Here is a 72,089-nt window from a genome sequence, read left to right as displayed (position 1 = left end):
ATTAGATTCTATAATTTTTATACATGTCTATATGTGTTTGAATTGTGAATCTAGTGATAGTTATGATAAGCGCCAAATATTGCATATTCAAGCTCCCTTAATTGCATTAGTTAAGTCCATTATTTGGTTTTATTATATATATTATCTTTATTTGTGTGTTTTTGTGTATTTTCAGGTTTATTCTCTAAAAATAATTAAAAATAAGGTTTTATGGGCTTCGGAAGAGCAAATCATCTTGGGATTTGATAAGCGCTGAAAAGTGCGCATTAATCATGAATGTTTTTGACCTTATTCAATTTTAATTTTTTGTTTTAGTCTAATTTCAAGATTATTTCCCTTTTCAGGCACTTATCCCCAAAATAAGTCAATTCAGCTGAATTAGAGCATTAAAAGAAGCAATCTCAAGCCTAGTGGAAGAAAGGAGCAAAGTTGAAGTAAAATGGTGAAAAAACCCTCTCCGATTGATCGGACCAAGCTATGATCGATCACACTATAATCGTTCTAACCCTGCCATGATGGATCAAGCCTTTTGTCCTTATCCTCAGGAAAATTTCCTATTCGATCAATCTAACCTTTACTCCGATTGATCGAACACCTTGATCTTATCCTCACCAACCATATTTTCCCTTTTCCTAAAAATATCTCAGTCTTGTCCTTATCCAAAAATTGTGCCGCCATGGTTCGATCGATCAGAGCAACCATATGATCGATCGAACTGCCTCAAATTGTGCGAAAAATAGATTTCAAGCCAAATTAAAGGTGTGCTCGTGGTGTAACCATTTGGAGGTCCTAGTGCACGAGGTCTGACCATTGGGTGTGGCATTTAAGCTACCTATATAAGGAATTTGGCCATTTTTAGTAAGGGGGGTTAGTTAGAGAGAGGATTTTGGCTAGAGATTAGAGAGAGAAATATACAATTTGGGAAAATTCTTCCACTCATCTAGAGTTTCTACCAAGAGCACAAGAAGAGAAGGATGAATTCTACAATGGAGATAGTCCTTAAGGGTTGGATGACAACATCAATGAGTGGTTAAACCATTCTCTTGGGGCTAGAGATAACCCTAAGCATGCCTCCTAGACTTTGATGTTTTGTAATTAATGAGGATTTGTGTTGTAATTCTTGTCTTGACCTCTTATATATATAAATCTTGTTTTTACCTAATTTGTGTAGTTTAATACTTCCAATTGATCATTTAATTCTATTCACATGTCTATGTATGCTAGAATGAATGTTCATGTGTTTATCTCTAGATTTTGTGACATTAATGCATGTCTATGTGTGTTGATATTATGAATCTAGTGATGGTCAAGGCATGGTGCTTCAATGGATTACTCTTATGGTTTATTTGATGATTTATACTTATTTCTTGATGGATTGTGCCACCTCCATAGTTTAATTAGTTTACTTTTCATGTCATTAGCATAGTTATAGTGTAATTGCCTTACTCTCTTAGATAGGTGGACAATCCATTCTTGTTGTTTGATGTTCCATATTTATGAATGCAAGTAGTATATTTCTCTAATTTATTGAGTGTGTATTAATTGTGGGCTTATGGAAGGGTTAATGGCTTAATTTGATATGTTGTGCTATTCACTAGATTAACTAAACAATGTATGCTTACTTAGCCAGCCATGTTTAATATTTCAATTAATCGCACACACAATCCCTTTAATTTATTAAACATTAAATGTTTAGGAGGCAATGCTTAGTGGTGAACTCTATGCCCCAAGACCCCTCTCTCATTCTCTACATCTCATTTACTTAGTTGTTTTTCATTGCATAACTTTAATTTAAAATGTAGTTTAATTCAACAAACAAACCCTCTTTTGATCACTCGACCTACTAATCTAACATTGATTCTAAAGTATCATTCATTTCCATTGGGACGATCCCTACTCACTCTAGCTACATTAATAGTTAGTACTGGTAGTGGCATTCTGTAAATTCAAACTTCGCCACATCACACCAATTTGGTGCAGCCGACGACACCCACCACCAAGTTTTGGCACCGTTGCGAGGGATTGGCAACGCCGTATTTTGGAACCAATTAGGAATTAGTACTCCTTTAATCTTGTCTTTATTTTATTTTACTTTGTTTACTTATTGTATTTGTTCTTGATTGGCTGGGTACATTGAGTCAAGAGAAATGAAGCGAAAGGATTCTAAAACAAAGAAACAAGCAAGCTAAGCTAAGCAAAAGCATATAAAGCTAAATAATAATAATAATAATAATAATAATAAATTACAAAGCAAAGCAAGGCAAAAATTGAAAATAATTTAAAGTTGCTTAAGGACCCTTTGTGAGCTTTTCTAACTCTTTTACTTAGTTAAATCTTTGGCCCATGTGGTGACAAGTTTTATTTTCTTAAATAGATTATCGGCCTACGAGGAGGCAATTTATTTTCTTGCATATTGTTGAAAGTATGGGAATTTGGGATCAATGTATGTGGAGGTTTGTTGATTGACTTGTTGCAAAGGAGAAGTGTTTGCTACTTGTTTGTTGTTGAGTTGTTGTTTATTTTGATTATGCATGCACGGTCCTAGGTTATTGAATCCTACTCTATCCCACTTAATTTGAATCTTGAATCCATTGTTCGTAATCCTAGGGGAAAGGCTAATTCTAATGACTCCATTTCATTCATAAAGGAACATAATGAGGACCATGTTGAGGACCTTGGTCACATCGACCAACAGGGAATTCTTCACCCGAATGTGCATCAACATCATGACAATATTCAAGTACCATTAGGTATGCCTAGACCTTTTATTCCACAAAAACAATAAGGCCAAGTTCCAATGGGAATGCCTCGGCCATCTTTTGTTCCACCTCCACCTCTTGTTGTTCAAACAAATCATGGTACTCATGTCGAGCCACTAATTGTGAATCCTCCCCTTGCTTTAAGAGACCATTATGTGCTAAATGAGTATAATGCACCAACATGCATTCAATTACCTCCATTTAGCGCACACCATTATGAGATTAAACCACAAACAATTCAAATGCTTCCCAATTACCATATAAGCTACCAAGTGAAGAACCTTACAAGAATTTGGATGAGTTTCTTGAAATGTGTTCCATCGTGAAATACACTGTTGAACCAAGAGGGGGGTGAATTGGTTAAAACCTTTTGTAATTTTAAGTCCTCACAGAATCAAACAAGTAATCAAATATAAGTGCAAACAAGGATTACAAGGAAACCCTCTCAACTAACGAAAACCTTGGTTCTTGGCCTCAGCTAATATGAAGTCCACTACTAACTATATGTATATTGTTACATACTCAGCTATCTCACTCTCTGCACACACCCAAGTGCAAGAATAAACACCAGCTTACACAACCAATATACACACTAGTACACCAAGTGGTCACAAGCACTCCCCCTATCCTAAGCAACCTTGCTTGGACTCAATAAGCTCTCAAAGCTCACCACATAATCCATTATAAACAAAAAATCAATATGAACAAGCCTTCACTACAGATGAAATAGGTTAGACAACACAATTCTCCAAATTATAGCTTCAAAACACAAATCTGTTGTAGCTAAGGTTTGAGGGGTAATATTATAATTTCCCATCGAGATCAGTTCACCAGTAGCTTCTATGATCTTATTTCACTGTAGTACTTATGTACATAGCTTCAACCAGTCAAGAATATCATGAGTATATCACAGGTTAAGTCACAGCACTTTAGTAGACTCAATACGGCACAGTTTTGGGGTTCTATAAGGTTAATACCACAATGTGCCAATAAAATGTTCCAAGGCCAATTTCAGTAGCTTCAATTCACCAAAATAAACTTGCTAGAAGGAAGATAATACATGAAACAGCTAGTCTTAACCATTTTGTACTTAAATCTTAAACCAAAAAATAGGCTTGAATGATGATTTAGAGATTCAAAAACAGTTCCAGCAAGTTTTTGTTCAAAAAAAAAAATTTATTGAGCAAGTGTAAATAGCTTGGTTATACCTGTGACAGCCCTTAGAAATGACCACAGCAGCTTAGAACTCAAAGTCACTACTCAATCCAGCCCTTACATTAGCAAACTTGACGGCAACAACATCTCAACAATTTGTACACACATAAGGGTTGATTCAATGAGTTTTTCTTGCATGAATCATCATCAAATAGCAAAGAAAAACTTTCTTGACATTGGATGCTTGAGGGTTCTCAGCTATAACTCAATATTCAACAAGTACCTTTTTGGCTTAAACCCTAAGGAGCCTTATAACAGCATATATATACTAGTGGACTCGCAGCAGCCCCTGTATAGCTACTATAATACACCTGTCACCTTCCACTAATCATTAGGAGAGAATAATTTAAATATTTTTAGGGCAAGGAACCAATGAAAGCCTGCCACCTCAACTGTTTTGTCTTGTTTCTCACTTACCACAACAATTTTTAGGTTAAAGCTGCATTTCCATTTCTTTCCAAACTTATCCTCTAAGAAATGTAATATTCTTATATATATCATCTCACTAGGACCGCTGAGTCATATAACACTCTTGAGCAAAACTGGAATACACCACAGTACCCTTGTAACAGCTTTTATGCTTCTCAGCCAGCAGATAGTCCTGAGAGTATGTAATTCACATTGCAGGCTCAATTAAGGTTGTTCAGTGCAATGCCGCTATCAAGTTAGACGTATATACATGTAATACATCTTAGAAAAGACCATAATACCCTTGTGAACACTTGTAGCTAGATTTGAAGTACTAAACCTCCACTGTCATAGTGATTTCAGGCACAACAAGCTCATACATTATAATGTACAATAACAGACCAGTGAATAAAATGTGCCACAAAGAAGTAAATGACAATACAACCCTTGGGCCTTATTTCAACATACAATGCATATATAGTTGAAGCACCTGAAAAAAAACTTTTTGACATTAAACTAGCAAATATTCTCTAAGGCAACTTAGGACCAACAATCTCCCCCTTTTGCCTTTAATGACAAAAACCAATTCAGCTTGAAATAAGGTCTTCAGAATGACAACAACAGAGATTAGTAAATAACACAACCCAAATGCAACAGAAACTACTTGAAGAACAGCTTAAAGCTATCCTTATTTTAGTCTATTTCTCCCCCTTTTTGACATTGAAGGTCGAAAGGTGAGCATGAACAACAAAAATAAGGTTAGGAGGGAGAAGGAACAACCCTGAGAAGATCTCTAAGGGTTGAAAATCTCTGAGGAAGAAGAGGTTTGGTCATGATGTCTACAAGTTGATCCTCAGTTGGCAAGTAGGTAATATAAAAAAGTCCTTTTTGAACTTTATCTCTGAGAAAGTGATACCTGATATCAATGTGTTTGCTTTTCCAATGGAGTGTGGGATTCTTACTAATAGCAATAGCACTTTGGTTATCATAAAAAAGCTTGGGAGGTCCTGAAAATTGAATTATAAGAACTAAAAGTGTAGCTTTCATCCAAACTAGTTGTGAACCAGCTTGGGAAGCAGCTATATACTCAGCTTTAGAGGTTGAAAGAGGGACAGTGTCTTATTTTTTACTTAGCCAAGAAACCACATTAGACCCAAGAACATAATAGTAGGTAGAGGTACTTTTTCTGTTAGGTAAAGAGCCACCCCAATCTATATCTAAGAAGGCTACAATAGATATTGAGGGTGAGAAAATGTAGTATAGACCATATGAAATGGTGCCCTTGACATATCTGATGATTCTTTTGGTAGCTTGTAGATGAGAAGCTCTTGGATTACTTTGAAATCTAGCCACCAAACCCACTGAATACATTATATCAAGCCTTGAGGCTGTAAGATACAACAAACTACCAATGATAGACCTGTAAATTGTTGGAGGGACTGCTTAAGTGGTACATTCTAGTGAGAGTTTGGAATTAGGACACAGTGGTGTTGAGACAGCCTTACAGTAATCCATTTTGAACTTTTTATGTAACTCAGAGGCATACTTTTGTTGAGAGATGAAGATTTCTTTGGAAGTTTGAGTGATTTGAAGACCGAAAAAGTATCTAAGAGTCCCCAAGAGTGACATTTCAAACCTTGTCTTCATAAGATTAGCAAATTCTGAAGTTAAGGAGATGTCTGAGCCACAAAACATGATATCATCAGTATAGATTTACAGAATTAGAAACTAATCTTGATCAGTTTTGACATAAAGGGTGTTATCAACCTTGCCTCTATGGAATCATTATTCAACTAAGAATTGATGCAGCTTTTCATACCGGCCTCTGGGGTCTTGTTTGAGAACATACAAGGCTATACTTAGTTTGAACACATAAGAGGGATACTTTGAATCTTCAAATCCTTTAGGTTGTTCCAAGTAAACTTCTTCATTTAGGTCTCCATTTAGAAAGGCAGACTTGACATCCATTTGATAAAATTTGACTTGTTTGTGGCATACAAAAGACAAAAGCATTCTAATGGATTCCATTCTTGTAACTGGAGCAAAAGTTTCATCATAATCAATACCAGCCTGCTGAGAATAACCTTTGCACACCAATCTTGCCTTATTCCTTATAACTGATACCTTTTCATCCATCTTATTTCTATAAATCCACTTTAAGCCAATCACATTCTTGTCTTCATGGCTAGGAACAAGTGTCCATGTATCATTCTTATGAATTTGATTAAGTTCTTTATGCATACCTGCTATCCAGTCTTCATTTTTCTGAGCTTCAAAGTAGGACTTTGGTTCAATAGATGACAGCATAGCAAAATGACTATATTCTTCACCATCTTCTGCTTCCAAATCAGTTTGTTTCTTTTTGTAGAACCTATAAGCCTTGTTTTTTGTAGAATACCCCAAGAATATACCTTCATCTACCTTTGAGTAAAACTTTCCCAAGCTATCAATGTGGTTCAGTATATAACATTTACTGCCAAAAACCTTGAAGTAGTGAACTGTTGCAGGTTTTCCATACCACACTTCATATGGTGTTTTGTTTGAATTTGGTCTAAGAAGAACCCTATTAATGATGTGCACAGAAGTATTCATAGCTTCAGCCCAAAACCCTTTTGCCAAGCCTTTTTCAAGCAACATTGTCCTTCCCATTTCCTGAACTATCCTATTATTTCTCTGCACAACCCCATTTTGTTGTGGAGAAGCCATAGTTGAGAATTCTTTCTTAATTCCCTTGTCATCATAATAATGTTCAAACTCTTTCATGATGAATTCAGAGCCAAAATCAGACCTGAGTCTCTTCACAGTACAACTTTTTTCATTTCCAACAAGATTATCAAACTTGATGAAGTGTGCAATAGCCTCAGATTTTTCTTTCAGGAAGTAAACCCACACCATTCTACTAAAATCATCAATAAGAAGCATGAAATATTTACTTTCACCAACACTAGTGGTTCTAGTAGGGCCACAGAGATCCACGTGTATCAGGTCAAGAGCTCTTGAAGAGTTGATTTCCTTGAGGGAAATGAGACTTTAGTTTGTTTTCCTTGTTGACAAGCTTTGTAGGGATGATCTTCTTTGAAACTGATGTCAGGTAGTCCTTTGGTAGCTTTCAACTTGAGAAGTTTAGATAAATTCCTTAAATGTAGATGTCCTAACCTTTTATGCCACAACTTAGCTTCATCATAAGTTATCAAATTGCATTGAGTGAACTGGGTTTCTTCAGAGATAGTATAAACATTTCCTAAGGATCTGTAGGTTGAGAAAAAGACTTGTTTGGATTCTAGATCAATCACATTGCACTTTTCTTTATTAAAGCATACTTCTTTGCCACTATCACACAGCTAGCTAACACTGAGAAGATTATGTTTAAGCCTTTCAACAAGCAGAACTTCTTGAATCTCAGGTAATCCTTCAGACTTGCTCACAGTTCCAATGCCAACAATCTTAGCCTTTTGATTATCTCCAAAGATAACATGTCCCCCATCAAACTGCTTTAGAGAACTAAATTTGGATTCATCACCTGTTATGTCTTGAGCAGCCACTATCAACATATCATTTGTCATGTATGTTACAAGCTTTGAAAGTTGTATACACTAGAAGGCTCACAGAGTTTAACTTCTTAGGAATCCACATCATCTTAGACTTCACAAGTGACCTTTTATCCTTGGCTTTTTTGAATGAAGTTAAGTTAGACTTCTTAATATACATTTTGGTTACTCTGAAGTTTCTTATGGCTGAGGTAGCAAAGTCTCTTTTGTTAAATGTTAGGGTATTGTAAGTGTTATCAAAAGACTCAAGCTTGGATCTTTGGGGTTTTATGATAGGAAATCTTGCATACACTTCACCAGTTGTGGCCTTGATAAACACAGAGTGATTCTAGTTCAACTTTGAAACTGTATCACACACATAGCTAATTCCTGTCTTCCTAATTTGTTTAGTTGATTGCTTCCATGTCTCAGCCATTTTTAAGGATCTTTCTTCAAGTATAAGGGACAATTCTTCTTTACACTTCTTAGTGGACCAGTGAATATTACCTTGAAACTTGAACAGGCTCTGGAATATAAGGGAGATTGACACAAGCTTGATAGCTTATGCTTCAAATGTTTGGTAAGGATTAGTCATGACTTTAGCAAGTCTGCATTGAGCCTTTTAATTTGAGATTTCTGTTAATTACACTTCACAGCAAGTCTCTCACATTCTTCTAAAATTTCTTCTATCTCTATGTCACTATCTTCTTTAACCTGAGTTGAGTCGGTTGATGTTTCAAGAATAGCCATGAAAAGACATTCATCTTCTTGTGATTCTTCAGATTTTTCTTCTTCAGGAGTTGTTTCCCAGTTTCTGATTAGAGCCTTCTTCCCAACCCTTCCTTTGTTGTTTTTTCCTTCATACTTCCTTTGATATTGCCCCTTTGAACTAAGACAATTGGACACTACATGACCAGGTTTACCACAACCATAGCAGGTTAGATGTTGCAGCTGAGATTTCTTCTTGAACCTGAATTTTCTGAATTTTTTAGCAAGATAAGCCATTTTATCCTCTTCAAGATTATCTTCAAATTTTGTATCAACTTCCTCAACAACTTCCTTAGCTTTGAGTGCAGATTATCTTCTACGTGAGATTGGAGGACCGATCCTTATCTCATAGGCTATAAGAGAGGCTTAAAGATCATCAATCTTCATGTTAGTCAAATCCCTGTCTTCCAAAATAGTGACCTTAGCATTGAACCAGAAGTAAAAGACCTTAGTATCTTGCAAACTTCAGAGTCTTTAATGTCTTTACCAAGTGATTTCATATTGTTGACAAGATCATTAATCATGAACATGTACTCAGCCATAGTTTCCTTTTCTTCCATTTTACAGATTTCATATTTAACTTTGAACAGATGTATTTTATTGTCTTTTATAACATTGTTTCCCTCGTGAGCTACCTAAAGAGAATCCCATATTTCCTTGGCTACCTTAAAATTTTTAACTCTAGTAAGCTCTTATTGCTTCAAAGCATAAAAGAGAACATGTTTTGCTTTCCTATCATTAGCTACAGCTAATTTATCTTCTATAGAGGGATTATCAGGATTAAGAATCACCACACCATGTAAAGTGGCATTCTAAACATCATAGGACTAAGACATTAGGAAAGCTTCCATTCTAGTTTTCCAAGAAACATAATTTGAGCCCTCATACCCTGGAGCTTTATTGATAACTTGACCATCATCCATAGCTAAGAATCAACTGTAGGCTTATTAGAATCTTATAGTGCAGACCAAAGCTCTGATACCAATTGTTAAACCAAGACGGGGGGTTAATTAGTTAAAACCTTTTGTGAATTTTAAGTCCTCACAGAATCAAACAAGCAATCAAAGACAAGTGCAAACAAGGATTACAAGGAAACCCTCTCAACTAGGGAAAACCTTGGTTCCTGGCCTCAGCCAATATGAAGTCCACTACTAACTATATGTATCTTGTTACACACTCAGCTATCTCACTCTCTGCACACACCCAATTACAAGAATAGACACTAGTTTTCACAACCAATACACACACTAGCACACCTAGTGCTCACAAGCACTCCCCCTGTCCTAAGCAACCTTGCTTACACTCAACAAGCTTTCAAAGCTCACCACACAATCCATTACAAATGAAAATCAATATGAACAAGCCTTTGCTATAGATGACATAGGTTAGACAACACAATTCTCTAAATTACAGCCTCAAAACACTAACCTGCTGCAACTAGTGTTTGAGGAGTAATATTGGAGTTTCCCTTCGAGATCAATTCACCAGTATCTTCCATAGTCTTATTTTAGTGTAGTACTCATGTGCATAGCTCAACAAGTCAAGAATTTCGTGAGTATATCGTAGGTTAAGTCATAGTACTTCGATAGACTCAATATAACACAGTTTTAGGGTTCTACAAGGCCAATACCATAGTATGCCAATAAAATGTTCCACAGCCAATTTCAATAGCTTCAATTCTCTAAAATAAACTTGCTAGAAGGAAGATAATACATGAAACAACTAATCTTAACCATTTTGTACTTAAATCTCAGATTAAATCGGAAAATAAACTTGAATAATGATTTAGAGATTCAAAAATAGTTCCAGCAAGTTTTTGTTCAAAACAAAATACTGAGCAAGTGTAAATAGCTTGGTTATACCTGTGACAGCCCTTAGAAATGCCATAGTAGCTTAGAACTCAAAGTCACTACCCAATCCAGCCTTTGCATCAGCAAACTTGAAAGCAGCACCATCTCAGCAATTTGTACACACATAAAGGGTTGATTCAATGAGTTTTTCTTGCATGAATCATCATCAAATAGCAAAGAAAAACTTTCTTGACATTGGATACTCGAGGGTTCTTAGCTATAGCTCAATATTCAATAATATAATAGCATATATATACTAGTGCACTCACAGCAACCCTGTACAGCTACTACAATACACCTACCACCTTCCACCAATCATTAGGAGAGAATAATGCAGATATTTTCATGGCAAGGAACCAATGAAAGACTGCCACCTTAGCTATTTTGTCTTGTTTCTCACCTACCACAGAATTTTTCAGGTTAAAGCTGCATTTCCATTTCTATTCAAACTTAGCTTTTAAGAAATGCAATATTCTTGCCTATATCATCTCACTAGGACCATTGAGTTATATAACACTCTTGAGCACAACTAGAAAGGACCACAGTACCCTTGTAATAGCTGTTATGCTTCTCAGCCAGCAGATAGTTCTGAGAGTATGTAATTCACAATGCAGGCTCAATTAAGGTTGTTCAGTGCAATGCAGCTATCAAGTTTGACGTATATACATGTAATACATCTTGGAATAGACCATAATACCCCTGTGAACACTTGTAGCTAGATTTGAAGTGCTAAACGTCCACTGTCACAGTGATTTCAGCCACAACAAGCTCATACATTATAATGTACAATAACAGACCAGTGAATAAAATATGCCACAGAGAAGTAAATGATAATACAACCATTGGGCCGTATATCAACATACAATGTAGATATAGTTCATACTTGAAGCACCTAAAATAAAAATTTTTGACATTAAACAGGCAAACATTCTTTAAGGCAACTTAGGACCAACATACATGGACATGCCGGAAGAGGTTTTAAGGTTAAAACTTTTCCCTTTCACCCTTAAAGATAAAGCAAAATACTGGTTTAACAATTTGAGACCTTTTTCGATAACTTCTTAGGTAGAGATGCAACAAGAGTTCTTGAAAAAGTACTATCCGGTTTCAAAGACCAATACACTGAGAACTTCAATTCATGAATTTTTACAAAGGGAAAGGGAAATGTTTCATAGGGCATGGGAGAAATTGAACGATTTGCTTAGGAAATGTCCACACTAAGACATCCCTAAATGGCAATTAGTTCAATTCTTCTTTGAAAGTTTGTCGGATAATTATAAAAGAACGGTTGATGCTTCTATGGGTGGTTCTTATTTTGATAGGCATAGAGATGATGTGTGGCGCTTATATGAGAGCATGAGTGAGAATTCAATGCATCGATCTTTGTCATCTAAAAATGGTAAAAATTAGGTGGAATGAAGAATGTCGACTTATATCAAGTTAACCATTCTAATGATATAGCCGCCGAAGTGAAGTCTTTATCCCAATGGTTTAATCAATTTTTAATCAACCAAAGTTCGGCGAATCAAGTGTCTTCCTCCCCTAATCATACTCATCATTCTTCCAATGAATTATGCATAACTTGTTCTCGTGTTTTACATTCTATTTCAAATTGTCCTCATGGACATGTGCAAAGTGAACACCATGACCAAGTGAATGCTGCTTTTGTTAACCAAGGGAATAATCCCTATGGCACTTACTATAATGTCAGGTGGAAGAACCATCCAAACTTCTCTTGGGAAAGCCAAGGGAAAGGCTCAAACCCTCCCCAAAGTGGTTTCCAAAGTAAATACATTCCACCCCATTTGCAAGGCCAAGGTTTCCAAGGTTATCGTTCATCTTACCAAGCATCACATGGAAACCAATTTTTAAACTCTCATTTTCTAAACCAATCCACATATTCTCAAGGAAATTCAAGGAGTTCCGTATTTGAAGAAAAAGTATTAACCGCTTTGGGTACTTTGGAGGCAAATACCCAATTGCTTCATTCACATTCCCAATCGATTGCAAAGCTAGAAACCCAAGTCGAGCAAATAGCTAGTACATTGAATGCTAGGGAAAAAGGGAAAATGCCTTTAAATCCACCACCCATGCAACAATTTGTTGTGGAGACCAATTCTTCTTCAGAAGGTCATACACTTAAACATGTGAATGCAGTGACTATTTTGAGAAGTGGAAGAGTTTTTGATAATCAAGTTGGTGTTCCCAATTAAGAGAGTGAACCGGTGCAACCAAAAGTTGACACCCGTCCCATCTCACATCCTATTCTTCCTTCATTTCATGTGAAAGAATTTAATGTTGAAAACGCTTCAAAGAATATTTTTGAGAAAGCTTTTGAGCCTAAGGCTCTATTTTTCAGATGCTTTAAATGCATACACCTCTCTTGAAAAGCAACAAAGCAAGGCAAATGAAATCATTGATGTGTTTAGGCAAGTTAAAATCAATCTTCCTCTCTTGAATACAATTTGACAAATTCTGGCCTATGCCAAATTTTTGAAAGATCTTTACACCCTCAAGAGGAAGAACAAAAGCCAAGCACCTAGAAAAGTTGGTTTAACCAAACAAGTAAGCTTAATCTTGTAGCACAACACCCTCCAAAAATTCAAAGACCCTGGTTCACCGACTACTTCATGCACTATTGGTGATCATGTTATTAATCGGGCTCTTTTTTATTTAGGAGCGAGTGTGAATCTTCTCCCTTATTCAGTTTATGTTTAATTGGGCTTAGGTGATTTGAAACTTATGTCGGTAGTTTTGCAACTAGCCCACTGATCCATTAAGAATCCCCGGGGTATCATTGAGGATGTATTGATTAAAATTGACAAGTTCTTCTTGCCGGTTGATTTTGTTGTCATTGACATGTAACCTATCCCAAATCCTAAGAGCCAAATTCCTATTATCCTTGCCCGTCCTTTCTTGGCTACCGCTAATGCCAACATTAATTGTAAGATGGGGATAATTAAGATTTCATTTGGTCACATGAAAGTGAAGTTGAACATTTTTAATCCAACCCCCAATTCAATAGACAAACATGAAGAAATATATGTTGTTGAAAGGTGTTTTGAAAATGAAAGAAATGAGTCTTTGCTTGATGTTGAAATAATATATGATTTGTCTTCCAAGAAGGTTTGAAAAGAAAGTGTTTTCAAACCTAATGTTAAATGGGCATGGAAGTCCAAAACTTTTGTTGACCAAGGGCCATCAATTTCACTTGAACCAAATCCAACAAGTTTTTTAGGGAATAGTTTATTGGGTGGGGTTCAAAGTTCCATTCGCCCCATTAAGGAGGGGATGCATAATAAGATCATTGATCCGGGCTAAAAGAGCCCAACGTCTTGCTAGACATGTTCACTAGTGCTTCATAGGGTTTTTCAACCCTATTCCTCCCTCATTTCTCTTTCATTTTCTTTTCTTGCGTCTTCTAGATACAATCTGGGATCGTTTATGTTGTTTGACACTTTCATAGGGAATGCATGCACTTTCATTTCCAAATTAGGCATTTAGTGTCTGTTGGATGGATCACAAGAGATATTCGATCGATCGAACATCAATGCAGTTAAATCTATGTATATTTTCAAGTCTCTGTCCCATCGTTTGAGATTCTCTGCATATTTCAGGTCTTTGTCCATCATTCGAACTTTCTATTCGATCATTCCAAGTGCACCTCGATCGATCTGGATGTCCTTCTGATTGATCTCAATTTCATATTTAGAAAATACTTAGAGCTTTGTATATAATGTGTCTCCAGATTTTTAGGTCATGGATCGATCGGGGTCCGATCGATCATTCTCGATTGTTCTGAGTTCTTTCTTTTGAATTTGACTTTTCAAAATTCAAAAAAAAAAAAAAAAAATGTATATTTTATATTTTAAAAAATTCAAAAAATTTCAAAAATATATTGTCGTTTTGTAGGTTCGATCGATCTGAGCCCCTTTATGATCGATCTAGTTTTGATTGATTTGATGAACCATGTGATCGATCACACATGTCGGGGCTAGTTTTTAAAAATAGACCCAAGGGTCATTTGGATCGTTCATTTCATCGATCCAAAGCCCTTTTCTCTCTCCTGATGCTCTCTATTCATCTTCCCCACCTCCGGCGAGATTCTGGCAACTCCAAAGCTCCATCTCCTCCATCTTAGATCTTGTCTCTCTTCTCTCTTCATCTCTCTTCCCGGATCTCAGTAAGTTCAAATTTCCTTCTTCATTTTTATGTTGATTCATATGTTATCTTGTTGACATGCTTAGATTCAAAGCTTTAAAGTTCATTTTGTTTCCATTTTTGGAATTGTGATCATGTGTATAAATATGTATATATGTGTATATATAGTTTTTATTTCTGAATTTGATTCAGGGGTCATATGTCATTTTAAGTGACCATATTTGCTTTGTTGAGGTGTATAAGGGGTCATAAGCCTTGAAGTGGCCATTGGGATTTGCCTCGTATCTTTCACATCACGAATGGGTGACTTTTCAGTTCTTAGCAGGTTCGATCGATCACACTAGTGCTCTGATCGTTCAGAACAACGATCGATCCAATGTATGTCATGATCGATCCAACATAGATCGATCACATTTTTTCTATGATCATTCGAACTGAACTATTTTGCATATTGATATTCCTATACCCTCTCTTGTGTTTCATGCTATTATATATATGCCTAATGTCTGTGTTTTCCACATTAGTTGCATTTTTTATCCGTCATGTCTAGCATGTTTAACATTACTTGATGATTTACTATATAAACTTGGCTGCATTACCACTTGCATAGTTAGATTCATGTGCTTATATACTATGATATTTGCTTCACTTCAGCATCGTGTTGTCTATCTTAATATGATAAACATGTTTCTATCTTTTATGCTTTCATTTTTGTATCTCATATACTATTTTCTATTACTGACTACAATTGCAAGTGTTCTTTCTTTTTGCAGGCCATGACTAGGTTCAAGCCATAGCTAACTGGACTTATGAGCGCCGGGTGAGGCAACAGATAGAGGAGCCAGCTTCTGCACAGTCAGAGCATTCCTCTTATTCATCTTCAGAGGGTTAGCCCGACCTACCTCCATCACCTGCTCCTGTGCCACCTCTAGCACAGCCTGATGTAGTCCGAGATAGGGTTACTCAGAAGCTTGCGTACCTTTCAGTGGCGCATAAGTCTATTTTTGATGAGGATTTCTTTGCACGGGCAACTATGACTAAGTGGTCATATGACGAGATCTACTGTCGTCGTCTTTCTCCTATTTTAGCCCTAGTGACCAATCCAGTCTACCCGAGACTAGTTCTACTGTTCTAACAGGACCTTAGGCCAAGTCCGAGTAACTTGGCAGAGTTGCGGACTACTATTAATAGGCATCTAAATTGTATCACTGTCGAGACACTATCGACAGCATCTCAGTGCCCACATACCTGTCCTCTAAGCCATCATTTGCAGATATAGCCACAGCTCTCCATAGCACCATCACTACCACCAACACTTATGCCACTCGAACTAGCCTGCCGGACTGCATGTGGTTCTTTGATTTGGTTTTATACCAAAATATATATTTGGCTGGGCAAAAGACCCAGCGGCGGGCAGATTTTCTTGCAGCTTTTTATGCCATTGATACAGGACATTGGTTTTCAGTTCCTACACTCTACTAAAGTGTCATAATAAAGCTGTCAGATGACTTCATTATTAAGAGTGACACGCAGCGGCCCAAGTTCTTCCCTTATGCTCACTTGATCTACACTTTTGACCCAGAGGAGGTTACAGACCCTAGTGCTTGCCATTATAAAGAGAAGGATTGGAATAAGAGCTATAATGCACTTATCAAGTGTCTAAAGATACAAGTAGCCCAAGCGGCGAAGGATGCAGAGGCAAAGGAGTAGGAGGCAGCCCAGACGATGGAGGTGGCAAAGGCAGAAAAGGAGGAGGCAGTAGCAGCAGCGAGAGTTGGTATTAACTTGGAATAGGAACCTCTAATGGGATCACCACATCCTTGTCAGGAGTAGAGTCACCATTCTTAGAGCCAGGACAAGCATCAGTCTTATAATGACTCTAGATTGCACCGTCGGGATGATCCATTCATTCCTGACGCTCAGGCTCAATCAAACATACGAGAGGAGCATCTTCCGGCATTACAGGACACAGTCCTTTATCTCAAGGCAGATATGGCCACCCTTGGCACATATGTCATGATCGCGCTGTGAGACAAATCCAGTCAGATATGGGGTTCATGCCCTGCCAGACCGTCATCTTCTACTTGACCTCTCTTTATCTCATACTTATATTTCTGATTTTAGACTGCTACTTTGATATTATTATTCCATTTTGGCAGCCAATCTGTTGGCCTGTTTACTATAATGTACATTATATTTTCTTTATTTTTGGATATTTTAGATGTCAGGTTCATATTTTGATATATCTGTTTACATTGACTCCATTATCAAGTGCATCCTAGTGACTTTAGTGAGAGAGTGTAGACCATATTTTTCTGGACCATCCTTATCCCTCACTCTCTTTCATTTACTATCCCACTTACACAGACACGTGCACTGTGCACCAATATTTATCCCATTTTATTATTTGATGAGACTTTATCCCAGTGCCATCTTTTCAGGACTGCAGTTAATCCCAAGTTTGGGGGGGTTGTACCACCCACTTTGGATACTTGAGTCCTGCATATTCATCGCCATAGCTACATTGGTATACTCTTTCCATCTTTTCCTTTGTTCTCATTGCACATTGAGGACATTATGCAGTTTAAGTTTGGGGTTAATGTGTGTTCTTTACATTTAATTCAAGATTTTGAGCATACCTTGTGTATTTGAGATAATTACTATGATTGGTCTATGTTAGCTATAATTTTGATCTTTTAAGGACTATATTGCTTAGAATTTAAAAATTGTTTGACTTAAGAGTCCAATACTCCTTGTATGCCTTGTGGATGCCATTCAGGAGTAAATTTTTTGAAAGATAGATATCTTGTTTGCATTTGTGATCTACATCATCTTAATTTTGTGATTGTTTTAAGATTTACTCTTGGATTCTACACTAGCATAGGCGCACACTAGCATTCATTTATAGGGTACATGCTTTGTTGATTATTGATTTAGTTATATCCCAATTGAGCTAGTAGTGCATTGAAAGCTTTCATTCTTGATAAAAGTGGATAATAAACCCTTTTCACTAAGTATCTGGGATTCTAGCCTCATCAAGCACTGAATTTCTTATGCCGAAAGGTAGAGGGCCCAAACTATAGGTTAAAAAATAAATAATAATTAAATAATAATTAAAAAAAAAAGTTGCAAGAGAAAATAAAAAAAGTGAGGACTTCTCCCAAAAGTTGAGAAGTGGGAAATGATTAGATGGAGATTGTTTTGATTTGTAACCTAGTCGATTTGAGCTTGTTAGTCCTTTGGGGTGTTTATACACCTAATGCCCTAAGGCTGTCCGGTTTGGGAGTCATTAACCTAACGCTCGACCTCATGGATCGCTAGAAAGCTTAATAGATCAACACATTGCACTATGTTTCCATCTTTGATTCTTAGGCTTCGTTTGGTTAGATATAATCAACGAGAAAAGAAAGGAAATAGAAAATTTTAAAAGTTTTTATAGTTTGGTTATATAGAAAATGAAATGTTCTAGAAAATTAGGACTCCAAAATATTTCCTTCACAAAACATGGGGAAAATTTATTTTCCCGTGAAAGCATGTCTTTTTATTTAGTATTCTTATTTACCCAACAACTTCTTTAATATTATTTTACCCAACAACTTCATTTTATATTTGGAAACAACAACAATTTTTTACTAGGTTTCAAAAAATTGGAGTCCATGAACAACTTTATCATTGATAAATATTTAATTTGGAAACAACAACAATTTTTTACTAGGTTTCAAAAAATTGGAGTCCACGAACAACTTTATCATTGATAAATTTTTAATTAACTTGACTTCCATTCTTAGTTGTTTTTCATCATATATGAATAATAGTAATTCAAAAGGTCTAAATTAATTGAAAATTTTATCATTTTATGATATATTTTATTACTAATTCTTTATTATTTTATAAAATAAGGGTAATTTACGCATCCAAACAATAATATGATATTGTCCTATAATTTTCTGAAGAAATTTTCATCCTAACCAAATATATACTAGAAAATCACTTTGTTTTTCATTCACTTCACTTTTCTTTTCATTTTCCATTTGTTATCCTTTCTTACTATTTCCATTTACCCAAACGGAGCTTTAGGGTTTAAAAAAAAAAAATTGAGTGAAAAGAATAAGTGCACCTAGTTGAATAAAGCTTTAATAAACGGTCAATTCTTTGTCTTGATGATCGGTACTAGATTTGTATGCTAGTTTGAGGCCGGATGTGATCATTTCTTTGGTTAGCTTAGATAGCAACATATTTGATGCTGGTTCACTTAAAAATGATTCTAGAGTGATTTTGATTTGCATGATCATTGTCTTAATGTGTGGAGGACCATACTTGATTGCTTGATGTTGAAATTTGGGAGATTGCTTGAAAATGGTTGAAAAATTGCATACATGATGTAGTTTTCTCCCGATACTTGTTTGGAATATTGATGCCTCTTTAATGAGAAAGAGCATAATGTTTATAGGTATCATTTCTAGAAACCCTCACGAGACTTCACTCATCCTCTAGGGGTAACCTAAGGGTTTAAAAGGCTTGTTGCATATGCTAAATGCAATCGTGCTCCCTGCGAAAGTGGCGTTATCTATTTATTGCTTTCTAGTTCATTTTTCTATAGTTGTTGGTTTCTTATTTTTCTTTGTAGTTCATTACTATGGACTAGTAATATTTAAGTTTGGGGGTGTGATAAGCGCTGAAAAGTGCACATTTAAACCCCTTAATCTTGAATGTTCTAGGACCTCATTCTATCTTATTTCCCCGTTTTAGTCTAATTTCATGATTATTTCCAGTTCCGGACACTTATCCCCAAAATAAGTTAATTCAGCTGAATTAGAGCATTAAAAGAAGCAATCTCAAGCCTAGAGGAAGAAAGGAGCAAAGGGGTGAAAAGCCCTCTCCGATCGATCGGACCAAGTTATGATCGATCACATTGTGATTGTTCCAACCCTGCATAAAGATCGAGCATTTTCTCCTTATCCTCAGGAAAATTCCCTATTCGATCAATCCAACCTTTCCTCCGATCGATCGAACACCCTGATCTTATCCTCACCAACCACTTTTGTCCTTTCCCCAAAAATATCTCAGCCTTGACCCTATCCAAAAAGAACACCACCATGGTTCGATTGATCAGAACAACTATGTGATCGATCGAACTGCCTCAAATTGCATGAAAAATATATTTCAAGCCAAATTAAAGGTGTGATCGTGCTGCAATCATTTGGAGGTCCTAGTACACGAGGTCTGACCATTGTGTGTGACATTTGAGCTACCTATATAAGGAATTTGGCCATTTTTAGTAAGGGGGTTAGTTAAAGAGAGGATTTTGGCAAGAGATTAGAGAGAGAAAAATACAATTTAGGAAAGTTCTTCCATTCATCTAGGATTTTTACCAAGAGCACAAAAAGAGGAGGATGAATTCTACCATGGTGATACCCCTTGAGGATTGGATGACAACATTAATGAGTGGCTAAACCATTCTCTTGGGGTTAGAGATAGTCCTAAGCATGCCTCCTAGACTTTGAAGTTTTGTAATTAATGGGAATTTGTGTTGTAATTCTTGTCTTGACCTTTTATATATATAAATCTTGTTTGTACATGATTTGTGTAGTTTATTCCTTCCAATTGATCATTTAATTTTATCTAGATGTCTATGTCTACTAGAATGAATGGTCATGTGTTTATCTCTTGATTTTGTAACATTGATGCATGTCTATGTGTGTTGATATTATGAATCTAATGATGGTTAAGGCATGGTGCTTCAATGGATTACTCTTGCGGTTTATTTGATGGTTCATACTTATTTCTTAATAGATTGTGCCACTGTCATGTCTAATTTTAACACTCGCAATAGAACGATTCCGTGTAGGATAACTCTTTGTAAAGAGGATGTTGAACCCATAGGGAGATGAGATTTATGTTCAATTTTTACTTTAATCCTAATGGTTTACAGGTAACCGGTTGAAAAGTTTACTTGGTTGTCACGATTAAAAACAAACTAAAATTGAAACAAAATATTAAACTAAATTAAATTAAGTGATTAGAGAGAGAAATTTAATGGCTTTGACTTCACCACAATCATCATACTATGGTTAATTGCATCAACTCTGGCAATTTAACAAAATTTGTTTTTAAATAAATTGAACTCAGTAACATTCGTTTAATTCGGGTTTTAAAGAAAGATGTTTTATAAAGTTTAGTTAACTATAACCTATCTGCGGTAAGCATGGACTATCTACCTACCTACTTTAACTATTCTAACTACTTTAACGACTTTGCAAATAATCCATCTTTCTTAAGCATAGACTATGAAAACATTCTTTTATAAAAAATATTAGAACATCATTATATGACCTCTATTCTCATTTCTAGCAGGGCTCCACCAAATATCATCTAATAAGATAGGTAAAGAATAGAAAATAAATAATTATACCTAAGACAAGGTAATAAGAGTTTGTAATCTATTTAAAGCATGAAAACCAATTGAGTTGTCTCAATTGCTCATAATCATATAATCAAAATATAATATGCATTAAAATAATCCCAGAGTTAAGAACTATCAAACCATAATACTAGATTGGGTTACATCAGTACCCTAAGAGAGGAATTAGTTACTCATGACGATGTCGGATGTCATCTGTGTTGGAGTTGTCTGCATCGTCACGGACGGCACTTTTCTTCTCAGGATCTTCACCTTCTAAGGTTCTGGAAACCCTAACAGCTGCCACCACAGTATTTGCCTTCCAAATTAACACAAGAAAAAGAAGTATCTTCTATCAAGGCTTGTACATCCTTTTATAGAAGAAAATAAAGGCTTGGTGGGCTTTTAGGTCTTCTGGCCCATCTGGAATGAGATATGACTTGTAAAGAAAGAAATCCTGTAACTTAATCTTACATGTCATGGAAAGCTCGAGCTTTAGGAACAAAGGCTCGAGCTTAAGGAACAAGGCTCGAGCTTCTCTGGATTGATGCTCAAGCTCCAAGGATTGGTGCTCGATCTTCACTTTGACACTTAGCCAAATTTCTTCAACTATTTTCTGTAACATCTTTTTCTTCAACACTTAGAATATTCTCGGGCTTCATCATTTTTAACATTGCTTGATCCAGGCTTTATGGGCTCGAGCACTAGATACTAGGTTTGAGCATTAGGTACTCAAGCCTCGAGCTTTGGGGAATGGTGCTCAATCCTTGGGGTGAAGTACGAGGCCCTGGGAGCTTGGTTTTCTAGTAAATCAACTCTTCAAATTCCGATGGCTTGCACTTGAGGTTAAAGGTCAAGGCTCGAGCACCCTATGGTCAGGCTCGAGCACCACTTTATTAAGGCTCGAGCCTAAAGGTGCAAGGCTCGAGCTTTAATGCCTTGTTAACTTTTCTTCTTTGGCTTGTAAGGCTTGAGCCTCAAGACTTGGGCTCGAGCTTTGGATCTTGAATTCCTTTAAACTTCACCATTTAAGCTCTCAGTTTGCTTTGGATGACTGGCAATGACTTTGTAAGCTTCGATATCAGTCTTTTCATCTTAAAATCCCAGTTTTAACCATTTCTCAGGGAAAATACCTATAAACACACATTTAACATAAATCAGTCTAACAATAGATAGAAGTATCACTTTGGGCCTTAACATACGTATATTTAGGGGTTCGAATATGCAATATTCAGCACTCACCACACCCACAAACTTACATATTGCTAGTTTCTTAGCAATATAGAACTAAAAAGCCATTTTCGTGGGAATCATGGTTGTATTTAGCCTATACAACATGCCTTTAAACCCCTAGGTTACCCCTAGTGGACGAGTTGTAGTCTCGTGAGGGTTTCCAGTGAAGATACCTACAAACTTCTCAAATCAGTGCCTTAATTGCACGGTAAGCTTATTCAAACCTGTTTTCAAATCACATTATCCCTGTAGTTCATTAATTAGTCAAATATAACAAGTACAACCAATCATGTAATCATGAAAACTCTAAACTTCTAATTTCAATTTAGCAACCATGGTCCCCATATGTCAGTTTAATCATTCATTCAATAATCTTAATCTCCAAAACAGTTTTTTGAAATGATCCTACAATTCAACATGTGGCTTATTATCAATACTTGCATTCATTCCTTGATATTTCTCAATTCACAGGTAAACTTTTCAAATTCCAACTCCCAAGGCATTTATTATTTTTTTTTTTCTAGGTATGTATTTTTAAAAAAGGATACTGTGCAATGTTCAAGTCTATTAAGCTTTCTAAATTGCCCATGTAACGAACTTTCGGCCAATGACTCCCAGACCGGACGGTCTTAGGGCATTAAGTGATAAAGCACCCCTCTAGACCTAATTATTCAAGTAATCTAGGCAATCTAAACCTCTTATGTTACAAGCTTTCAGCTAATAACTCCAGGACCAGATGGTCTTAGGGCATTAGGTGTCAGAACACACCCCTAAGGACTTAATCACTCAAGCAATCAAGGTACAGAACCTAAACTTGATCCTTTTCTTCTTCATTTCTTCCCTTGTTTTTTTCTTTGTTTGTTTTTCTTCATTAGTGAAGAATTTTTTTATTTTATTGCATTGCATAAATACCAATTTTTCTTTTCTTTTCCTTTTTTTTTTTAATTTTTTTTTTATGCCTTGGTTATCAAAATTATCAAATCTACCTGTTCATCTCAGTTTAACTCAAAATAAAACAAGACTTCTAGTGTTTACCCCACAAAATTCATGCAAGTGTGAATATGTGCAAAGTATAGCATTCCAGAGATTAATTTCATTAAACAAGGAACATCCTAACAAAGTGGACCACAACCCACCAACTGATTTCAAAATTTTTAAGAATCCCTTTTCATAATATTTTAGCATACAAACCATATCCAACCAACATCAGACTGCAAACGGAGTATATAATAATCAACAGACTCAAATTCATGCTAATAATATCAAATATCATAACCTCTCCTTGTGTTAACAAAAGTTTCAAATTTTCTCAAGTCCCAAATTACTTTACCCCCAAACTTATTGTTCACATTGTCCTTAATGTATGAGAACAAAAGAGAAATAGAAATATATTACCAGATAATTAGACTAGCAAAGATAGACCAAAATAAAGCTCAGAAGGAAAAGTGGAACATCACCCCCAAACTTATTCTGTAGCATCTGGCAAAATCAACCAACTCCAAACTATATTAGAGTATCATGAATATGGAGTAAGAATAGAGAAATATTATATGGAGTAATAATAACACAAGAATATCATAAGCAAAAAACATCTATATAAATGAGAATGATCAGTACAATGCTTTTAAAAAATAACAGACTTAGGGCAGAAATACATCATAAAGAAATACATACATCAAAAGATTGCCTTAGTCTACAAAAGAACTCTAGAAAAGCCCTAGTTAGCTAATCTATCTAAGGAGGAGTGTCAGTAGAAGTAGAAGGAGCGGACAAAGTGCGACGTAGTAACTCCTATAATAGGCTCTGCTACGCAGCCAGCATCTGCTGCAGCACTGCCTATCCGTTCTGCAGCTCGATCACCCTGACCTAAAACTCTCTAATCTCAGCCTCAGAAGAATTCTCAGGCTGGGCTACAGGAACTAGCCTTCTTCTCGATAGGGCCTGGCTATCAGAGAGATCCATCTCGTCCTCCGTTGCCTTATCATCATTTGCCCTCCTAACAACAACTGCTACATATCCCTCATTACCAAACTCTACTGCATTACGGTAATGTGTCGGTATATGTGTCCATACCTTATTTCATTCCTTCATTCCAAATTTTGGAGATTCCTTGTATGATTCCTCTTTTGGACTCGCCACAAAGCCTTGCGACTTTAATAGTCTGGTAATCATGTATGGAAAGGGAAGCATATAGGTAGGAACAGTCTTGTGTGGTCTAATATCTGACCAGAACTCCAATAGCTGACAAAAAATCATCCTAGGAAACGAATACCAGTGCTCAAATTGAATAGCATACAGTGCCTTGAGAAAATCAGTATTCCTAATATTCTTATGTCCAAGAGGATGGACATTAGCAGAGATGATAGAATCTAGAAACCACAACCTCTTAGGAATTTTGGCTTTGGTAGTACTACTATGCTTTTTTCCTAGCAAATCGACCATCACATAGCTTTTAAATTAAATTCTCAATAATTGGTACCCTAGAAAAAGGTTTGAAAGTGGGACAACTACGCCACTCATCGACCACCTCAGTAAAGTGTATGATAACATTCTAAAGCTGTAGCAATGGCATCAAGATTAATAATCAACTCATGCCCATTAATCTTAGTCCTAAGTTCCCAAGGGTCATCCACACTATAAATAAGATTGAAATAAAACAAGCGAACAAGACAAGGATTTGCAATGTTAGTTACAGGGACCATAAGATGCAGAAGATGCTTGTAACTGAAAGACTTCATAGCCCATCTAGTGCGAGGATCAGTAATGAATGCCTGATAATCAAAGGTCGTCTCATAAGAAATTAGAATCTCTTTCCAAACACTTGGCAAAACATCCTTCACCACCCTAGCTGTAATGACCCGGTCATTTGCCTTCCTTTCCTTTTTCCTGAAATTTTACGAATGAATTTTTTTCATTTAATTTTCTTTTCTGAGCTCTGTTTCGTGTCGCTTAGTGTCATCTCAAGTGCTCGGAATTGGTTTCTGAGACTCTTTTATGTGAATTGACAACTTCCTTTGAGGATCGAGTCATTTTCGCATTTTCACTTTTCGGACACTATGCGTCTTTCGTCCTTTTCCCTATTTCGTCTTTTTCCCTATTTTGTCTTTTCTCCATTTGTCATATTGTTGGCACAACCTCACTTCTCATGCTTGGAGTTAGTTTTTGACTTCATGTGTCTTCATCTTGAGTGGTTTTATCGAAATACGTATCTTTACTTTTGCGAGAAAGTACTCTAGTTGCTCCCAGTGTCTATAGGGGCATGGATGCACAATTCTTCAGAATCTTTTTCATTTCTTGGGGTGTTTTTCATAAATATCTTTTGAAGATATTTTATTTCAGGGGCATCTAAGAAAATATCTTCTGGAAGATATTTTTATTCTGGGGCAATTTCGCAGTTAACCCTTTTTGTAGGGGCCATTGTGCAATTAACGAAAGTTATTGCAAAAATACCTCTTCTGGAGCCTGGATCCTCATACGGGATTCATTTTCACATTTCGTCGAGTCGTGGACTCTTAGAATTCCATTCTGGTCGTTTTTCTCCAGTTTCAGAGTTTCTGGACCCGGTTGCCGCCGAACTTGTTCGGGGCATAACTTTCTGGTCGGGACTCAGTTTTTTACGCCATTTCTTCCATTGTTCCTATTTTCTTATTTTAAATATTTTTTGTTCACGGACTTTTGCCGTTTGAGTGCGTTTGCTCAAAATCCACTTTTCCGGACTCGGCAAGGCCGTTTCGAGGCACTTTTTGAGATTTCTATAAATAGGTTGCCCTAATTTTTAAAATCAGATTTTTAGACCTTCTTCGTCTTCTTGGCTGGCAGCCATGGGAGCCCAAGGGGCTGCCTTCACTCTTTCTTCTCCTCCACTTGATTTCCTTGGTAGAAATCCTTCGGCCTTAGCATTTGTGTTCGCCTCGTCGTGCTCTACCATTACCCCTTATTAGAAACCGTTTTTGGCCAAGTTTTGAGTTTAGGTTTGAGGCCAAGTTTGGATTTTCATGGGGCTTCTTGGGGATTCATATAGATCGCGTTGTCCCCGACAAAACCCTTCGGTTTCGGCGGATTCAGAACACTTTTTTTTCGGTGGGCCTTTGAGATTTTCATCTCAAATTGAGCTAGGAGGTGTTATAGGTTTAATTCTTGTTATATAACATGCTGTTGATGCTTATACAACTTGATTGCATGCTTAAATATGAAATCTAGAGTTTTTATTATTTAATTTTCTTATATTGGATTTGATTTTCCCGGTTGCTTATGACTTGTTTTAAACATGTAGCATAGTAATACAATACTCTATAATATGGTCATTGACATATATTAAATTGAGGGAATTTGAATAAGTATTAAGGATTTTATTTAATATTTATCTTAGGTGAAAGATTAATTCACATGGCCTTAACTAGCTTAAAATCAATATCTGTTAGCATATTAAATTAGGCCTTAGCATGCTCTCTAACATAGTTGAATTTGAAAGTAATTGGAGGTGTTTTGAAAATTAGTAATTTTTAGTTAATTTAATTAATTAATTTGCCCCGAGTGCACTATTCACTCTATTTGAATTCCGACTTGATATTCTTGATTTACATGCCATATAGCTTCACATATATTTGATTTAGAATATTTGGTTAGGTTTTGAAACCTTTTATTTAATTAAATTCCATGTTTAAGATTTTATCCTCATGGTGATATACAACTTCGAATTGTATTATGGCATGCTAGAAAATTAAGCTTAGGTATAGTTGTTCACATATATTAAATTGAGATTAATTGCATGAGAATTGCAACTTTTAATTTATATTTAACTTTAGTGAAAGTTTAATTCACATGGTCTTAAATTGAATGAAATAAACTTGTAATGTGATATTACATTAGTTCTTGGCATGTTTTCCAACATAGGTTAATTTGAGAGCATTTGGTTAAGTTTGAAAATAAAGAGATTTTGATTAAAAGAATTAATTAAAATCTATTTTGTGATCCCATTAGCTTAATTAAGGTTTTAACTTGATATTTGTATTGGCCATGACTTGTTTACTAGTATATATTAATTTGGGACTATTAGAAGTTGTTTTAGAACTTTGGGATTTAAATTAGCATGATTTAATTAAAGTTCTACCTTGTTATTGCATTTAAACTCATGAGCTTATGTTTTCAATATTGAATATATTGTTATCTTGCGTAATGATTTGCACACTTCATATTTAATATCATTCATGCATAGCGTGTAACGAATCGCACACTGAAGATTCGACATTCATCCTAGCATATTAGTTGTGGATTTAGAGCATGTATTGTATAGGTTTCCAAATTTGGTTGTGCTGGGTAGATAGTTGATTATCTTGCATATTCCTATTGATATATGGATTGTTGCACAACTTGTTGATTTTGGAAACTTGGGGATGTCGTTGTTTGACTATGGCTAGGACGTGGTTCTAGTACGGGGGATAGTCCCTCTATATAGTCTAGTGCGCACATAGGGAGGTTACCCATGGGCTAGTAACCCTAAAGTAACTATGTTGTCGGTCTGATCCAGCGTGACGTCCGAGTATCCACTTTGTTTGATTTCCTATTTCATTTTCAAGTTGATAACTAGATGATGGTGTAACTTGTTGTTTCTTATTTGTCGTTCCATTTTTAAGTTACAGGATGTTAACTTTGCGAAATTGTGCTTTATGCGCTGTATTGGAAGTTCCAATGTTGGTTAAATTGCATCGATATTGAAAATTGTGTTTTGACATTCTAATAAAGCTTAGGATTGATCCTATTGATTCATTTATAACATAGACGTTAGGTGGCATGAACCACTACTGTTATTTTGTGCTTTAGATTCTAAGTTGATGGCTTTGAGAACTTAAACCTTGTTGTATTGTATAACATGCTCTTTTGTTGTTGAATTGCATAGATAATGTGATTCTTGTTAACTTGTATTCAAATATGCTTTTGTCATGTTGTATGGATTACTCTAGACCCAGTTCAATTGTATTGAAAATGCAATTCATGTTAAATTTTTGCTCAAGCAATTTTCTTGTCATGTTCTTTGGATTATCCCCACCATGATTCATTTCATACACGTATGTATATCATAATTCTTGTTGCTTAGACTCTAAGGTAGCTTAGGATGCTCCCCGAGTCTCATTTAGACATAGACGTTAGGTGGCATGAGCCCCTTTAACATGTTTCACCTTAAGGTGATAAATTTGTAAAATGCTAGGTCGATGCATGCTCATCTCCTACGAGTAGCTTTATGTTACTCACCCCTACGATACTGGGGCATATTTCAGGTACGAATACTTGGTTCATGATGCCTAGCATTCCTTGGATGTCGTGTAGCTTTCAAGTTTCCATTTCATACAACTGTTAGCAGGAAATGTCATTTTGTAGACTTATAAGTAAAATTTTTATTCTTTGATTCCATGTATGTAATGTGTACATAAGTGCACTCCTTTCAATGTATTTCACATGTATGAGATGAGGCCGGAGGCCAATGACATGTGTATTCTATTCTATACAACTTTTTAACTTCATGAAATATTATGAAAACCTTGAAAAATCGCAAGTCAGTGCTTCACCATGGTTACATCGGGTGTGGGAATTCCATTTTCGTACTTTCATAAGGTCTTATTAATCTTGTATGAAGTGTGGCCAAGGGCCAAACGGTCATTTGACTCCATTTTACATTTTTGGATTCCATGTTTTCCATTTGAAGTCCATTTTTGCCTTTTTGCCCGTTAGGGGGTCGGATTTTGCATCGGCTATATTTTTAAGCCATGGAACATTGTAGCACGTCTAAATAGGTAAGTTATGTTTGCGTGCATAGTCGTTTCCGGGCAAAACCTCATCGTTCGTGTTTTGAGCCTCCTACGAATTCATTTTGCGTTTTTGTTGCATATTCTGATCTAGGGGCATTCTAGAATTTTTAATTCAGTTTTATTTCCTTCTTTCAACATGCTTGAATAGAAAACGTGAATTTAGGGGGGGTTTATTTTTTGTATTTTTCCAGAAAATGTCGTCTTGGTACCGAAAATCGATCGCAAAGTTCAGTTTTCTGTTTTTTTTTAGCAGCTTTTTGGACCTCCATGACCAGATTTCATGGAGGGGCATTTCGGGCATTCTACATTGCATTTTTTTTTTAATTCTCTAGTGAGTTATGTAGAAAACTCAATTTTGAGGGGGGTTTCTTCTTTGTGTTTTTCCAGAAAAATTCATCTACTAGCCCGTTTTTACTCTCTGTTCTGGCTGTTTCTGGAAAAAAAATACTTGTAGCAGCTTTTTGGGTCCATCTTGACCTAGGCTGTTCAAGGGGCATTTTAGGGACTTTATATCATATTTTTTTTGGTTTCTTCTACAAAACAGGGTAGAAAACGTGATTTTAAGGGGTGTTTCTGCTTTATGTTTTTCCAAAAAAATTCGTTTAAGGGTCCGTTTTTAGCCTCGGTTCTGGAAAAAAAAAAATTTAATTGGAGCTTTCTGTTAAAACACTATTCCTGCCCAGATTTTTGAACCCGAAAAGTTGATTTTTTTTTTGAAACTTTGAGGCTTCATATCTTCTTCGTCCCGACTCCAAATCAAGTGATTTTTGAGTCTAAGTTTATTAGTTTTCGCTGGTCTATCCAAAGGTATGGATGGTTGCATCCAGTTATATCTAAAAATACCATTTTACCCCTTGCAAAGTACCCTTGCCACATTGATTTGAACCCAGAAGTCTATTTTTTTGAAACTTTGAGGCTTCATATCTTCCTTGCCCGGACTCCGAATCAAGTGATTCTTGAGTCTAGATTTATTAGTTTTTCCTTATCTATCTAATGATATTCTCAATTGCATCTAGTTTTGTCCAAAAAGATCAGTTTACCCTTGTAAAGTACCATTGCCGCACTTGTCTTAAAACCCAAAAGTTTAATTTTATGAAACTTTAGAGTTTCATATCTTCATCAACCGGACCCCGAATCATGTGAATCTTGAGTCCATCTTGGTTAGTTTTTCGTTGTCTTTCCAGTGGTGTGCTCGGTGGCACCGGAATCTGTACTTTCAAAAATGACTATTTTGCCCCTGGGGGCTTATTTGTCATATTTTTGACCTTTTGCTTCTGCATCAGTTCTCATTGAGTTTCACGACCTCATGGAAGGTTACTTTGACTTCTTAGAGTCTTGTTTTCTATTTTCACTTCCACTTATCGGATCCGTTATCGGGTCAATCTTCGGTTTATCACAGGACACGCTGGCCTAAAAAAGTAAGGTCGTCACACTAGCACGCTTAGAAGGTGTAATGACCCGGTCATTTCCCTACTTTTCTTTTTTTGGTAAAATTCTCTCTTTTTTTTGTCTTTTCCCTATTCGTCATTTTGTCGTTTTTCATTTTTCCATGCATATCCTCACTTTTTGTGTTCGAATTTAATTCCGGCTTTGCATACATCCATGATTTTTCATTTCCATGATATCTACATTTTTACGTTTGTAGAAAGCATATTAATTGTTTACTTTCCTTGTAAAGGGCATGAATGTATAACTTTTGGTAATTACTCTAAACTTGGGGGGTTATGTGTAATTAAATAAAGTAATTATTTCTCGTCTTAGGGACAATTTTGTAATTTAATTTGGAAGATATTTTCAAAAAGTACCTTTTCTCAATTTCTGAAAAATGTGACAAGTGTCACATTCCTAAGGTGCCACTTATTGACATTGTGGAGGAACCACTTGAAGGCTTAATCTCATAACACATGAAGGGTGGAGATTCACCCATTTGTTGGCCTAGGATAGGAGCACTTGTAGGCATGGATGGTTGACAAGTGTATGTTTGATATTTAATCTTGGAAGTTTACATAGGATGGTGACAAGTGTAGGCTTCACAATTGTTCTTGCAATTGTTTGTGTGTGAGAGGCAGTGCAAGAGCACATAGTGTGTAGAGATTCCCACCATTTTAGCTTAAGGTTTACACTTTTGTCTCATTTTCATTTCTTTCCTCTTAAGAACCCTAACTTAAGCCACCATTGGAGAAAAGCTTGGTTAATAGCTTTCTTCTTTATTTTGGCCTCCTTCCACTCACCTTAGACCATTAAGCTTGGAATAATTTATCTTCCTCTCACTCTCCTCTACAAAACCCTAGTTTGGTTTTTTTTTTTTAAGCTTGGTTGCTTTGAATTATAGAGATTCAATTCTCTATTGAGGTAGGGGTGGTTGTACATTTATCCTCTTTGGGTTTTATATATATTGAAGCTTGATATATATTGATTACATGCCTTTTTAAATTCTTGTACTAGCATGTAAATAAAGATTTTATATGCTTGACTTAGGATTTGTGGATTAAAGCATGTATGTGACTATTAAATTGTATAGGTAGGTTATTGTCTAATAAATTGCCTAATACTTATGATTCAATTGAGGTTTTATTATGGATATCTTGAGATTACATTTATGATGTTAAGTAATATAGATTTCATTGAAAGATTAGTATGAAAATCTTGTGTGTGGGACTTATAATTACTTGTAGGTGGCTTACTATATTTCATGATTTGCAATTATGGCCTACATTGATAGTAAATTGATATAACATGATGTGTAATATCATTAACTTGCCACTTTAGACATGTAACCTTAAGACATGGGTTGTGTGGTTTTACCCTACTCGTGTTTGGTAGGTAGTTACATGCATTGAGATTGCATAAATGTCATGAACTTGTTAATTTTTGGACGCTTGTAAGGATATGAGATGTTGATGGCTAGGGTTTTGCTCTAGTACGGAGGATAAGAATTCTCCTAAGTCATAGTGCGCACTAGGTAGTACCTTGTGGATCGTAATTACCCAAAATAACTTGTATGGTCTCGTGGCCACATATCCTAGTCTTTCCATTACTTGATTTTGTATTACTTTCCAAGTTATATATTATGGATTTCTTGTAGCTTGTGAATTGGTAATCTTAGTTTTAATGTGGTTAGTGTACTTGTCTTGTATACTTGGATGCTATGTGTTTATCATATCAAACATTGTATAACTTGAGATGATCCCTTAGAGTACCATGGAAACATAGATGTTAGGTGGAATGCACCCTTGTGATGGTCTGTGTTTGGTTCACATTATACTTGAAACTATATGGTATGCACATGCAACACATCCTACGAGTAACTTGATTAGTCACCCTAGTTGTTTAGGTTATTTTGTAGGTAAAGAAACTTTGTTTTGGGATGTATCACATCCTTAAGTTGCTTTGAAGTCTTTATGTAGCTTCTTGTATTTTTTAAAACATGCAAGTGTTAGCATGTAGTCTCATTTTGGTGTAAAATGCTATTTTCATTTTGAAATATCTAATGTGTACCTAAGTACACTTTTTGATGCTTAAATAACATGTATGTAATGAGGCTAAGGGCCAAGCATGTTTAATTTAGCACTTGTAGTCATTTGGTACCATCGTTTGTTTTAAGAATGTATTTAAACAAACTTTAGAGGTTTAGCATGTGAGATTTTGTAAATGGTGTGTATAGGGCCATGAGCCGTTGTTTTACGTATAAACAATTCATATTAAGGTTATTGGCATGTCTACACATCCATATTTCATTAGAAATCAGTTTTAAACATTTAATTTTGAACCAAATCATCATAGGAATTAAAGTATAGGTTGAACCTTAACACCTTGGGCCTTCAACAGGCCTTACAGCAACTTTTCGAGGAGTTTCGGTCGACCGAAACTCTATTTCGGTCTACCGATGGCCTCAAATCAGTCTACCAAACCAAATGAACAGTAAAAACATGTCTTCATACAGTATTGTGCCAAGTTTGAACGTCCAAACCTTTATTTCAGTCGACCGAAACTCCCCCCACGCACCTGTCTTCCAGATTTTGTTCTAGCACTGATGGTCCAACTTTGAAAGGCCATAACTTCTTTGTTTCTAACCCAAATGGGGTGATTCTTGACCCTAAACTCAAGGAATTTTAGTCAGATTTCCAATGACACAAACTCCATTCTCAGATTCAAATCACAGTGGGAGTTATTCTAGTTTTAGTGGGAGGGTGTCAGTTTTCGCTTAAACCGGGAAAGGGCGTTTTATGGGATTTTTGTCCAAAGTTCTTGGAACCTCTTGGAATGTTATGAAATGATTAGATTAAGTTGTATTCACCTTATTTGACTTGTTTAATGTCAAATTTCCCTTTTCAATTGTAAATTGACCATTTTGCCCTTGATTGACGAATTTTGACTGTTTTGACTCCTAGTTCCCTTTTTGCTCTCTTTAACTTCCGTGGCTTCATGGAATGTCACGTTGGTGTCTTAGAGATGATTTATATCTCAAGGGACTTTAGTTTCATCTTTTGCTTCCGCATTTTTAATCCGTTATCGGGTTAAGTTACAGGTCATCACTAAGGCACCGGGTTGAAAAATCTGTGTCATTACAAGTGGTATCAGAGCTCCTAGGTTCGAAAACCTTAGGATGTCAGGTTTTGGGTGCATATCATGCTTTTGTTGATATGCTTTGATATGTTTATGTGTTCCTTGATAGCATGTTTTGTTTAATAACGTGTTTACGTGCTTATATGGTAGTATGGTTTAAAGTCTACCTTAAATGTTTTAATATGTTGTATATGCTTGTATGCCTTAGCATTTTGTATATTCTTATAGGGTGTTAGCATGTTGTATATACTTGTATATTTAGCATGATTGTATATTGCATACATCTCTTGCTTGTATTATATGCTACTTGCTTCGTGTATTCATGGCGTGAGTTTGCATTAGGTCTTAATGACTAGCATTGTTGTTGACCTTGCCCCTTATGTCTGTAGCACCATGGTTTTGACTCGTGGAGAGTTTTCTCATCATGTTGGAGTGGATGAGCAAGTTAAGGAGTAGGTTACAGACACCGGGCTCGCATGGGGTCCAGGGAGGCCCAGGGCTCGACCTCGTGGCTTGGATCCTAATCCACCACGAGCGCCGACTTATGAGGAGCAGATTGTATAGGGAGTGGCTATGGGGATGTCAGAGTCCATTCAGGCGATGTTTTGTCAGCATATGGCAGGGATGCAGATTCTGGAACCGGCACCAGCACTGGCACTAATTGCTAATGAGGCATTGGACTACTTCATGAAGTTACAGTGGGTTAAAATCGACCAATTTGCAGGAGGTTTGGATCCGCTTACTTCAGAGGCATGGCTTGATCTCATGGTACGCAAGCTTGATAGCATGGCAGTACCTACGAACCGATTGAGGATCTCCTTGACTGCCTCTATGTTCATGGGAGATGCCGATATTTGGTGGAGGTCCATAACCAATGTCCACGATGTGGAGGTGATAACATGGGAGGAGTTCAGGACATTGTTCTTCGATCATTTCTTTCCGAGGGCTATGAGGCAGGACATGAGAGTGCAGTTCACAGGTCTCTATTAGGGCAGGATGAGTGTCACTGAGTATGAGACACGCTTCACTTCTCTTTCCCGCTATGCACCTGAGATGGTAGCTACCGAGGAGCTCAAGGTGAGGAAGTTTCAAGATGGGTTACATCTTGATATTAGACCACAGATTTCAGTATTAGAATTGAGGACATACGGGGAGGTGGTGCAGAAAGCTATGTTGGTTGAGGTAGAGGACCGAGATCAGCTCAGGATCAAGGGTTCGTATAAGCAATCTCGTGGAGAGGCTTCATCAGTATCCATTGGGAGTCAGTGGAAGAAGGCTAAGGCCGGGGATAGTTAACATACTCAGGGATAGTCACAGTAGGCTCGGTCTATACCTGCAGTCACAGTATCTTTAGGGTCAGCCCGGGGAGTAATTTGTCACCACTGTCAGCAGCCGGGGTATATCAAGCCTCACTGCCTGCAGCTTCAGCCACAGGCCAGTCAGTCACAGGCTAGTAAGCCTACAGCTTCGATGAAGGGAGTTCGCGGAGCTTGTCATTATTATAAGCAACCAAGTTACTTCAGGAGAGAGTGTCCGAAATTACAAAGCGGGACACAGAGTGGCACAGGTTCACAGGTTGCACCGGCACAGTCAACAGTTGTGCGGTCAGTAGCACTGCCAGTTGGTTCTTATCCGGTCAGAGGCTCTACACCTACTGTTTGCGGACACCAGTCGGGCCACCAGGGCAGTTCTAAGTAGTCAGGGGCTCAGGGACAAGCTTACGCATTGCCACAGGCTGATACCTCTTCTGGGAGTTCTACAGTTCTAGGTATCTTTCCAGTTTTCAATTCTTGGGCTAGAGTTCTTGTTGACACAGGTGCATCGCATTTATTCATATTTACTTCATTTGCATATTCATTGGGTCTGGAGGTCACACAGTGGGATAGTTTCCTTTGTGTTAACACACCAGTTGGGGTCCAGTGTTTTTGGACTATGTTTGTTAGGGTTGTGCTATCGAGAGAGCTGGGTAAACTTTAGAGTTCAATTTTGTTGTTTTCGACATGACGGGCTTTGATGTCATTCTCGGGATGGATTGGCTATCCTTCTTTCGTGCTACGATCGATTACTTCCGCGGGAGGGTGACTGTTTGCACTCCCAAAGGAGATTGTTTTCACTTCATGGGAGATCGGAGTGATTCCCACTCGACGATGATTTTCAGTATCTGTGACTGGAGTCGCTACAAGTCCTACTTGGCTAGCCTGTTAGCTGATGAGGATAGTAGTTCGGGCTACGTTTACCCAGCAGTTGTTATGGAGTTCTTGAATGTTTTTTCGGAGGAGTTGACGGAGCATCCTCCTCTTCAGGAAGTTATCTTTGCCATTGATGTCATTCCCGGTACTGCACCTATCTCTATGGCACCGTACCGTATGGCATCGGTAGAGCTTGACGAGCTGAAAGCTCAATTGGATGATTTAAAAGCTAAAGGCTTTATTCGTCCTAGTGCTTCACCCTGGAGAGCACCGGTTCTTTTTGCGAAGAAGAAGGATGGCTCTTTAAGACTTTGCATTGATTATCGCAAGCTGAACCACGTCACAATCAAGAACAGGTATCCTTTGCCTAGGATTGATGACTTATTTGATCAGTTGAAGGGAGCCACTTATTTTCCAAAGATTGATTTAAGATCAGGTTACTATCAGTTGAGGTTAAGGATGAGGATATATCCAAGACCACTTTTCGTACACGGTATGGCCATTATGAGTTTCTAGTGACGCCATTTGGTTTGACCAATGCTCCAGCAGCTTTCATGGATTTGATGAACCGTATGTTCAGTGACTATCTTGACAGATTTGTAGTGGTGTTCGTTGACGACATTCTTGTATACTCAGCTTCGGTGGAAGACCATGAGTATCATTTAAGGACAATATTACAGATCCTTAGGGATAACCGGTTGTATGCCAAGTTCGAGAAATGCAAATTTTGGCTACCGGAGGTAAAGTTCCTTGGGCATGTTGTGTCAGGGGGCGGAGTTGTAGTGGATCCATCAAAGATTGAATCGGTGATGGATTGGGAATGTCCGAAGACAGTGTTTAAGATTCGGAGTTTTCTTGGCTTAGCCGGCTATTACCGGAGGTTTGTTCAGGATTTCTCTCGTCTAGCGGCACCTATGACTCGACTTACCCGCAAGGGGGTCAAGTTCGTATGGAATAAGGCTTGTGAGTTTGTTTTTCAGAAGTTGAAGGTCAGGTTGACATCAGCTCCAGTGTTGATTATTCTTGAACGTGGTTTGGGTTATGTGATCTTTTGTGATGCTTCGCGGGAAGGTTTGGGTTGTGTCTTGATGCAGACAAAACGGGTGGTTGCTTATGGGTCTCAACAGTTGAAGACTCACGAGTTAATCTATCCGACACATGATTTAGAGCTAGCAGCAGTTATCTTTGCCCTGAAAGGGTAGAGGCACTATTTGTACGGAGAGAATTTTGAAGTTTTCTCTTATCACAAGAGTCTCAAGTATCTCTTCTCTTAGAAGGATTTGAACATAAGACAGCGCAGATGGGTTAAGTTCATGGAGGATTATGACTTTGAGTAACAGTATCATCCGGGTAAAGCCAATGTAGTGGCCGACGCATTGAGTAGGAAGTCACGGGGGACTCTTCCTGGCATTTCCATTCATAGATGCAAGATGCTAGAAGAACTTGCAGACCTTGGTTTACAGTCTTGTGAGAATGTCTCACCGGCTATTTTGTTTATTCTTGTGGCTCAACCGGCTCTTATTAGTAGAGTTATTAAGGCACAGTTGGAGGATGGGGAGATGAAGGCCATCCATGTTCGGATTTCAAGTGGTGAGAATGTAGAGGGTTGGACCTTACATTCAGACTGTGGTCTTAGGTATAAGGGGATGATGTTCATTCCTTTGTCTTGTCATGAAGACGTTCTTTGGGATTTTCACCACTCTCGACTCGTAATTCATCCTGGAGGTACGAAGATGTATCACAATCTGCGACGACAGTTTTGGTGGCAGGGCATGAAACGGGATGTTTCGCAGTTTGTGGCTCGATGCCTTACTTGTCAACAAGTGAAGGCAGAACATCAGAGACCAGCAGGATTATTGTAACCATTACCAGTAGCTGAGTGGAAATGGGAGCATATCACTATGGATTTCGTAACGGGACTTCCGAGGTCTCAGGTAGGGAATGATGCCATTTGGGTTATAATTGACAGGTTGACTAAGACGGCTTACTTCTTGCCCATGGCAGTGACAGACAGTGCAGAGAGACTAAGTGGACTGTATGTGAGGTAGATTGTCAGGCTTTATGGGGTTCCTATATCCATTGTTTCGGATAGGGATCAGCAGTTCACGTCTCATTTTTGGCAGAGTTTTCAGGAGGCTCTTGATATGGGGCTTCATTTTAGCATGGCATTTTATCCTCAGACCGATGGTCAGTCGGAGTGCACCATTCAGGTATTGGAGGATATGTTACGGCTTCTGAGATTTCGCTAGACTGGCAAGTTGTCTCTTAGATTCATTGGACCATTTGAGATATTGGAGCACGTCAGTGAAGCTGCTTATTGTTTGGATTTACCGCCAGACCTGGATAGGGTTCACGATATCTTTCATATTTCTATGCTGAGGAAGTATGAGCCAGATCCATCACATGTTTTACGATGGACAGATGTTATTGTTGATGAGGATGTGACCTACAAGGAAGGTCCAGTCCAGATTCTTGATTCATGAGAGTAGGCCTTACGGACTAAGACCATTCCATTGGTTAAGGTCTTATGGAGACACAACAGTGTCGAGAAGGCTACTTGGGAGCTCGAACAAGAGGTTTGCTCTCGGTACCCCCATTTATTCTCTCTTTCAGGTACGATTCAATTTCGGGGACGAAATCCCTTTTAAGGAGGGTAGGTTGTAATGACCCGGTCATTTCCCTTCTTTTCTTTTTTTGGTAAATTTCTTTTTTTTTTTGTCTTTTCCTTATTTCGTCCTTTTGTCGTTTTTCATTTTTCCATGCATAACCTCACTTTTTGTGTTCGGATTTGATTCCGACTTTGCATACATCCATGATTTTTCATTTCCATGATATCTACATTTTTACTTTTGTAGAAAAGCATATTAATTGTTTACTTTCCTTGTAAAGGGCATGAATGTATAACTTTTGGAAATTACTCTAAACTTGGGGGGTTTTGTGTAATTAAATAAAGTAATTATTTTTCGTCTTAAGGACTATTTTGCAATTTAATTTAGAAGATATTTTCAAAAAGGACCTTTTTGAAATTTTTGAAAAATGTGACAAGTGTCACATTCCTGAGGTGCCACTTATTGACATTGTGGAGGAACCACTTGGAGGCTTAATCTCATAACACATGAAGGGTGGAGATTCACCCATTTGTTGGCCTAGGATAGGAGCACTTCTTGGCATGGATGGTTGACAAGTGTAGGTTTGATATTTAATCTTGGAAGTTTACATAGGATGGTGATAAGTGTAGGCTTCACAATTGGTCTTGCAATTGTGTGTGTGAGAGAGGTAGTGCAAGAGCACATAGTGAGAGGAGAATCCCACCATTTTAGCTTAGGGTTTACACCTTTGTCTCATTTTCATTTCTTTCCTCTCAAGAACCCTAACTTAAGCCACCATTGGAGAAAAGCTTGGTTAATAGCTTTCTTCTTCATTTTGGCCTCCTTCCACTCACCTTAGACCATTAAACTTGGAATACTTTATCTTCCTCTCACTCTCCTCTACAAAACCCTAGTTTGGTTTTTTATTTTAAGCTTGGTTGCTTTGAATTATAGAGATTCAATTCTCTATTGAGGTAGGGGTGGTTGTATGTTTATCCTCTTTGGGCTTTATATATATTGGAGCTTGATATGTATTGATTACATGCCTTTTTAAATTCTTGTACTGGCATATAAATAAAGATTTTATATGCTTGACTTAGGATTTGTGGATTAAAGCATGTATGTGACTTGATAAGTGCTTAAATGTTGCACATTTCAGCACCTAAGCTAAGGTATTTCAGTCTTTGCATCTATCTTAATTTTATATTTTAGTCCTAATTTATGTTTATGTGTATTTCAGGGCAATAAAGTTAAAATGAGCTAAGAACGGTCCAATTAAGCCTTTTTAGAGTTAAGCAAAGATTTTCAGACAATGGCACAAAGCGGTCAATTTCGGGTCTTTGATGATGTTCCCAAAGATGGAGAAGCAAACCAAATAGCCCGGGGCAAAAATAGAGCTGAATAAGGCTTAAAGGAATTTGTCAACTCTGGGGGGATCGATCCCCAGGGTGGGGGATCGATCCCCCAGGACTTAGCAACATTACAGTTTTTATTTAATTTTTGGGCTCATTTTGGGAACTGTTGGGCTTTAATGAGATTGTTACTTAAGGCCCAGTGAGCCATTATATTAGGGTTAGTTTTAGTTTTTATTTAGGTAAAGATTATTAGAGAAAAAAAAAAAAAAGGAGTTTTATTTTTTTTTTTTTTTTCTGTATCGTAGTATCGTATTTTCTCTCTGGAAAAACACGCGAAGAAAGGGAAAAAGGAAGAATTTGGAAGAAAAGTTCAGAGAAGATGAAACAGATGATGGGGATTGTCCTGTCTTCGACTCCATCAACCATGAGTGGCTGATTCTTCTACTTAGGGTTGGATAAACCCTAAGCATGTAACCTATTCTTTCTCTCTTTTCATACTTTTTGGGGATTAATTTATGTAATTAGTGTATAGTCTTGAATATTATGAATTAAATTCTTCCAATTGATTATCTGTATTAATCTCATATTGTCTTATGTGTGGTTGATTGATAAACAAATTTTACACATGAATTCTTTGTTAATTGATTCTTGTGATGGCTATGCATGGTATTGCTTAGTTGTAATTGTGTTTCAAATTGATGAAAAATGCTTCCATTTGATGGATGGTACTACATGTTTAGGTTAATTTGTTGTCTAATTAGTTTTAAATTCATGTTTAATTAGTTTAATTTAAGTTTAATTAATTTAATTGCAATTCAATTATTAGGTAAGTAGACCATCCATACTTATGTTTGAATTCCATACTTTTTGTCACAATTGCATTATCTTCTAGATTAATGTGTGTTAAATTTGTAACTTGGATTGATAAATCATGCTTTGAATGGGTGAATTGCACTACACTTAGTTTAATTGTCATTAGGTAGTTGATTCATGCTTGAAATTGATGGTTTACACTTTTCATTGCACTTGTTAGCCACATATAGATTACATAGTATTATTTCCCCAATTAGTTGAAAGTGAGTGAGTTAGGGAATGTGCTTAGTGGTGAATCCTACACCCTAAGTCTCTTTCCAATCTCTTAAACTCTATTTCTTTATTGCAATCATTTAGTTTAAAATTAGTTTTAATCACAAACAAAACCCTTTTGGCAATCACATAAGCACTAAAGTAGAATTCAATTCTGGAAAACCTATAATTGTTTAGATCTCTTGGGACGATCCCTGCTCACTTCATACTCCATAGTATAAGTGTTTAGTGGTTTTATAAATTTTAAAATATGGTGCCCACTTGACATTATTTCTAAACCTAAAGTGTTGTGCATTATTTTGTGCACACGCTCGGGTCGCACCATAGTTTTGGCGCCGTTGCCGGGGATCTAACGGTTTTAAAGAATTGAATTAGACATTAGTTCTTTGTTGATTGTTTACTTTTAAGTCATTTTTATTTTTATTTTCTCATTTAATGTGCAATTAGGTATTTGATACAAGAAAGGTGAACATTGGAGTTTAAAGCAATCATTGGAATTTGGAGTTGCTTAAGGACCTTTGTAAGCAATTCTTACCCTAATTGTTCATTTTTCTATGCTTGCGAGATAGTCCTTGTTGAGGCTTTCATAATGCTTAAATATTTTATCTAAGCATAGGTCCTTGTCGAGGCCATTACTTTCATTGTCATATGCATGAGCCATTGTCGAGGCAATTATTTTATGGTTTTTGGATTGTGAATATGAATGGAGCCGTTATTTGATCCAAGTTTGAAGGAAAATTTTACCCTTTATCCTTATACATCTCCATCATATCATGATCCTTATGAGAGTGAGTCCAATGCATTTCATGAATCATCATCATATAATGGACTTGATCACTCTTATGACTACTACCCTCCCCCACCATTTTATGAAGAACCATCTCCATTACCTTACTTTCCCGGATTTGAAAATAAAATGTTAGCTCTAATTGATGAACTTAATGAAAGGAGACAACTTATTAATTCTCATTCTCATAGGCTAGCCATGTTAGAAACTCAAGTTGAGGAAATTGCAAGTACTCTTTCTTGTCAAGAGGAAGAGGAAGAAGAGGCAAGTCAATTAATGACTAATCAAAGTGAGCAAAACATGATAATAGAAAAGCGTGAGGCAAGTAGGCTAGTGACTAATCCAATAGAGCATAAATTGAATTATGAGGACATTCCTTGTAATCTTGAGCATGAGGAAATTGATAACTTAGAGAGTGAGGAGTTGTTGACCACTATAGAGGTAGGAGAGGAAAAGGAGGAACTTGTAAAAAAGAACCTTCCTTTTATTATCCCCAACAATCCTCTTGAGGCATGCCTTTTGAAAATGTATGAAGGATGTGGTTTTAACATCGAAAGCTCCACATATGAAGTGAACTCTCTAATGAACTCCATAGCTAACTTGGAAAGTGAAGAGATGGTGATAAGTGAAGAAGAGAAAAGGGATGAAAATAGTGCATTTCTTAATAATTCAATTGAGTCTTTGAAAGACGTTGCCTTGCTAAGTTCAAGACTGCCCATTATTGATTTCATTTTCAAGACCATTGATGAAAGGAAACAAATTGCATCTTACATCATTTCTTTTCAAGTCATTCTTTTGGGAGATGAATTTGTTGTTATGAGAGAGGATCCACTTGGGAAAATAGACAAACGGATTAATGAGGATGTCTCATATCCGGTTTTTGATACTTTTGATTAGCATGTTGCCTCAACGTCTTGCTAGAGACGTTAAACATTAGTATTTTTTGTAGAGTTTCACAACTTTATTTCTCCCTTATTTCTTTTTGTTTTTCATTTGCATTTTTATTTCTTTGTATTTTTATTTTGCTTATACATACTTTGTTGTAATTTTTTTTAAAAAAATTAATAATAAATAAATAAATAAATAAATAAAAATTTTGCCTATCAGGTGTCGGGCAATCATTCACCCGGCATTGGGCGGCCATCGCCCAGAGAAAACAAAAAAAAAAAAAAAAAAATTCTTTTACCCCTTGTATAGTGCTTGTTTACTTTCCTTTTTTATTTTTATTTTTTATTTTTCTTTCATTTTGTTTCTTTACATGCTTTCATTATTTTAGTATATATATATTTTATTTTAGTATATATATTTCATTTTAGTTTTGCTTTATTCAAAAAAAAAATTAAAAAAAAAAGGTAAAAAAAAAAAGTACTAGTTAATTTAGGCTGGTATGTGATTTTATTTCAATTATATTTATTATTATTTTTATTTTTTTTTTATTTTTTTTTTTATTTTTCATTTTAGTGTATATAATCTTTGTAGTTTTGCTTTTAAAAAAAAAAAAAACAATTGGGAGATCAATCCCATTCTTTGGCAGAGAGCAACAAAAAAATGGCCTATGTGGATCGATCCCCCAATCATGTGGATCGATCCCTTTTTCCATGTATCTCCCCTTCCGCAGTCCACAGTGGAGCGAAAATTTTTTGCATAAAATTAACGATCCGAGCCCCTTAACTTGCCCTACTCTCTGTGCCCAAACAAAATTTTCTTCCTTTCCCCGCAAATCTCTTCAATCCAAATACATCAATCTTCTATTTCCCAGCAAACCCTTAACCCACATCCAAACCCAATTTCTCATCCATCCCTCACTGTTTTCTTCTTCTTTACCGCGGCATCAAAAGCTTCAAATTCCGGCGCCATGGACTGAGTTCTTCTCCGCTGACGGTTTGAGTTCGCCGTTTGCTTCGCCTTTTATTTTCCGACGCGGTTGGTACTTCCAACGGCGACTGGCTATTTTCTTCAGCGATCGCGGCTATCTTTCCGGCGATTTGGATTGGGTTCTTCTCCAGCGATCAAGGCTGGATCTTTGCGGCGTCGCGGCTTGTTCCTTCCGGCGAGTTTCTGCATCACCGTTTTCTCCGGCGTTTTCTGGCGAGCTCGATCAAGGCTGGATCTTTCCAGCGCCGGCTGGGTTATTTCCCGGCAATTTCGATTTCGACGTTTTCCAGCGCCGGCTGGGTTCTCTGTCGCGCGGCTGGATCGTTCTCTGGGGATTTCGGCGTCGTTCTTCTCCGGCCGTGATTCGCCGTTTCTTTCCGGCGTGTTTGTGAATCACGGCTGGTTTGTTCTCTGTCGATTCCGGCGGCTGGTTCATCAAACGGCGTCGCGGCTGGGTTCGTCGTCGATTACAGCTTCGCATCTGTTCGCAGTTCTCCAGCGATCTCGGCGTTGCATCTGTTCACATCTGTCTCGTTCTCCGGCGATCAAGGCTGTTTCGGCCTATATTTTTCCGGCGCCATGGGTCTGAGCTATTTTTCCGGCGTCGCAACTGGGTTCATTTTTCCGGCGTCGCGGGTTCGTTTCTCTCTGGCGATCTCCGCTTGGATTCGCCGGCGAACAAGGCTGGTTCTTCTCCGGCCACGATTTCCGGCGGTTGGTTCTTCCAACAGCGGTCGCGGCTGTTCATCTTCTCCGGCGAGCTTTTGGCTTCGCCGTTCCAATTGATACATTTAAAAAAAAAAAAAAAAAAAAAAAAAAATTTAAAAAAAAAAAAAAAAAGAAAAAGAAAAAGAAAAGAAAAAAATTAAAATAATAAAATAAATAAATAAAAAAACAAAAAATAAATAAAAAATAAAAACATAACATAAAAATTTTAATAATTAAAAAGTATATATATATATATATATATATATATATATATATATATATTTTGAATTGATTTATTAAAAAAAAAAATAGATAAAAAAAAAAAGAGTAGCATTGATGTTTAAAAAAAAAAAAAAAAAAAAGGCTAAGTAGAATTTGTAGTAGTGTTTTTAGTTATTTATTTTTTTTATTTATTTTTGATAAAAATAAAAAAAATATTAAAATAAAATAAAATTTCAGTAACATCCTGTCTTGCTAGAGACGTTAAATTTAGCCAATTTTTCTTATTTTATTTTGTTGGTTGTATATACATGCTCTTTTCCTTTGTAAAAAAAAAAAAAAAAAAAACAACATTTTGAATTGATTTATTTTAGTATATATTTATTTCTTTTTAGTTTAGTATATATATTTTTTCTTTTTAGTTTAGAATATTTTTCTTTGTGTAAAAAAAAAAAAAAAAAAAAACACTGGGAGATCAATCCTATTCTTGAAATTAAAAAAAAAAAACATATCACAAAAATTTCAAAAATATGTATCCCCGTTATGCCCTTCTGCTTAGTTATGCATGTTTTCATCTTTTACAAAGGGCTTGATATCATATCTCTTTACATCTTATTCTATATTGTTTTGGAATGTATGCTTTACTTATCCCATTTGATATTTGATGTGAGTTGCTAGTGTGGCTTTTCTAGTAGGTTTTTGCATCCAAGTTTGGGGGAGACCTCTTTTGTCATGCATCATTGCCGGGAGTCATTAACTTTTTCCATCACGGTATACTCTTTCCATTTCTTTCATTGTTCTCATTGCACATTGAGGACAATGTGCAGTTTAAGTTTGGGGGTAAAGTAGCCTTGTTACATTCTACTTTAAGTTGAGTTTTAAATGCATGATTGAGATTTGAGATATATTTGGCAATGATTTTGAAATTTTGAAGCATAGTGCCTTTAAAAAACAAGTTGTTAGAGTCTAATACTTCTTGTATGCTCTAGGATGCCATTTAGGGGTAAATTTTAATTTTTGACATCATGTTTGCTTTTGTGGTACACATCATCTTGTTGGTTGAAAATGCTTTGAGAGTTGATTCTAGAATTCTACATTTGCACTTGCGCACACTAGCATTCAATTTGTGGGGTACATGCTTAGTTGATTATTGTTTTGGTTTGTTCCAATTGAGCTAGTATGCTTTGAAAGCTTTCATTCTTGATAAAATGACCTTGCAAAGGAAAGAAAAGAAATAAATTAAAAAAAAAAACTGCATTCTTTCAACATGTCAACTGATTAAAAAGGAAGACAAGGGAAGAATGTAAGATGTATGATTAGTTTGAGTTCGTAGCCTAGCCATTCCGAGTCATTACGCCCTTAGGAGTGTCTTTACACTTAACGCCCTAAGACCATCTGGTTTGGGAGTCGTTGGCTCAACGCTTGTTACATGGGGTGATTAGAGAGCTTAAGGAACTTGGACATTGCACATGGTCATACATAAAAATAAAAAATGAAATCAATAAAAAAAAAAAAAAAGAATGTTTGATTAAATAACAAGGTTCATTCAATGTCTTGATGTCTGGTACTATATCTGCATGCTAGTTTGAGGGTAAGGCTATGCCATTACTTTGATTTGCTAGGATAGCAACACATTTTGATGCCGGTTCACTTAAAAGGATGATATAATTGATTCAATTTGCATGATTAATTAATTGATGTGTGGAGGACCGTTTTTGCTTACATGATGTTGAAACGTTGATAATAGCTTAGAAATGGCAGAAATTTGCATACTTGAGGTAGTCTACTTTCAACACTTGTTTAATATGTGTCATTACTTCTCAAGTGAGAAAGAGCTGTTGATGTTTGTAGGTACCATTTCTGTAAACCCTCACGAGACTTCACTCGTCCACTAGGGGTAACCTAGGGGTTTAAAAGGCTTGTTGCATATGCTAAATGCAACCGTGATCCCTACGAAAGTGGTGTTATCTTTATTTGCTTTATTAGTTCATAATCGTATATAGGTTTGTTTCATTTCCATGCTGTAGTTTATTGCTAGGGACTAGCAATATCTAAGTTTGGGGGCGTGATAAGTGCTTAAATGTTGCACATTTCAGCACCTAAGCTAAGGTATTTCAGTCTTTGCATCTATCTTAATTTTATATTTTAGTCCTAATTTATGTTTATGTGTATTTCAGGGCAATAAAGTTAAAATGAGCTAAGAACGGTCCAATTAAGCCTTTTTGGAGTTAAGCAAAGATTTTCAGACAATGGCACAAAGCGGTCAATTTCGGGCCTTTGATGATGTTCCCAAAGATGGAGAAGCAAACCAAATAGCCCGGGGCAAAAATAAAGCTGAATAAGGCTTAAAGGAATTTGTCAACTCTGGGGGGATCGATCCCCAGGGTGGGGGATCGATCCCCCAGGACTTAGCAACATTACAGTTTTTATTTAATTTTTGGGCTCATTTTGGGAACTGTTGGGCTTTAATGAGATTGTTACTTAAGGCCCAGTGAGCCATTATATTAGGGTTAGTTTTAGTTTTTATTTAGGTAAAGATTATTAGAGAAAAAAAAAAAAAGGAGTTTTATTTATTTTTTTTTTTTTTCTGTATCGTAGTATCGTATTTTCTCTCTGGAAAAACACGCGAAGAAAGGGAAAAAGGAAGAACAGGCTAGGGTTTGGAAGAAAAGTTCAGAGAAGATGAAACAGATGATGGGGATTGTCCTGTCTTCGACTCCATCAACCATGAGTGGCTGATTCTTCTACTTAGGGTTGGATAAACCCTAAGCATGTAACCTATTCTCTCTCTCTTTTCATACTTTTTGGGGATTAATTTATGTAATTAGTGTATAGTCTTGAATATTATGAATTAAATTCTTCCAATTGATTATCTGTATTAATCTCATATTGTCTTATGTGTGGTTGATTGATAAACAAATTTTACACATGAATTCTTTGTTAATTGATTCTTGTGATGGCTATGCATGGTATTGCTTAGTTGTAATTGTGTTTCAAATTGATGAAAAATGCTTCCATTTGATGGATGGTACTACATGTTTAGGTTAATTTGTTGTCTAATTAGTTTTAAATTCATGTTTAATTAGTTTAATTTAAGTTTAATTAATTTAATTGCAATTCAATTATTAGGTAAGTAGACCATCCATACTTATGTTTGAATTCCATACTTTTTGTCACAATTGCATTATCTTCTAGATTAATGTGTGTTAAATTTGTAACTTGAATTGATAAATCATGCTTTGAATGGGTGAATTGCACTACACTTAGTTTAATTGTCATTAGGTAGTTGATTCATGCTTGAAATTGATGGTTTACACTTTTCATTGCACTTGTTAGCCACATATAGATTACATAGTATTATTTCCCCAATTAGTTGAAAGTGAGTGAGTTAGGGAATGTGCTTAGTGGTGAATCCTACACCCTAAGTCTCTTTCCAATCTCTTAAACTCTATTTCTTTATTGCAATCATTTAGTTTAAAATTAGTTTTAATCACAAACAAAACCCTTTTGGCAATCACATAAGCACTAAAGTAGAATTCAATTCTGGAAAACCTATAATTGTTTAGATCTCTTGGGACGATCCCTGCTCACTTCATACTCCATAGTATAAGTGTTTAGTGGTTTTATAAATTTTAAAATATGGTGCCCACTTGACATTATTTCTAAACCTAAAGTGTTGTGCATTATTTTATGCACACGCTCGGGTCGCACCATGACTATTATATTGTATAGGTAGGTTATTATCTAATAAATTGCCTAATACTTATGATTCCATTGAGGTTTTATTATGATATCTTGAGATTACATTTATGATGTTAAGTAATATAGATTTCATTGAAAGTTTAGTATGAAAATCTTGTGTGTGGCACTTATAATTACTTGTAGGTGGATTACTATATTTCATGATTTGCAATTATGGCCTACATTGATAGTAAATTGATATAACATGATGTGTAATATCATTAACTTGCCACTTTAGACATGTAACCTTAAGACATGGGTTATGTGGTTTCACCCTACTTGTGCGTGGTAGGTAGTTGCATGCATTGAGATTGGATAAATATCATGAACTTGTTAATTTTTGGAAGCTTGTAAGGATATGAGATGTTGATGGCTAGGGTTTGGCTCTAGTACGGAGGATAGGAATTCTCCTAAGTCATAGTGCGCACTAGGTAGTACCTTGTGGGTCGTAATTATCCAAAATAACGTGTATGGTCTCGTGGCCACATATCCTAGTCTTTTCATTACTTAATTTTATATTACTTTCCAAGTTGTAAATCATGGATTTCTTGTAGCTTGTGAATTGGTAATCTTAGTTTTAATGTGGTTAGTGTACTTGTCTTGTATACTTAGATGCTACGTGTTTATCGTTTCAAACATTGTATATTTTACAGGTAAAGAAACTTTGTTTTAGGATGCATCACATCCTTAAGTTGCTTTAAAGTCTTAATGTAGATTGTTATATTTTTGAAAACATTCAAGTGTTAGCATGTAGTATCATTTTGGTGTAAAATGCTATTTTCGTTTTGAAATATGTAATGTGTACCTAAGTACACTTTTTGATGCTTAAATAACATGAATGTATTGAGGCCAAGGGCCAAGCATGTTTAATTTAGCACTTGTAGTCATTTGGTATCATCTTTTGTTTTAAGAATATATTTAAACCAATTTTGGAGGTTTAGCATGTGAGATTTTGTAAATGATGTGTATGGGGCCATGAGCCGTTATTTTATGTATAAACAATTCATATTAAGGTTATTGGCATGTCTACACACCCATATTTCATTAAAAATCAGTTTTAAACATTCAATTTTGAACCAAATCATCATGTGAATCAAAGTATAGGTTGAACCTGAACACCTTGGGCCTTCAACAGGCCTTACAACAGCTTTTCGAGGAGTTTCGGTCGACCGAAACTCTATTTTGGTCGACCGATGGCCTCAAATCAGTCTACTGAACCAAATGAACAGTAAAAACATGTCTTCAGAAAGTATTCTGCCTAGTTCGGTCATCAGAACCTTTATTTCGGTCAACCGAAACTCCCCTCACGCGCCTGTCTTCCAGATTTTGTTGCAGCACTAATAGTCCAACTTCGAAAGGCCATAACTTCTTTGTTCCTAACCCAAATGGGGTGATTCTTGAGGTTAAACTCAAGGATTTTAAGTCAGATTTCTAATGATGCCAATTAAATTCTCAGATTCAAATAACAGTGGGAGTTATTCAAGTTTTAGTGGGAGGGTGTCAGTTTTTGCTTAAACCAGGAAATGGCGTTTTATGGGATTTTTGTCCAAAGTTCTTGGAACCTCTTGGAATGTTGTAAAATGATTAGATTAGGTTGTATTCACCTTATTTGACTTGTTTAGAGTCAAATTTCCCAACTCAATTGTAAATTGACCATTTTTCCCTTGATTGACAAATTTTGACCGTTTTGACTCCTAGTTCCCTTTTTGCTCTCTTTAACTTTCGTGGCTTCATGGAATGTCACGTTGGTGTCTTAGAAATGATTTATATCTTAAGGGACTTTAGTTTCATCTTTTCCTTCCGCATTTTGAATCCGTTATCGGGTTAACTTATGGGTCATCACCGACGCACCGGGTTGTAAAACTTGGGTCGTTATAGAAGGAGCAGGACGAACCATCTCTAGTCTCAACTAATAGTATACTTTAATGAAATCCGAAAAATCACCCAAAATTTTCCAAATCCTGCAATCTGGGAACTGAGGCTCGAGCTTGAGCTTCCGAGCTCGAGCTTCAACCAATGCTCGAGCTTTAAGTGTCAAGGCTCGAGCTTTACCTGGACTTCACTAAAATAGATCTGAGAACTCAGCTCGCAAATCAATCATCAAAAGCTCATCAATTGAATCTAACAACTACTATATATCAATGATGTATTTAAATCAAAGAATCATTCGTCCAAGTAGCAACTCATACTCCTCTTTGTAGATCTAGAAATTTAAATAATGAAGGAAGAGGAATGGAAAAATGATGAAGAAGAAGATCTTTTACCTCTAATGATCCTACAAATCTTTAAGAAGAATGTAAATCATCACTGGATATAAGTATGGAAAAAACCTAGAGAGCCTCTGTAAGAGAGAGACATCCTTTATGCAATAGGATGCATACAAAACCAAAGGCTTTTAAAACCAAAGGCTCGAGCTTAAGAAAGCAAGCTCGAGCCTGCCGCCTTAGATCTTAAAGTTCATGATGATGGAGGTCTCGAGCTTAGCATGTCCAGGCTCGAGCCTTAAGTAGCTTGATGTTCGAGCACCAAAGTGCAGGCTCGAGCATTGAGACATATTTTTGGATTTTTTTTCTCAATTTTTCAATTTTTATTTTTTATTTTTCTATTTTATTTAAACCTAAACTAATCTAAACCTAAATGGAAACTAAAATAACCTTAAAACCTAGAAAAATTAGAAACTAAAATATATAAAATAAAACTGTGGTACAACATACAAATGCTAAGTTTAACGTCGATAGCTCGACAAAAACCAGACCTCTCTAGTCCAAGTAAATAGGATCGTGAAGTTCTACTGACTTTACTGTACCTCTCTGCACACTACCATTTATGTAGGGCTTCAATCTCTGTCCATTGACTTTAGATAATTGTCCAGTCTTACAATCTTGTATCTCAATCGCACCGTAAGGTGTAACAGAAATAACCATATATGGACCATCCCAACGTGACTTCAGTTTACCAGGAAAAAGTTTCAATCATGTATTAAATAACCAAACTTTCTTCCCAAGCTCAAAAGTCTTAAACAAGATATGCTTGTCATGAAATGCCTTAGTCTTTGATTTGTAAACCTTAGCACTCTCATAAGCATCATTACGTAATTCTTCGAGCTCTGTTAGTTGGAGCTTCCTATTAGATCCAGTAGATTTATATCAAAGTTGAGTTTTTTTATGGCCTAGAAAGCTCTGTGTTCTAATTCTATAGGAAGATGACACCATTTACCATAGAGGAGACGGTAAGGTGACATACCAGTCAGAGTCTTATAAGCTGTTCGGTAAGCCCACAAAGCATTATTTAGTCATAAAGACCAATCTTTACGATCTGACTTAACCATTTTTTCAAGAATTCTCTTAATTTCAAGATTTGATAATTTAACTTGGCCACTTGTTTGGGGATGATAGGGACTAACAACTTTATGAGTGATGGAGTATCTTTGAACCAAGGTACGAAAATACCTATTACAGAAGTGAGCACCTCCATTACTAATAATAGTTCGTGGCATACCAAACCGACTAAAAATGTTCGTTTGAATGAACTTAACCACTACTGCATGATCGACAGTTTTAGTAGCTTTCCTTCTTCCTCAAATTTTACGGATGAATTTTTTTTGTTGAAATTTCTTTTCTAGGTTCGATTTCTTGTCACTTAGTGTCGTCTCGAGTGTTCAAAAATGGTTTCTGAGACTTTTTTTCTTGGGATTGACAACTTCCTTTAAGGACCGAGTCATTTTCACATTTTTCATTTTTTATCACTATTCACTTTTGTCTTTTCTTGGTTTCCATTTTTTCCTTGCATAACCTCACTTTTTGCACTCGGATTTGATTCCGACTTTGTATGCATCCATGGTATTTAATTTCTAAGATATCTACATTTTTACTTTTGTAGAAAAACATATTAATTGTTTAATTTTCTTGTAAAGGGCATAGGTGCATGACTTTTGGTAATTATTCATAAATTGAGGGGGTTTAGTGTAATTATGCAAAGTAATTATTTTTCGTCTTAGGGACCAATTTTGTAATTTAATTTGGAAGATATTTTCAAAAAGGAATTGTTTGGAATTTCCGAAAAGTGTGACAAGTGTCACACTCTCATTGGTCCACTTGTTGACATTTTGTGTGGAAACACTATGATGCCTTGGATGATGACATGTGGAAGGTGGAGATTCACCCACTTGTTGGCCTAGGATTGGTACACTTGCTGGCATGGATGGTTGACAAATGTAGGTTCAATATTAAGTCTTGGAAGTTTACATAGGATGGTGACAAGTGTAGGCTTGAGATTAAGCCTAGGAATGAACCATAGATTCATGACAAGTGTAGGTTCACCATTTAGTCTTGCATTGTGTGTGTGTGAGAGGTAGTGTAAGAGCACATAGTGAGTGGAGAATTTCTAGCCCTTCCACTCACCATTTTACACTTTATCATTTTCATTTTCACTTGTCTTCAAGAACCATAACCTAGCCACCATTGGAGAAAAGCTTGGTTAATAGCTTTCTTCTCCATTTTGGCCTCCTTCCACTCACCTTAGACATAAAACCTTGGAAGACAAAAGCTTCCTCTCACTCCCCTCTTCATTAACCCTAAACTTGTTTTCCATTTTGAGCTTAGTTGCTTAGATTATAAAGATTCAATTCTCTATTAGGGTAGGGATGGTTGTATGTTTATCTTCTTTGGGTTTTATATATATTGGAGCTTAATATATATTGATTACATGCCGTTTTAAATTCTTGTACGAGCATGTAAATAAAGATTTTATATGCTTGACTTAGGATTTGTGGATGAAAGCATGTACATGACTAGTAAATTTTATAGGTAGGCTATTGTCTAATAAATTGTCTAATACTTATGATTCCATTGCGGTTTTATTATAGATATTTTAAGATTACATTTATGATGTTAAGTAATATAGATTTCATTGAAATTTTAGTAAGAAAATCTTGTGTGTGGCACTTATAATTACTTGTAGGTAGATTACTATATTTCATGATTTGCAATTATGGCCTATATTGATAGTAAATTGATATAACATGATGTGTAATATCATTAACTTGCCACTTTAGACATGTAACCTTAAGACATGGGTTGTGTGGTTTTACCCTACTTGTGCTTGGTAGGTAGTTTCATGCATTGAGATTGCATAAATGTCATGAACTTGTTGATTTTTGGAAGCTTGTAAGGATATGAGATGTTGATGGCTAGGGTTTGGCTCTAGTACGGAGGATAGGAATTCTCTTAAGTCACAGTGCGCACTAGGTAGTACCTTGTGAGTCATAATTACCCAAAATAACTTGTATAGTCTCGTGGCCACATATCCTAGTCTTTCCCTTATTTGATTTGCATTATATTTCAAGTTGTAAATCATGGATTTCTTGTAGCTTGTGATTTGGTGATTTTAGTTTCAATGCGGTTAGTGTACTTGTTCATGTATACTTGAATGCTATGTGGTTGTCATTTCAAATATTTGTATAGCTTGAGATGATCGCTTAGAATACCTTGAAAACATAGACATTAGGTGGAATGCACCCTTGTGATGATCTATGTTTGGTTCACATTATACTTGAAACTATAGGGTATGCGCATGCACCATATCCTACGAGTAACTTGATTACTCACCCTAGTTGTGTGGGTTATTTTACAAGTAAGGAGACAATAATTGTGGATGCTCATCATCCATAGGGGCTCATGAGTACTTGAAGCATTTTTGTATATGAACATGCACTTGTTTAGCATGTTTTATCTTTTAGATGTTATATTTTGTATGCCATGGATGTATGGCATTTTAGAAGCTAAGATGGCTTCCTTTTTGTAATAAGTATCGAAGTACATTTGGAAGTGCTAATTTTACATGTATGACATGAGGCTAAGGGCCATTAACTTGAAAGGTTACAAGTATGTTTCCTCTGAAACTCAAGTATTGCCATTGTAGCTTATTTGTGAGAAATGGAGGCTTTGTATACTAAAAATTGTTAATGGAATGTAAAGAGGCTTTGGACCATGTTGGTACATCTATTTTATCATATTGCATGCACTTGCATACTCACTTTGGCAAACAACACCATCCTTGATGAAACAAAAACTCTAAGTGGCATTTTTAGGGAGTTTTACCCTATTCTGTTCCAGGGGCACTTCGAGTATTTCACAATGCATTTTTTTCATTTTTCCTTGCGAGTCACGTAGAAAACTCAATCTTGAGGGGGTTTCTTCTTTGTGTTTTTCCATAAAATGCCATCTTGGCCCTCAAAAATCCATATTTGTCCGAAAAATCCTTGCTGCCAGGTTTTGCAGATTTTTAGTGCAAATGTACTTGGTACTATTCATCGACTTTTTTTTTTAAAGTGTAACGACCAATCCAAAACTTCCGGGGGTCTTGTGGGTGTATTTTACGATTGCATTTTCAATTTAGGCAATTTAAAAACCTCCTGAAGCCCTATTTCCTTTCTTTAGGCAGTAGCTCGGAGAAGTTTTTACCCCGTTGACCAGATTTTCTTGGGGGCATTTTGGGCATTTTACAATGCATTTTTTTTTGTTTCCGTCCGCTATCGGGGTAGGAAACTTGATTTTGGGGGGCGGGGGGGGGGGGGGGGGTTATTCTTTGAGTTTTTCTAGAAAAGTCCATTTAGATGCCCGTTTTTACACTCAGTTGCAGCAGTAGTGGGTTGACGGCACTGTAGCTGTCACGGTCTTCGTCGGGCCGCCACGACGTCGATTTTGTTTTTGACCTTTCTCCCTCATCCAGACTCCAAATCAAGTGAATTTATTTTTTAAATTGATTAATTTTTTATTGTCTATCGAATGGTGTACTTGGTTGCACCCAAATATTTTTGAATAATTACCAGTTTACCCTTTTAGCTTTATTGCTCGTTTTTCTTTGTTTTGTGGTTTCTCCTTCCTTCGGAATCCGAATAATGAAATTCTTGAATCCATCATAATTAGTTTTTAATTGTTTTCCTAGTGGTGTGCTCAATAGCACTTAATCAACTTTTTTGCAAAATGACCATTTTGCCCCTAGGTTCCTTTTTGTCCGTTTTTGAAACAACACTTCTGCATTTGTTTTCCTTTGGGTTCCATGACCTCATTGAGGGTCACATTGGTGTCTCAGAGACGCATTGTATCTCTAGAGACTGTTGTTTCACCTTTCGCATTTCAGATTTCGGATCCGTTATCGGGTCATCTTTTGATCATCACTAACGCACCGGGTTTACAAAACTTGTGCCGTCACACATCATTTTTCTTCTAGAAATTGATCCTAACTGCTGATATTAATGGCATAACCTACAAAACAAGATCCCGAAAGAGTGATGGCCAAAAAAAATTGCATTGAAGAATTTTAGCTGCAGTTTTATTTGCGTTAAAATGACCTCCACAAGCTAAACTATGACAGAAGGTCAGAATACTATTAAACTCATTCTCATGAACACATCTACGAATGATTTGATCAGCACAATATTTGAAGAGCTGAGGATCTTCATAATAGTACATCTTAATCTGAGAGAAGAATCGATCTTTTTCTTGCTTTGACCAGGACAAAGGAATTTTGGCTATTGCGAGGTAATTCACAATATCAGCAAACCAAGGCAAATATGTATGAGAAACCCTAAACAGTTGTTCATCCAAAAAGGAATCACAAAGTGGAAGTGAAAGTGAGGTATCCTCAATACGAATTCGAGAAAGATGGTCAGCTACCACATTTAATGACCCTTTCTTATCCCAAATCTCATAATCAAACTCTTGAAGTAAGAGGATCCATCGAATCAAATGGGGTTTGGTTTCCTTATTGGAAAAGAAAATGTCTTAAAGCAGAATAATTAGAATAGACCACTACTTTAGAACCCAATAGATAAGATTTGAATTTGTCTAAAGCGAAGACAACTGTAAGCAACTCTTTTTCTGTTGTTGTATAATTTAATTGTGCTTCTAAAAGAGTTTTTCTCGCATAGTAGATAGCATGAGGAAACTTATCTACTCCTAAGACAACACCTATAGCATAATCAGATGCGTCACATATGATCTTGAATGGGAGAGCCCAATTTAGAGGGATTAGTGATAGAAGCTGAAGAAAGAATAGAGCGAAGCTTGTGGAATGCTTCTAGGTATGACTCATCAAGGACAAAAGGAGTGTCATTTGCAAGTAAATTACACAAAGAACGAGAAATTTTGCTGAAATCTTTAATGAATCGTCAATAAAACTCGGCGTGCCTAAGAAATGATCGCACTCCCCTTACAGAGGTGGGAGGAGGCAATTTGGAGATCAAATCTACTTTGGCTTTATCAACTTTTATACCTTTCACTGAAGTGATATGTCCTAAAATGATCCCCTCTTAAACCATAAAATGGCTCTTCTCCTAGCTAAGAATAAGATTGGCTTCCCTACAACGCTGAAGTATTAGGGATAGATTTTGGAGACAGTTCTCGAATGTGGATCCGAAAAGAGAAGTCATCCATGAAGACCTCAATAAACTTTTTAACCATATCCAAAAAAACAGATATCATACACCTCTGGAATATTGCTGGTGCATTACACAATCCGAAAGGCATCTGTCTATATGTAAGAGTACCGAATGGATAACTAAAAATAGTTTTCTCTTGATCCTTAGAATCAATGGCCACCTCATTATAGCCGGAATATCCGTTTAAAAAGTAATAATAGCTCTGGCTAGCCAATCGCTCTAGAATCTGATCAATGAATGGAAGAGAAAAATGATATTTTCTAGTAGCGGAGTTAAGTTTTCGGTTATCAATACACATACGCCATCCAGTGGTGGTGCGTTGTGGAACTGATTCTCCCTTGGAATTCTCAACTACTGTAATACTTGTCTTGTTAGGTACTACCTGAGTAGGACTCACCCACTTGCTATCTGAGATGGGATAGATTATTCCCGCATCTAGCAACTTCATAACTTCCTTCAACACCACCTCCTTCATATTTGGATTTAATCTTCTTTGGAGTTCCCAAAAGGTTTGGGAATCCTCCTCCAAATGAATGTAAGGCATGCAAATTGTCGGGCTATGTAACGACCTGGTCATTTACCTTCCTTTCCCTTTTCCTGAAATTTTACGAATGAATTTTTTTCGTTTAATTTTCTTTCTTGAGCTCTGTTTCGTGTCGCTTAGTGTAATCTCGAGTGCTCAGAATTGGTTCCTGAAACTTTTTTCCGTGGATTGACAACTTTCTTTAAGGACTGAGTCATTTTCACATTTTTCGTTTTTCGACACTATGCGCTATTTCGTCCTTTTCCCTATTCTGTCTTATCTCCGTTTGTCAGTTTTTGGCACAACCTCACTTCTCATGCTCAGAGTTGGTTTTTGACTTCATGTGCCTTCATCTTCAGTGGTTTCCACGAAATACGTATCTTTACTTTTGCAAGAAAGTACTCTGGTTGCTCCCGGTGCCCATAAGGGCATGGATGCATAAATCTTTGGAATTAATTTCATTTCTTAGGGTGCTTTTCATAAATATCTTTTGAAGATATTTTATTTCAGGGGCATCTAAGAAAATATCTTTTGGAAGATATTTTCATTCTGGGGCAGTTTCGCAGTTAACCCTTTTCTAGGGGCCATTGTGCAATTAATGAAAGTTATTGCAAAATGTCTTGTTTTGAGCCTGGATCCTTGTACGGGATTCATTTTCACATTTCGTTGAGTTGTGTACTCTTGGAATTTCCTCCTGGTCGAAGTTTTTTAGTTTCAGGGTTTCTGGCCCTAGTTTGCGCCAAACTTGTTTTGGGCATAACTTTCTAGTCGGGACTCAGTTTTTGATGCTGTTTCTTCCGTTGTTCATATTTTTTCATTTTGAATCTTTTTCGTTCACAAAGTTTTGCCATTTGAGTGCGTCTACTCAAATTTTACTTTTTCGGACCCGGCGGGGCCCGTTCGGGGCACTTTTTAAGATTTCTATAAAAGGAGGGTGAGATATTTCATTTTTGATCTTCTCCCCTCTTCATGCACGACCTGGAGCTCCCAAGGCATCCCAAGGGGTGCTGCCATCTTCTCTCTCCTCTTTTGGTTCACTTTTCCTTGATGAAAAGTCTTCGGCCTTAACGTTTTTAGTTCCCCTCGCCGTGCTCTACCTTTCCCCCTTATTAGAATTCGGTTTTGACCATTCTTGAGTTTGGTTTTGAGGTCAAGTTATGATTTTGATGGGGCTTCTTGCGGATTATGTTCATGGTGTTGTCCCCGACAAAACCTCTCGGTATCGTCGAATTCGAAACACTTTTATTTTGGTGGACCTTTGGGATTTTCATCTCAAATTGAGGTAAGGGATGTTTTAGGTTTAAATTCTTGTTATATAGCATGCTTGTGATGCTTATACTACTTGTTTGCATGATTAAATATAAAATCTAGAGATTTTATTATTTATTTTTCTTGTACGGGATCTAATTTTCCCGGTTGCTCATGACTTAGTTTAAACATGTAGCATGATTTTATATTGCCCCTTGATATGCCCATTGTCGTGTATTAAAATTGGAACATTTGAATAAGTATTAAAGATTTTATTTAATATTTATCGTAGGTGAAAGGTTAATTCACATGGCCTTAACTAGCTTGAAATTAATATGTGTTAGCATATTATATTAGGCCTTAGCATGCTCTTCAACATAGTTGAATTTGAAAGTAATTGGAGGTGTTTTGAAAATTAGTAATTATTAATTAATTTGTCCCGAGTGCACTATTCACTCTATTTAAATTCCGACTTGATATTCTTGATTTACATGCCATATAGTTTCACATATATTTGATTTAGAATATTCGGTTAGGTTTTGAAACCTTTTATTTAATTAAATTCCATGTTTAAGATTTAATCCACATGGTGATATACAACTTGGAATTGAATTAGAATCTACGGAATTTAATTATTTTTTTTATTTAATTAAATTCTATCGAATTGAGCCATGGATTTAATTGTGTTTGAAAGTCGTTTCTATATCAAAATCCTGGACATGGACTTGTTGTATATTCATTTGGTTATGTTTTGGGCATTGGATAACGTAGTTGCTATGTTTATACTCATGAGAATATGTTTTCCTTATTGAATATACTGTTGCCTTGTGTAATGATTTGCACATTTTGTATTTAACATCATTCATGCATAGCGTGTAATGAATTGCACACTGAAGATTTGATATTTATCACATCATATTAGTTGTGGACTTAAAGCATGTATTGTATAGGTTTCCAAATTTGGTTGTGCTTGATAGATGGTTGATTATCTTGCATATTCCTGTTGATATATGCGTTGTTGCACAACTTGTTGATTTTGGAAACTTGGGGATGTCGTTGTTTGACTATGGCTAAGACGTGGTTCTAGTACGGGGGATAGTCCCTCTATATGGTCTAGTGCGCACATAGGGAGGTTGCCCATGGGCTAGTAACCCTAAAGTAACAATATTGTCGGTCTGATCCAGCGTGACGTCCGAGTGTCCACTTTGTTTGATTTCGCATTTCATTTTCAAGTTGATAACTAGATGATGTTGTAACTTGTAGTTTCTTATTTGTCGTTCCATTTTAAGTTACAAGATGTTAACTTTGCGAAATTGTGCTTTATGCGTTGTATTGGAAGTTCCAATGTTGGTTAAATTGCATCGATATTGAAAATCGTGTTTTGACGTTCCAATAAAGCTTAGGATTAATCCTATTGATTCTTTTATAACATAGACGTTAGGTGGCATGAACCACTACTGTTATTTTGTGCTTTAGATTCTAAGTTGATGGCTTTGAGAACTTAAACCTTGTTGTATTGTATAACATGCTCTTTTGTTGTTGAATTACATGGATAATGTGATTCTTGTTAACTTGTATTCGAATATACTTTCGTCATGTTGTATGGATTACTCTAGACCTAGTTCAATTGTATTGAAAATGCAGTTCATGTTAATCTATGCTCAAGCATTCTTCTTGTCGTGTTCTTTGGATTATCCCACCCATGATTCATTTCATACACGTATGTATATCATGATTCTTGTTGCTTAGACTCTAAGGTAGCTTAGGATGCTACCTGAGTCTCACTTGGACATAGACGTTAGGTGGCATGAGCCCCTTTAACATGTTTCAGCTTAAGGTGATAAATTTGTAAAATGGTAGGTCGATGCATGCTCATCTCCTACGAGTAGCTTTATGTTACTCACCCCTACGATACTGGGGCATATTTCAGGTACAAAGACTTGGTTCGTGAAGCCTAGCATTCCTTGGATGTCGTGTAGCTTTCAAGTTTCCATTTCATGCAAATGTTAGCATGAAATGTCATTTTTTAGACTTATATGTCAATATATATATATTTGATTTTGTGTATGTAATGTGTACATAAGTGCACTCCTTTCAATGTATTTGACATGTATGAGATGAGGCCGGAGGCCAATGACATGTGTATTGTATTCTATACAACTTTTTAACTCCATGAAATATTATAAAAACCTTGAAAAATCGCAAGTCATTGCTTCACCATGGTAGCATCGGGTGTGGGAATTCCATTTTCATTCTTTCATAGGGTCTTATTTATGTTGTATGAAGTGTGGCGAAGGGCCAAACGGTCATTTGACTCCATTTTACATTTTTGGATTCCATGTTTTCCATTCTAAGTCCATTTTTGCCTTTTTGCCCGTTGGGGGGTCGGATTTTGCATCTGCTATGTTTTTAAGTTGTAGACTATTGTAGAATGTCCAAATAGGTAAGTTACGTTTGCGTGCATGGTCATTTCCGAGCAAAACCTTATCGTTTGTGTTTTGAACCTCTTGTGAATTCATTTCGCATTTTTTTTACATAATCTGATCTAGGGGCATTCTGGACCTTTTACATCAGTTTTATTTCCTTCTTTCAACATGGTTGAATAGAAAACATGATTTTAGGGGGGGTTTCTTCTTCTTGTTTTTCCAGAAAATGTCGTCTTGGTACCGGAATCCCTCGTGAAGTTTCGGCTTCCAGTTTTCATTTAGCAGCTTTATAACCCTCTTGTTCAGTTCTGATCTAGGGGAATTTTGGGGATTTCACAATGAGTTTTTTTCAATTCCGTCCGTGATATCAGGTAGAAAACTCGATTTTAGGGGGGGTTTCTTCTTCGTGTTTTTCCAGAAAAGCTTGTTTTGACCTCCGTTTCAAGCCTCAATTCTGGGCAGATCAAAACAAATGTAGCAGCAGCCAAGGGCTGCCACCAGCCATGTCTTTGGGCGCCGGCATGCACGCCAGTGGGCTCGCGCATGGGCGCTGTGTGCGCCATGGCCCCTCGTCGAGTCGCCACTACGTCAATTCTTCTTTTGGGTTTTCTCTTTCGTCCGGACTCCGATTCAAGTGAATTTTTTTTTTTAACTTGACTAATTTTTCGCTGTCTTTCCAACGATGTGCTTGGTTGCACCTGGATCTTCCTGGATAATTACCAGTTTACCCTTTTTGCTTTAAGTGCTCGTTTTTCTTCGTTATGCCGTTTCTCCTTCGTTTGGACTCCGAATCATGCGATTCTTGAGTCCATCTTGATTAGTTTCTCGTTGTCCTTCTAGCGGTGTACTCGGTGGTACCCAAATCTATAATTTTTAGAAATGACTATTTTACCCCTGGGGGCTTATTTGTCATATTTTTGATCTTTTGATCTTAGAGTCTTGTTTTCTGTTTTCGCTTCCGCATTCGGATCCATTATCGGATCATCCTTACGGTTCATCACAAGACATGCTGGCCTAAAAACCAGGGTCGTCACAGGCTAATTCCTTTTAAATCAGCCACACTCCACCCAAGAGCCTCTTTATTTTGCTCAAGAACTTTTAAGAGACCACTTTCTTAGGAACTTGTAAGATTGGAAGCAATGATCACCGGGAGGGTGTCATTTAAACCTAAGAAAACATACTTGAGCTTGTTCGGAAGTGGCTTAAGCTCAAGCTTAGGTGGAGACTCTAAGGAAGTGTAATACCCCTAGTTTTCAAAAGGATAAAATGGGGATTTAATTTTGATTTTTATTGCATTTTTTTTTTTTATTATGTGACTTATGTGTTTTGTTTTCTTAATTGTTATATAGTGAATTGGTTTGTTTAATTGATTAAGTGTGAATTATTTGTTTTAGATTAATTGATTTATTTTAATTGTTTATTGGTTTTAAATTAATTATTTAATTGAATTGGTGCTTTAAATTAATTATTTATTTATTTTAATGTAATTGGTTTTAACTGACGTGTCTTGTTTATGGCTTATATGGTTTATATTTTAGGGTTATTTTAATTTAAGTTAGGGTTTCATTTATTCATGGTGTAGCCGACTTGTAAATTTAATTGAATTAAACATAGGTTAAATAATAGCCTATATATATAAAACTGTATGGTCTGCTAGGGTTGGAGAAACAAAAACAAAACCCTATTCACGGAATAGTATTTTGAGAGGAAAACAGAGAGGGTTCTTGAGAGAATCTGTGAGGCTAATGGAGGAAGGATAGAGGACGAGCAGACGAGTTGCTCGTGGGTAAGTCAAGAAGCAACGGAGGAATAGAAGGTTTATCAAAGGAGGAAAACAATCTGGGGAATTCTGAAACGTAGAGACGGCGTAGAGGTTTTAATTCAAAATCTCATAGGCAAGTTTCATTCTATCTCCTTCCTGTAAACTTGTGTTCTGTGCATTCTAAATAGTCTCCAGGGGATTAATTAAAGTTTTAAAACTAATAATTAATGCATGTTTGCCGGACTGTAATTAAGGAACCTTTGAAATAACTGAAGCTTGTTTCTTTGCATAAACGGTGAGGATTATGTGTTAAACTCTTATAAATTAAGTCATAATGGAATGTGAGGAGTTGATAGGATGGTTAAGACGTTAAGTAAACTTTAAAACAGATGTGTATGCATGACAAACTAAATTGTAATCTGTGTATAACAATTTCACGTTCTGTAACTGAAGTTGCTTTGTATGTATAAACTGTTGTGAGCTGGAGTTAAACCTTTGTAAATTAATTTGGAATGGAATGTAAAGAGTTTCTAGGATGGTTAGGAAGTTAATTAAACTTTGAAAATGGATTGTATGCAGGTTAGAGTATTTCTGTAATTAGTTCTGCGTTTTTTAAATTGGAACGGTGGGTGTTTCTGCATAAACTGCCCTGTAATTGTTTGGATTTTTATAGAACAATTGGCAGTAGAATCAAGGGAGTTTATAGGATTATTAGGGCTTAAATTGAACCTTTAAAAATCCTTAAGAAACTTAGGACAGACAGTTGGAACTTCTGCCGGAAGCAAAGACGAAGCAGTGAAGTAGAGAGGGGCTCTCAGGGGTGAGAGCCGGCTCCTAAATGGTGGGAGCCGGCTCCCATGAAGAGAGAGCCGGCTCTCCATGAGGGAGAGCCGGCTCTAGAAGCCTAGGAGCCAGCTCCAATAAAGGGGAGCCGGCTCCCATGGGAAAAAACCTTTACGGGTGTTTTCTGCAATTTTTCTGATGTTCAGGGGCTTAAAGGTAATTACTGGAAAGTGATGGGGGGTTTTAAATGATTAAAATTAACTTGTTAAAGCCTTCAAATAGTTGGTTTATGCTAAGGTGCTAAACCTAAATGCATGTCATAAAACATAAGCTTATAATAGGCCTACTGTAAAGGAAGGAGGAATGCTTGTTTTGCTAAGTTGTTTTGACAACTTAATTTGGACTGACATTGTAATTATTGCTAGAATTTATATCAATGATATATTTAGCATAGTTCAGTTCCAGGAATGTTGGTTATGACGTCATGTACTCGTATCTAATAAGTTGTATATTGTCGGGAGTAGTGGAAGGTTAGTTGCTAGTTTCGTGTTAGCAAATTAAATGAAACTGGTATAAAATACTTTTGAAGTTTCATATGATGTACTTAAACTTTGGAGTGTCATTATATCCAACACAGAATTTATAACGGGGAATTACATAGATGCCATGAGATTTAATTATAGATTTGCATGCCGTAAAGGATTTGGGAAGATGTAAATGCTAGTCATCATTTTAACATTTAAAACGAACTAGTATGGATGTGTTGATTTGGAATTCTAGTATAATGTGCAGTTTAAAATTCTGATATTCATTATATTATGTTATGGAGGATAATTGCTGAACTGTCTTAATTTTGGTTCTGTCAATTTCATGGAAATGGATGGTTTAAATTGTTTATTCTTATTTTAACAATTTAAAAGGAGGATCTATGATTATAAACATATACTGGATGCATGATAGGATCTTATCAATATCTGATTTCTATTGTGTTGGTTTCCGGATGGATTTGATGTTCAAACATGTGTGCATCATTGATGGATCATTTGCATTATATGTACCGGTATGGGACGGTGACATATTAGGGATGGATTAGATCAAAGAAGAAGCTAAGTCCTACCCCTTTCATACATATGGAATGGATTAACTCAAACAATTAACTCCTACATGGATGCATGTCCTGTCAACTAAAACAGTTGAACGACATAATGGATGGTTGCTTTACTTTTCTGTATTAGGAAGAGATTTAAATATATACTTAAGTGCCGTGATACGAGCTTGAGTCTCCTGATCATGGTTAAGGTGCGTATATCGCCTAGGATTGATAACCAGGCCTGATGATGTTTCCTTGGTTGTTCTATTCGGGTTGAGACGGATTATGTGGGCTGGTGAACGTCCTATAGTGTGTACTTATATCTATATGGACTATCTTAGCTATTGTTGAGCTATCTAGGATGTATCTGCATATCGGGTTTATGTATGGATTGTAGTGGCATGGAACTTGCATGTTGGCCTGACCCACCCTTATTTTTCAGGTGATCGTCTATAACAGGTTTACAGCTTATTCGTGGTGATGCAGATACAGTCTTTCACTCTTCCGACTAAATAGGATTTTTCTTATTGGTTTTAGTTTTGGATTTTATTCTAAAAAGTTTTATCAGTTGAGATTATTAGGGGTCCACTAGTTGGATTCCCGAGTTGTACGGATTGGAAAGTTAATTTATATTAAAACTTTTATTTTTGGAGGTTTTACAATTAGAATTCTTTTCAGCATATCATTATTTTATTCTTAATTCAGTTTTATTCCTGCTTGTTTATATATTGATTGTCTGGTATCCTTCGGATCTGTGCCCGTACTTGATCACCCGTGGTTCTAGAATCGAGGGGTATCACAGTTGGTATCAGAGCACTCCAGGTTCTAGTGTCCTTAGGAGTGTCTTTCGTTAGAAGTCTTCAGCGTTGCGTCTCTTAAAACTTAGAGCTATGTTAGGATTTATTGTACTCTTTTACGGTTCGTTAGGAGGAGCAGCTGATGTCAATTATATTATATAAGTATAGAATGGTTAACACTAGAAGGAGGATGGGGTCCGCAGCAATAGCGATTCAGACCCAAAGGAGTAAAGGAGTATGTTATCAAGTTCTTTATCAGAAGCAGAACTCGGGATCAAAGGTTTAGTTCCGGTTGGCATTACTTTTAGAGGTATAGGCCAAGGAAGAATTTAGGAGTGTGTTTGAGGTCACCGCATGAAGGGACCAACACGATTGCAGTTGTTCTCATAAAGGAGGCAAACGAGGAATAGGAGTCCCAAGAGGATTCTAGTGGAGAAAATTGTAGCATACCCCAGAAAGAGGGTATTGAATCTTGTCAATAAAGGATCGCGCGAGGGTGATGTTGTTCGCTAATAAAATAGTGAACGATACTTATAGGGTTGGTGTGGATAGTTAACCTTTTGGGTTACCTTTAAAGGAGGTAGATAAAGGAACTCTTCAGGGGTTTAGGAATCGGATGGAGTTCTTCTTAGAACGAGGCAATGATTTTATATCATGTTCCGGGAAGTGTGGGAATTAGGTTGTGACAGTCTAAGTTGTTTCTTAAAGCTACATTAGATGGTTTGCATTTCGTATATAAGGAGGATGAAGGTTAAGCCTTTGGAATTTGCTGAAGCAAATGGATATGTTATGAGCTATGATTGGAGCTTATGTGTCGAGGTTGGATGATTACCTCTGGAATTGAAAAAGAGATTATGAACAAATCAAGTAAAGTTAATTTCTAAAGGAGATTTCTTTGCTAGGACGAACGGTGCTTTATGTAAGATTCTATTGCTTTTTATTGTGTTTTAGCGTGTGTGCTATATGTGTTTCATTTTGGTTAATTTAGTCAGGATCGGGATTACGATTTAGTTGGGGATACAAGCATGTGACCAACCAACTACTGTTTTGGCGAAATAACGTTAATTATGCTAGGATTTTGGGTATGTGGTCGTAGGATTTGGTAAGTATACATAACTTTAGCCAATCTAAGGAACCTAGACATGCGTGGTTATCTACGAAATGGTTGACTATTTGGGGAATGGGAAGATTCCATATAAAGGGCTGTGCCACACGAAAACGGAAATGAATTTTGCAAAGTTATTAATTCAGAGTTTCCTGAATTCCGAGGAAGGAATTCCTTTTGTTAGGGGGGGAGAATGTAATACCCCTAGTTTTCAAAAGGATAAAATAGGGATTTAATTTTGATTTTTATTGCATTTTTTTTTATTTTAATTATGTGACTTATGTGTTTTGTTTTCTTAATTGTTATATAGTGAATTGGTTTGTTTAATTGATTAAGTGTGAATTATTTGTTTTAGATTAATTGATTTATTTTAATTGTTTATTGGTTTTAAATTAATTGTTTAATTGAATTGGTGTTTTAAATTAATTATTTATTTATTTTAATGTAATTGCTTTTAACTGGCGTGTCTTGTTTATGGCTTATATGGTTTATATTTTAGGGTTATTTTAATTTAAGTTAGGGTTTCATTTATTCATGGTGTAGCCGACTTGTAAATTTAATTGAATTAAACATAGGTTAAATAATAGCCTATATATATAAAACTGTATGGTCTGCTAGGGTTAGAGAAACAAAAACAAAACCCTATTCACGGAATAGTATTTTGAGAGGAAAACAGAGAGGGTTCTTGAGAGAATCTGTGAGGCTAATGGAGGAAGGATAGAGGACGAGCAGACGAGTTGCTCATGGGTAAGTCAAGAAGCAACAGAGGAATAGAAGGTTTATCAAAGGAGGAAAACAATCTGGAGAATTCTGGAACGTAGAGACGGCGCAGAGGTTTTAATTCAAAATCTCATAGGCAAGTTTCATTCTATCTCCGTCCTGTAAACTTGTGTTCTGTACATTCTAAATAGTCTCCAGGGGATTAATTAAAGTTTTAAAACTAATAATTGATGCATGTTTGCCGGACTGTAATTGAGGAACCTTTGAAATAACTGAAGCTTGTTTCTTTGCATAAACGGTGAGGATTATGTGTTAAACTCTTATAAATTAATTCATAATGGAATGTGAGGAGTTGCTAGGATGGTTAAGTAGTTAAGTAAACTTTAAAACAGATGTGTATGCATGACAAACTAAATTGTAATCTGTGTATAACTGTTTCACGTTCTGTAACTGAAGTTGCTTTGTATGTATAAACTGTTGTGAGCTGGAGTTAAACCTCTGTAAATTAATTTGGAATGGAATGTAAAGAGTTTCTAGGATGGTTAGGAAGTTAATTAAACTTTTAAAATGGATTGTATGCAGGTTAGAGTATTTCTGTAATTAGTTCTGCGTTTTTTAAATTGGAACGGTGGGTGTTTCTGCATAAACTGCCCTGTAATTGTTTGGATTTTTATAGAACAATTGGCAGTAGAATCAAGGGAGTTTATAGGAGTATTAGGGCTTAAATTGAACCTTTAAAAATCCTTAAGAAACTTAGGACAGACAGTTGGAACTTCTGCCGGAAGCAAAGACGAAGCAGTGAAGTAGAGAGGGGCTCTCAGGGGTGAGAGCCGGCTCCTAAATGGTGGGAGCCGGCTCCCATGAAGAGAGAGCTGGCTCTCCATGAGGGAGAGCCGGCTCTAGAAGCCTAGGAGCTGGCTCCAATAAAGGGGAGCCGGCTCCCATGGGAAAAAACCCCTACGGGTGTTTTCTATAATTTTTCTGAAGTTCAGGGGCTTAAAGGTAATTACTGGAAAGTGATGGGGGGTTTTAAATGATTAAAATTAACTTGTTAAAGCCTTCAAATAGTTGGTTTATGCTAAGGTGCTAAGCCTAAATGCATGTCATTAAACATAAGCTTATAATAGGCCTACTGTTAAGGAAGGAGGAATGCTTGTTTTGCTAAGTTGTTTTGACAACTTAATTTGGACTGACATTGTAATTATTGTTAGAATTTATATCAATGATATATTTAGCATAGTTCAGTTCCAGGAATGTTGGTTATGACGTCATGTACTCGTATCTAATAAGTTGTATATTGTCGGGAGTAGTGGAAGGTTAGTTGCTAGTTTCGTGTTAGCAAATTAAATGAAACTGGTATAAAGTACTTTTGAAGTTTCATATGATGTACTTAAACTTTGGAGTGTCATTATATCCGACATAGAATTTATAATGGGGAATTACATAGATGCCATGAGATTTAATTATAGATTTGCATGCCGTAAAGGATTTGGGAGGATGTAAATGCTAGTCATCATTTTAACATTTAAAACAAACTAGTATGGATGTGTAATTTGGAATTCTAGTATAATGTGCAGTTTAAAATTCTGATATTCATTATATTATGTTATGGAGGATAATTACTGAACTGTCTTAATTTTGGTTCTGTCAATTACATGGAAATGGATAGTTTAAATTGTTTATTCTTATTTTAACAATTTAAAAGGAGGATCTATGATTATAAACATATACTGGATGCATGATAGGATCTTATCAATATCTGATTTCTATTGTGTTGGTTTCCGGTTGGATTTGATGTTAAAACATGTGTGCATCATTGATGGATCATTTGCATTATATGTACCGATATGGGACGGTGACATATTAGGGATGGATTAGATAAAAAAAAAAAGAGCTAAGTCCTACCTCTTTCATACATATGGAATGGATTAACTCAAATAGTTAACTCCTACATGGATGCATGTCCTGTCAACTAAAACAGTTGAACGACATAATGGATGGGTGCTTTACTTTTCTGTATTAGGAAGAGATTTAAATATATACTTAAGTGCCGTGATACGAGCTTGAGTCTCCTGATCATGGTTAGGGTGCGTATATCGCCTAGGATTGATAACCAGGCCTGATAATGTTTCTTTGGTTGTTCTACTCGGGTTGAGACGGATTATGTGGGCTGGTGAACGTCCTATAGTGTGTACTTATATCTATATGGACTATCTTAGCTATTGTTGAGCTATCTAGGATGCATCTGCGTATCGGGTTTATGTATGGATTGTAGTGGCATGGAACTTGCATGTGGGCCTGACCCACCCTTATTTTTCAGGTGATCGTCTATAACAGGTTTAGAGCTTGTTCGTGGTGATGCAGATACAGTCATTCACTCTTCCGACTAAATAGGATTTTTCTTTCTGGTTTTAGTTTTGGATTTTATTCTGTAAAGTTTTATCAGTTGAGATTATTAGGGGTCCACTAGTTGGATTCCCGAGTTGTACGGATTGGAAAGTTAATTTATATTAAAACTTTTATTTTTGGAGGTTTTACAATTAGAATTCTTTTCAGCATATCATTATTTTATTCTTAATTCAGTTTTATTCCTGTTTATTTATATATTGATTGTCTGGTATCCTTTGGATCTGTGCCCGGACTTGATCACCCGTGGTTCTAGAATCGAGGGGTATCACAGGAAGGAATAGGCGGAGTACTAGAAAGTGGAGGAAGAGGCTCAAGTCTAGATTTTCAGGGAGAAAAATCTATGATATGAGTGGAATTGAGTAAGGCATTGACTTTAGCTATTGAAGATTTGATATCGAAGTCTTCATAATTGAAGTGATTTAGTCAAGCTTCTAAAGTATCCTTGGATAAAATAGTTGGGAGTGATTCCTCAACCAACTCATCAATAATATCAAGGAAGAAAGATTCACTGTCATCGTGGGGATGATGAATAGCATTGAAGATATTTAACTTGACTTTCATATTCCCAAAAGATAAATCCATGGTTCTAATCCTACAATTAATGAAAGCATTCACTAGAAAAGGACGCCCAAGAATAATTGGAATATACTTTTTGGAATCGTAGACCAGTTCTGTGTCAAGAACTAAGAAATCGACTGGAAAGAAGAAATTTTCCACTTTTATGATTACATCTTCAACAATATCTTGTGGTTGCCTGACAGAACGGTCAGTAAGCTATAGAACAACTAACATAGGTTTTAACTCACCCAGACCTAACTTCTCATATACCAAGTAAGGAATAACATTAACACTTGCTCCAAGACTAAGAAGTGCTCGCTCTATCGCATTATTTCCAATGATGTAAGGAATTGTAGGGGCACCAGGATCTTTAACCTTAAGAAGAGTGTTATACTTAAGAATAGCATTGACTTGCTCGGTGAGACAAATTTTCTTAAGAACTTGGCTTTTGGATTTTCTTTTTAGAGTGCATAAGTCCTTTAAAAATTTAGAGTAGGCTGCAATTTGCTTTATAGTATTGAGCAGAGGAAGATTGATTTTGACTTATTTAAAGACCTCTATCATATCTTGAATTTTCTCCCCTTGTTTACCAAAGTGGGAGGGTTCCATGAGACGTTCGGGATAAGGCGCTTTTGGTTCATAAGCTGTCTCAGGAACAGGAGCAGATAAAGAAATGACTTCACCTTCAACTCCTATGGTGGATTGTGGAATAGTACTTGAGGAAACATCTTTGGGATGTGGATTATGAATCATAGGAACAATGAGAACGCTAAGCCTTTCTTTCTCTTCCTATCCTTTTTCACCTTGATTTCAACCACTCTACCACTCCTCAATGTAGTAATAGCCTAAACTTGCTTATGATGAATACCTGAGGAATTGGTTTCATCAATCATGTAAGTCTGCCCTTTCGGGTTGGCTATTGGTTGACTAGACAAATTTCCATCCTCTCTTCGAGATAGAGTACTCGCTATCTACCTAACTTGTGCCTCTAGCTTTGCTATGGCTTGTGAATGAGAATTAAGAAGTTGGATATTGGCTTTAAGATCAACAAGAGCATTGAGTACTTGATCCTTAAAAGCAGAATTTTTAGGAGGAGGTGGAAGATTAGGAGCTTAAGTATATGGATTCCTAAACTGAGGTGGACGATAGATACAGATTGGTTGAGAGAATTATTTTGTGACATAAGATTGGATAAATTTTGATACTATTCCTGAGATTAAGGAACAGTGGTCCCTTGGCTTTTATTACGCCATGATAGATTTGGATGATCTCTCCGGCCAGAATTATATGTGGAAGCATATGGATTGTATGCTTGTCTAGAGAATGTAGCATTCACTTGCTCCTATGGGATCTCAGATGATTATCCCATCATAGGGCAAGTGTCAGCAAAATGGGAAGGTTTAGCACAGATTGAGCAAACTTCCTTTGGCAAGGCAATTTATAGATTAGCAACAGGAGCAAAGCCAGATGATAGAATTTGATCAAACCTATAGTTTAAGGCTTCTATTTGAGTAGCTAACTTATTAGATTTGTCTACCTCAAAGACTTTTTTAACTTTATGCATTCCAGATAAAGACCTAAAGCTAGAGGAAGACGCATGTTGCGTTGAATTTTCATTTAGGGCCTCAAACAGTTCCCAAGCGTCAGCTAGACTCTTACGCAGAAAAGGTCCATTACTAAAAGCATCAACCATGTTTCTATAAGAATCAGAGAGACTGTTATAGAAAATCTATATTAAGTGCCATTGAGCAATATCATGGTGTGGACACTGTAATGACCCGGTCATTTCCTTCCTTTCCTTTTTCCTCATAATTTTACGGATGAATTTTTTTCGTTGAAATTTCTTTTCTTAGTTCAGTTTCTCATCACTTAGTGTCATCTCGAGTCCTCGAAAATGGATTCTGAGACTCTTTCTTTTGGATTGACAACTTCCTTTAAGGACCGAGTCATTTCTATATTTTTCGTTTTTTGACACTATTCACTTGTTGTT

The sequence above is a fragment of the Cornus florida genome, unplaced genomic scaffold (genome assembly GCF_030987335.1).
Source record: "Cornus florida cultivar Cherokee Brave unplaced genomic scaffold, ASM3098733v1 CherokeeBrave_3.0.0_Hap2_Chr05, whole genome shotgun sequence".
Taxonomy (NCBI): Eukaryota; Viridiplantae; Streptophyta; class Magnoliopsida; order Cornales; family Cornaceae; genus Cornus; species Cornus florida.
The sequence above is the reverse complement of the archived record's forward strand: the minus strand, read 5'-3'. Positions refer to the sequence as shown.